The sequence below is a fragment of the Crinia signifera genome, chromosome 3, assembly GCF_055691185.1.
Source record: "Crinia signifera chromosome 3, ASM5569118v1, whole genome shotgun sequence".
Lineage (NCBI taxonomy): Eukaryota > Metazoa > Chordata > Amphibia > Anura > Myobatrachidae > Crinia > Crinia signifera.
In genome coordinates this window covers 266,899,895-266,971,983 of record NC_139219.1, presented here as the reverse complement: position 1 = coordinate 266,971,983, position 72,089 = coordinate 266,899,895, and the positions used below count along the sequence as shown (strand labels likewise).

The 72,089-nt window shown below is 41.8% G+C and overlaps 1 long non-coding RNA gene across 1 annotated transcript; it reads left to right on the top strand.

Annotated features, from left to right (window-relative positions):
• The first annotated feature begins 30,711 nt into the window (after nucleotides 1-30,711).
• On the top strand, nucleotides 30,712-49,517 carry LOC146062720 (uncharacterized). Its single transcript, XR_014471486.1, has 4 exons — nucleotides 30,712-31,454; nucleotides 31,946-32,014; nucleotides 33,851-33,901; nucleotides 48,344-49,517. It is a non-coding gene; the product is annotated as an uncharacterized LOC146062720 (long non-coding RNA).
• The last annotated feature ends 22,572 nt before the right edge of the window (nucleotides 49,518-72,089 follow it).

Genomic DNA, 72,089 nt, shown 5'->3' with positions numbered 1-72,089 from the left:
TTCTGTATCTATCAGTAACTTTAGAAGTTCATGCTTTAACAATCGATTGGAGAACAGATCACTCATTCAGACAATGGGTAAAAGTATAACAGCGCCTTGAGTATCATGGATCTGCTCTGAGCTCCTCCTTCTCTTGGCAGATTATTTGTACAAAACAGGTAAGGGGTATGGTAGGCTGAACATCCAATCATAAAACAATACACATACAAAGGAAACTTTTTTGATCAAAACAGAATATAGGGGGTTTCAAGAAAAAAGCTAAATATTGCTGGCGTATACGGTGACTTAAGGTGTCTCTGAGAATTTGAACATATGAACTTGTTTTTTTGTTCAAGGCGCTTTTCCATGTTTTTTTTAGGTCAAGCATTAATTATTTTTGGAAAAGCATTCTGCGAGCATCAGTGTGGTTAAAAGAGCATCCTGTCTTTAGCGTATTCTTATTATCTGATTTGTTTTCTTAAGGTGATATACATTTGAATAAAAAGCAATTTAATCATTTAATCAATAATGATCAGTTTTACCCTTTTTTTTAGCCCTATAAACTAACTTTTACTTTTAGTAAAGGGATGTGGTAGCTGCTAGTACTGTTTTTGCAGCAAGATTCATGTATGTCATTTTACAGATGATTTCAATATATAGATCAATTTCTTGTTGCGCTACATTGATTCTCCCCATTGAACAAATCATGCTTTGGTGGGGAGTTACTAACGATTACAGCAAGATGAAGAACTCTTGTTTTATATCATTATTCATTAAAAAAAAAACAAGCTGTCTCAATCTCTGTTGAACAATTTCCTCCACATCCAGTTCATATGTATAATCTCCGTTCCCTGAGAAACAGCCCTGACTAGATCACCCCACTGCTGAAAAGGTTTGGTGATGGACAGCACAGATCAAAAAATGGCACACAGGAGGGTGTAGAAGATATTTGATCTACATCATGCACTCCTTCTTGTCCCTCTAAATTACATGCTAACCCACACAGTGCAAAATTGATGTAATGTACCCCCTAAGAGAAGAAGATGAAAAATCTACCGCGTGTTTCACATTTTAAAGAACCGTATGCTCTGAACACACTGTATGTTCCTTGTCACTCACATATACTCAAACTGATCTACTTTTTGTCCAAAACAAATGTATATCCCCCTTCCTGATGCTATACTGATAATGATTTTTAAGTATTTTACCTCAATGCAGGTTCAGTAACAGTATGTCTACCAGCAGACATGAATTTATCATCAGTGGTTCGGTTTGTTGCATCATTCATGATAGAGTAAATTGGTTAGATTTCCACAAATTGATTTGCAAATACTCTATATCTGTTTAGATGTAAAAAAAAAAAAAAGTGGTTAATATTTTTTTTCAAAAATGTTACTGTAGTTAGAAAAACACAACACATTTTTTTTAGCACGGCTACTTACCAAATATCTAATCTCTGCTAACATCCAGAAATTTGGCTTGCTGATTTGGATACACTGAAGAGGTTAATATATATAAAATTGTGATCCCAGGTCAGTCATTTCCTTCCTCTATATATCATGTATAACTTACAGTAGCGCACGCAGGGGGGGTTTCTGAGTACCCAGAACCCCCCCCAGGAGTCTATGGACCCTAGTCTGAAAGCTGAGGGTCCCTTCTTTCCAAGGGTATAAGAATTTTAAAAATCGGCCCTTGGGAACCGGAGATATTTGACTTCAAAGCAGTGGTCCCCATCCAAGCCTGTTAATTGCTATTCCCAGTCAGATATTTCAGGTTCTGTCTGACTTGGAGTTTTGCTGAGGGTATATTCCAAAAGCTGGGACTCTCCCCCTTTGATGGACACTAGTAGCTGGTCTCGGGATGCAGTTAATTTGCCGGCGGTCGGGATCCCGGCGGTCGGAATCCCGACACTGGAATCCCGACCGCCGAAATCCCGAAACTTTCTCCCTCTGTGGGTGTCCATGACACCCATAGAGGGAGAATAAAATAGCGTGCCGAGCGTAGCGAGGCACCGGGCCCGCTGCGTGGCGAGCGCAGCGAGCCCGCAAGGGGGGGCGATCCATGTCCCCCCCTTGTCGGGATTTCGGCGGTCGGGATTCCAGTGTCGGGATCCCGACCGCCGGCAAATCGTATCGGATCCCTGGTCTCTACTGTTCCCAGAATCAGAGATATCAGCCTTCCAGCAGCTGGTTACTGCTCCAGCTCTACACACCTGGTATGTAGTTTTTTATTCTCGTTGGCGGATTGCTCTGCCTCCTGAACTCCGATCCCCTACTCCCCAATACCATTTGGTAGGTGGGATTCTCTAGTTTTATTTCCATTAAAATCTAAGAAATCTATTTCTGGGAACTGGAGATATCTGCAGTCAAGCAAGCTGTCCTCCCACCAGAAAATTATGAATAATAAGCCCACTCCACTATACACCCCTCCTCTGCATATAAAACATCCTGTACAACCCTGGAAGTTATGTATCAGGGCCCCTTCATTCAGCCCAATACCCCCTTCTCCCACCCCATCTCCCACCATCTGTACATTAAAGGGGTAATTAGTGGAAATTACTGATCCAGGCCCTACATGCTGAGCGGTTGATATAATACCCCCTACTACCCGCGGGACATCAAAGATTCCCCCACCCCTACTGCTGGAGGATCGGTAGGGGCCCCAATACATTGCTATGCCCAGGGGTCTACACTGCTGTATATATATATATATATATATATATATATATAATGTAGTAGTAATGGCGGCACACGCTGAAAGTAAAGTCGGAGTCACGTCATAGATGCCAACGTTTCGAAGCTCTTTTATTACACTTCTTCTTCAGGACAGGAATACAAACATAATGATACATACAGTCAATATATACCTGTATACCTCCACGCCCTCACTTACCTGTTCCCGCGCTATGTCAGACACCCCCCGACGTCATCAGCACTTGCCTGTAGTGTAAGCCAATGCACGCAATGCGCACTATTGGCAGGGCTAACGCACGTCACGTGGGCGGCACAAACGTCACGCCGGTAACTAGGATACTGGGTTAGTGTACGGAAACTAAACATTTTTATACCCACAAGACAGTGCATAATAAAAACAAGAATAAATATAAAAACCAACATACAAAAGTATCACCTAGGTGTAAATACAAAACAAGAAACAGGGAAAGAATGTTAAGCAAAAAACAGAGATCGCTAATATGTCAAATAGAATATACTAGTCGACACATAGAACAGTCGACATATAGAAAAATCAATGACAGGAGAATAAATATACTTCAATAGGTTGCTACAATACTGTCTAACGAAATCAAATGAAACAATGTAACCCAGCAGACTCATTAAGCCCTTTAGGTGCCAATGTATTTAGTCTGTGGATCCATCGAGCTTCACATCTAAGTAGTTTTAAGCCACGATTACCCCGTCGTAGACTACTCGGTATGTGGTCAATAATAATGTATTTCAACGCGGGTATGGAATGTTTAGCAAGTAGAAAATGGCGAGCGACCTGTTGGTCACTCCGCCCAGTCTCCAATGTTGCTTTAATAGAGGACCTGTGTCCTGCCATCCTTTCACGGAGGGTACGCTCAGTTTTACCGACATAGTTAAGTCCGCAGGGACACGTAATAAGGTATACTATAAAACGTGTCATACAGGACACCCTGGGGGAAATTTACTAAAGGAAATTTGTAAAAAAATAGGTGTATTTGTATTTAGAAATACACTTATTTTTGACATTTACTATCCCGAAAATACGGCAATTCGTAGTCGTATTGATGTGCTATCAATACGACTACGAATTTCCGTATTTTCGGGATAGTAAATGTCAAAAATAAGTGTATTTCTGGATACAAATACACCTATTTTTTACAAATTTCCTTTAGTAAATTTCCCCCCCTATGTCGGATCTGATAGCGTCTCCCGCTGAAAGGATGGCAGAACGAATCAGATACAGTAAGGGCTCGGCACGTTATACAACCGAGACAGCGAAAACAACCTGGCTGTTGGGAAAGAAATTGCTCGCTACCAGATTGCTGTAGATGAGCCACATCCGTCTTAACTAGGAGGTCACGAATGTTCCTCCCCCTTGTATAGCAGGATATAATGGAACAATCGCCCAAATGTACCGATGGATCAGACCGTACAATCGGCCAATTTTTCTTGACAATATGATTAATGTCAGTGCTTACTACATTAAAATGATTGACCCAAGGTAATTTGCTGGCAGTGTCAGTGTCTTTAGGTCTATAAGTAAGCAAATCACTGCGTTGCTTTGCTAAGGCTCGATCTTTTGCTGCAGTGAGAATCCCAATATCATAGCCTCTCTGGGTAAATCTTTCAACCATGGTATCAATCTGCCGTTCCGCTTCACCAGCGTCACTACAGATCCTCATGGCTCGCAGGAATTGGGAATAGGGTAGCCCAAACTTCAAGGGTTTGGGATGGCAACTCCCTGCATGTAGCAGGGTATTGCGATCCGTATCCTTGCGGAACAATGTAGTTTTGATGGCACTACCCTCAATGGAAACCAATACATCTAAGAAGGGCACAGATACAGGATTAACAAAACAAGTAAGTTTTATCGGACTCTCAGTTAAATTATGCTTATTGATAATGTCAAGAAAATGCTCTTCACTGCCACTCCAAATAAAGAACAGATCGTCGATGTATCTGGTGTAGAACACAATACATCCAGACACATCGACGTCTGTGTAAAAAATGTCTTTTTCAACCATGAGCATATAAGCGTTGGCATAAGCCGGTGCGAAATTGCTGCCCATGGAACAGCCGCTGATTTGGATATAAAACTGGTCATCGTAAAGAAAGTAATTATGTGTTAAGGCCAGCTCCAATAAACATAAAACAAACTGTACATCAGGTCCATTATAGCTGGGATTATCAACAAGTAATCGCTGTACAGCCATCAATCCCCCCTCATTGGGGATGACGGTGTACAGACTTGTGACGTCTACACTGCAAAGAAGAGATCCCAAAGGGATGTCATGTATACCCAACAGTTGATTAATAAACAATGTAGTATCGAGAAGAAAGCCTGGGGAGGCTTGGATGCAAGGTTGTATGAGGGCATCTATATACGTGGCAACATTTTGGAAGAGTGATCCCCGGGCCGCAATAATCGGGCGACCAGGGGGAGACTCCAACCGTTTGTGAATTTTAGGGAGTGTATACAGCAGTGGCACAGTGGGGTAAGGAACAATTAAAGCATTTGCTAACTCTGTGGTAATCTGCCCCTCACTGACCGCATGCTGCAACAATTCCTCAAGTTTAACACTAAACGAATCAGTAGGGTCAGCAGAAAGACGTTTATAAACATTAGAGTCAGATAATTGCCGTACAATTTCAACTTTATAATCAATCAGGTCTTGCACAACCACGGCACCGCCTTTGTCGGCGGGCCGAATGATTAAGTCCGTATAGGTAGATAAGTCTTTTAAAGCCCTGCGTTCACCCCTAGACAAGTTAGACCCAAAGTTCTTGTCAGGTAGGGAGGCAAGGACATCATTCTGGACTTGAGTGTCAATCATACGCGAAAAAGTTTTTATAGATGCATTGCTAGACACTGGATCAAAAGTTGATTTACCTTGCAATCTCTTCAATTGGACAGGGATACCCAGATCATCAGCAGAAGCTCGTGCCGCCTGGTTGGCAGAGTTCTTCCCAAAATGTTCTTTAAGCCGTAACTGGCGAGTTAGTCTGTACTTCTCAATTTCCCAACACATTGGGTTAAATTGGGTAGTCGGGACATACGATAAGCCACGGCTGAGCACACGAGTTTCATCGGCAGTTAATGGGTGTTTAGATAGATTAAACACTATCTGTTGAGAGGGGGTCTGCCACGTTTGCCCTGACCTCTTCCTTTTCCTTTTGCCACCGCGGCGCGTCCTCCGCCTCTTGGGGTTTTCTCTTTCAGGCAGGTAGTCACCCCTAAAGGGGGCTGAGATGCAGATATACTAGGAGTTTGGTAGGCTTGTGAATCAGAATCACTGGTGGTATGTCTCTCTGAGGAGGAGTCGGCAAAGGTTCCCTGTCGTCTCTGCTTATAATGACGTCGCTGAAACTGCTGACCTCTGTACTGGGTGGTATTCTGGGTCCAGGAGTAGACCCTATTCTGTTCATAGTCATTATTGACTTTTTGTAATTTCTGACGCTTAAACTGAATGAGATCACGTTTATAGGATGCCACTTGTGCATCAAGTTTCCCCAGCCAATTGGTGTTGGTATCAGCAAGAAATGAAGATTTATGCGAGTCTTCAAGAGATTTGATGCGCTCCTGTGCAATAGTCATTTCTCGCCCTGATTCCTCAATGACGAGGAGCATCAGGTCGAGACTACACTTATTAGTAATGGCAATCCATTTTTGACAAAAAAGCGTGTTGAAGCGGCCAATTGTAGGTGAATTTTTCACTCTAAAACCGCGCGGTATGCGTTTACTGCGGTAATAGTCACTGAGGGAGATACTATGATACTGATAATCGATTTCTTTTTGTTTCATTCGGACCCAGTCCTTATATAAGTACTCAAGGGGTCTAGTATCTTCATCCTTGTCCAACTGTTTCTTAGACAAAATGCCGTCCGCTTCAGACTCTGAATAAGAAAAGATCTTTCCTTGAGTGAGTAAGGATAAGTTCACGCTGTTACAAGACAGCTCACCTCCACCTTCAAAGGATTCTGCCATTATATCAAATGGTCAGAAAAAAATGTAAGTCCCGTAAGTAATGCAGATAGAAGGGGTGCTGTACTCCTCTGTCAGGATGATTCACCTGGAACCACGTCTGCAGCAAATATAGTCTGTATGGAGCAGCACATCCATCAAATGAGTAAAGCTGCGGTGCACGTCCAGGAAACCCAATGTAGGGACCAAATTCAATGCAGTAGTAATGGCGGCACACGCTGAAAGTAAAGTCGGAGTCACGTCATAGATGCCAACGTTTCGAAGCTCTTTTATTACGCTTCTTCTTCAGGACAGGAATACAAACATAATGATACATACAGTCAATATATACCTGTATACCTCCACGCCCTCACTTACCTGTTCCCGCGCTATGTCAGACACACCCCCGACGTCATCAGCACTTGCCTGTAGTGTAAGCCAATGCACGTAATGCGCACTATTGGCCAATGTCCTGTCCTGAAGAAGAAGCATAATAAAAGAGCTTCGAAACGATGGCATCTATGACGTGACTCCGACTTTACTTTCAGCGTGTGCCGCAATTACTACTGCATTGAATTTGGTCCCTACATTGGGTTTCCTGGACGTGCACCGCAGCTTTACTCATTTGATGGATGTGCTGCTCCATACAGACTATATATATATATATATATATATATATATATATATATATATATATATATATAGGGTAGCGGGGGGAAGTGCTGCACTCACGGCGTCTTGTTCAAATAAATCTCAGCAGTCTGATGTACAACGTTTCAATGGCATATATATATATTTATTATTTTTATAAATTTGGTCTATCTATAATACTTTAACTGACCCGGCATATACTGAGTCACCTAAGTGTCCATCTCCGTGCTTTGCTCTGCCCCTCTGGAAACCCCCTTCTGAAAATCCTGCGTTTGCCCCTGACTTAGAGAATTAACGGCGTGAGAAATGTTAGCAGGTGCTGGGTATAAGGATAATGCTGATTTAAGGAAGTGTTGGTTGCAGAAAAAAAGGGAGCACAATAATCAAACCACAGACTTCAGGGGTTAAAATAAAAAAAATAAGCTTCAAAGGATGCAGGGGATTGCTAGCTGGGTGTTGGGGCCCCCCGAATGGCCGAGCCCTATAGCAGTTGAATCCCTTGCTCCCTCTATAGTTACACCACTCTCTGGATCCTCAGACAATGATTTTTACCACAATGGTTCACCCAGTGTCCACAATACAGTACCTCAGGAAAAGATCATAGAGGGATAGATGCTGTAGTTTAAAACCATAGAGATTTATTGGGATAAAAGCAATGACTCTTTATATCTTTATATTGTAGAGATTTTCTTTTTTGGTTTGGCCTATATTTTGAACCACTTGGTTATTCTACTAGACAGATGATGACTCCCTCAGTTTGACATGATACATGGTTTGTATATGGTTGTTAATTCTGCTTTTGTTATGTTTGAATAAAAATTCTTTATAGGTTTTGTAATGGGTTTTTTTGTTGACTTTTGCAACCGTTGCAAACTGTGCAGAAATGGAAACCATTAATTTGTTTTGTAGTTACATTCTGTTGTACTGCAAGAAAACTGTCCTTGTTTCAGATCTCTTCCACCTTTATAGATGACTCGTGGATGACCTTTGTAGATGACTCGTGGTTCTTTTGGTAAGTGATTTCTTAATACTTTATCTAGTAAGAGTACATGCCAGTTGGTGTTTTTCTAACATCGACTCTTTGTAGCCTTTTTGGAGGAATTTATTTTTCATTTCTGTGCTCTATTCCTTGAAGACATCATTTTCTGTGCAATTTCTTCACAGACATCTGAACTGTCCACCTTGGACTTTACTGATCCATTGTCTGTGATGGTTACTACTGTTTGCCTTCACATTATTGCCATTATCCTTTTTTATGTGAGTTCTTGTTTTTATTCTGCCCTTCTTAATGTATAGTTTAAAATCATGGAATACCACCATAGTTTTGCTGTACATAGTGGTGCATTCAAGGTTCTGGGAATGCTCATTGTAGTTATGGCTGCAGACAATTAAGTGCCTCTAAACAGTAGGGATGGCCATCGAACATCAATGATTCCTAATCATTGATGGTTTATGTTCAATGTAGAATAGTTTTGCCATCGATGGGGGAGAACCAGATGGTTTGCTTCCATTAATGACAAGTATACTGTAACTGTATAGTTTATGAAAAAATGTTCTACCCAAGGGGCCAGGACATGGAGTATAGCCCCACCCTTGACTCTCATAAAGCCCCGCCCCCAGGTTCTGAATGGCCGAAAGGCCAATCAGTCAAAGCAAATGGATGACCATTGATAGGTAAAACCATCAATGGTCATCCATTGCATAGTATGCCACTATTGTTGGCCAGTTGCACTATTGCCATAGATGGCAACCATCAATGGTAATGTCAACGATGGCCATTCCTACTAAACACTATCCTGGTATACAACAGAGTAACAAAGGATTCTGTCAATTCTCCGCTGAGATTCTCTGCATTCTGAGTCCTGCATTGATCTCCTGACATCAGTACACATGCTCAATTCTCGTCATAGTAATATACTGTATTTAATTTTTTTTGTGAGATTGCTCTCTCTTTAGCATCAATACAGTGCACTATGTCTCCAAGCACTGACAGCATTGACAAAATAGACTCATTAATACATTTGCCCAATAGTTTGTTTTGTCACATATTCTTTAATGCTCCATATCTTATATTAATATAAAATATATGTGTACAATTTGTGGAACAGAACAACAGGGACGTGCAATATCCATTATGACAGCAAACACACTAGAGAAAGTCGGAAAGGGTGAGTATTCCTGTCAATAAGAGGCACTAACCATTCAGCGCAATATCTGGAGGCAATAGTTCATAAGTATTAACATTATTGTCCACCATCTGTCTCTGATAAACAAGAACTCAGTTTGATTTCCTTTCTTGCATCAGTTAAAATCTCCTTGTGGCTGTTCTAGTTGTTGTAAAGTGATGTGCCGTCAGTGACACACTTGCCTCATGAGAAACCAGAGCATTATCCACATTTGGTATAAACATAACTTTAACTGTCTGTTTAAAATGTCCAGCATGCATCTGAGTGTCTGCTCTCTCAGCAGGTGCCAGGTCACATAGATCTTTTACTTTACTCTCTTAAAAAGGCCAACTTGGATCACAGGAATCCAAAGACTACCCTTTAAGTGACCTGCGTTACAGCTATGCATGATATGTTTAGTTTGCTGTGAATAAACAGAACGCATATGACTTTTATGAAAAGGGTAAATGGCCAAGGGATGTATTTCATGCATACAGTGTCTCTGGAGGAAGTTGGGCAGCGACTGAACTTACATAATGAGATGCGATTGTAACACAGCCCTGCATGAATGTTGTTACATGTGTTTACGATTTTTGATCTCTGCGGTATGAAATATGGGCTCTTTGAGCACATGAGGGTAATCGTTCATTGGTTTATAAAAATGATATATTATAGTGTCATATTTGGTAAATGGATGGAAGCGTAATTCTGCCATTTTCTAGCTAAACTGAACAAGTAAACAAAGTTTTAGGAAAGTACATTCCCAGTTATGGCCATCACACTGACATCAATGCTGGTATCAGGGGAGCCGAGAGAGGGGGGGAGAGTGTACTAATTACCCGGGCCCACACTTGCTGAAGGGGCCCCGCAGGGGCCCTGGTCTGACCCCTCCCTTGCCACTCCATCCCTCCCGGGTAGCAACAGTAGCACACACTTCTACAGCATATGCTGTGCTGACAGCAGGCTCAGCATGAGTGTCTCACTGACAGCGTGTGAGGTCATGCTGAGCCTGCAGTCAGCACAGCACATGCTGTAGGTGTGTGCTGCTTCTGAGATTACAGTTTTTAGAGTTTTCTTTCATCCTCCTCTAAACATTTTGGGGGGCGTGGCCTAAGTGTGGGAGGTTCCCACAACACACACTTAGGCCACACCCCCAAAATTTTACCAGGGCCCGGCATTCCTCTCGGCTGCCCTGGCTGGTATAATTCCCCGACAGGTGTATTTTTAGGGTTTACCTGTTCCTCTGGCTTCACCAGGGAGGTGAAGAGGTTTTCTTTAGGCACAAAGGGTTATAGCTGGGATTTTTCATAAAGAATTCTATTCTCTGAAACTGAGTTGCATCCAGTGAAGTTACATGTACAGATCTCAACAATGGGTGTAAGTTCAAATTAATTACATTTAGAAATGGACATAATTCCAACAGAATTTATTTTATTTACTGGAACTCAGCATAGACTTATGTTCCTGACAATCCACGCTGATAGCTTTCATCTGAAACAAGAATGAACCACCAGTGCTATTTTATAGCAGGAACCAGTAGGAACTTCCTCTAGCTGTTCTCAGCACAGCGCGTGGCTGCTTTCCTTATGTAAGCTACGTTATCAGCATAGCGCTGGGCAGCAGCAGTGCATCCAGTGCTGACAGGTCATTGTGGTACTTGTAGTTCCACAGTGAAATAGGCAGTCCTGCGCACCGCTGACAACCCGGCAATTTAGACTCCTCCGGCAATTTAGAAGTCTAGATTTAGACGTCTAAATCCAGACTCCCTGCAAACCGCTAAGATGGGGGCATCTTAATTTAGATGGAAAAGCGTCTAAATTTAGTAGGGTCTAGGGGTACACTATTAAACCTGTTCACAATGACACTAGTCGATGTAACAGCTGTGGACCTTGTTAATTCCACTATCCACGTAACCCAAAGCCTTCACAGGTATCCGCGTCCCCTCGCGGGCTTCACAGGTATCCGCGTCCCCTCGCAGGCTTCACAGGTATCTGCATCCCCTCGCTGGGCTCGCTGCGCTCGCCACGATTCGGGCTCGGTGGCTCGCTGCGCTCGCCACACTTTATAAAATCAACTCCACGCCGACGTGGATAGTGGGGGTATGAAAAGGTCGTAGGACGCGTACTGCCGCCCCTCGCAGGCTCACTGCGCTCGCCACGCTTCGGGTTGGCGTGGATAGTGGAATTAACAAGGTCGACAGCTGTTACGTCGACTAGTGTCATTGTGAACAGGTTTAATAGTGTACCCCTAGACCCTACTAAATTTAGACGCTTTACCGTCTAAATTTAGATGCCCCCATCTTAGCGGTTTGCAGGGAGTCTGGATTTAGACGTCTAAATCTAGACTTCTAAATTGCCGGAGGAGTCTAAATTGCCGGGTTGTCAGCGGTGCGCAGGACTGCCTATTTCACTGTGGAACTACAAGTACCACAGTGACCTGTCAGCGCTGGGTGCACTGCTGCTGCCCAGCGCTATGCTGACAACGTAGCTTACATAAGGAAAGCAGCCACGCGCTGCGCTGAGAACAGCTAGAGCGGCACGCGCACAGTAAACACAGAGTCTGGCAGACTGCCAAGTTTCAAAGTTTCACTGTGCGCGCGGTGGCACCGTGAAATTACACAAGTACCAAAAATTTTACTTTAAAGTCACCTGTGAGTGGATTTCACTTGCCTTCTCCACAGCTAGGGGAGCAGACAGTATTGACTGTTGTGGTTCTCACATGCAAGTATTAAACGTTTTATCATCAGATTTTAGATCGCCAGACATCACAAAAAAAACCTTAATTAACAATAATACTCTCAGAAAATGGCTGCCTCCATAATGCAGACTGTTTTTGAGGATGCTAGAGGAGGGGGCAGCCTCCTCTAGCAACCTTAAAAACGGTCTGCTGTATGGGGGAAGCCATTTTCTGATTGTCACTTATTATTAGCTGCAGGAGCCGGGACCCGACAGAAGCGCAGGACAGGAGGTACCGGCTGCATGGGGAGGGGGCAGATGGCAGCGGGTAACTATAGCCCCGCAGACCCCCGGCACCTACACCTTCTCAGTGCCTCCCTGCCACCGCGGGGGCTGCGGGACTATAGTTACGCCACTGTCCAGAAGTATATATTAGCTTGTGCTTATTCAAGCACTCGTCTATCATAGAATCACATGTGAATCACATACACATGCGATTAGCTGTGCACAAAAGCCTGTCCCCTGCAGATTTTACTTGAGTTGCTGAAGATTGGGGACACAGTCTCTGTGTTTGTCACAGATACTGTACTGTGCTTGTGTTACTATCTGTCAGCCATATCATTAGTAATATTAGCAGGCATATGCTGTCTATCAACTCTTCCTCATCAGGTGAAATTATTTTTAAAAGAAGGAGGTTAATTAACTGATGTCATGATGACTGCAGGCAGAGTTCTGACTCACAGAAGGTGCTTCATGAAGTTCATACACAGGGGCGGATCCAGTAGAAAATGACAGGGGGTGCACCATGATAGGAGAGGGTTTGGGAGGGGGTGTTAGTGGTGCCAGTGTACATGCATCTCAAGAGAGAGAAAGGAGAGCAGAGAGAGGGCGGGGATGGGATTAAATATAGGCCCTGGTTTTTAAAGTACACAGGCCCACCTTGGTGACAAAAGTGAAGGAAATAGTTGTGTGCGGTCCGGAAAAGGGTGTGTGGCCACTGAAAGAGTGTAGTGTACCACATCATATACAACTTCTACCCATTATGCAACAAAATACCAGACCCCATTATACTTGCCCCTTACACATGATGCAGGGGCAGGGACATTGCGCGCCAATGGCGCACATTAAAAATTTATACCGTAATGCCCATTACATGTTAAGCCACACATCATAATAGTACTGTACTAAAAAAATCAGGCACAATTAATGGTATAAATTAATTACAAACAAAGCTATTCATGAGTACTGCTGCTCCCAGTTGTACTGTATCCCAGGCAAAAAACAAAATGATAATTATTCCAAATAATTAGGGAGCGCACTGAATTGTACACACAATGGTATTTATTTAAAAATTAATTAAATTAAAATATACTCAAATCACATTAAAAATTGAATAATGAATTTGAATAATATTGCACAATTTATCGTTCAACTGGTAACCTTACACCAATTCTATAGGTAATTATTACAGTGAATATATACGTTTTAAGTCCAGATGCTCTTACCCACTTTTTACTGGTAGATGGAATGTCCAATTAAGAGCAGGGAGCCAGTTTATTGATAAAGATGGATGATAAATGGTTATCCTAATAAAGGTGAATGAGTTCAGATTTCCATATCTAAAAACTGTATCCTAGTTGCAAGCTAATGATGAGGGATTTTCCAGATAGGTATATGAAGGTATAATGAATTGGTGATCAGTCCTGGCAAAGGGCAGAGGTAACAATCAAGTGGTGCCAATCCCTGCTCTTAATTGGACATTCCATCTACCTGTAAAAGAGAGCAAGAGCATCTGGACTTAAAATGTATATATTCACTGTAATAATTACCTATATTGTTGTAAGGTTACCAGTTGAATGATAAATTGTGCAATATTATTCAAATTAATTATTTAATTTTTAAATTAAATTTTATTATATTTAAATTTAATTGATTTTTAAATATATACCATTGTGTGTACAATTCATTGCGCTCTCTAAGTATTCTATTAAAATTTATGCTACATAAGTGCTGCTTACCTACATGCTCATTGCCAGGGGTTCCATGCTCATTGCCAGGGGTTCCATGCTCATTGCCATGTGAGATTACATGCTTATTTCCAAGGGGGAATACATGCTCACGGTAACTGGGGGACAGTCGCCGCTGGTCAGAAGCGATAGCCATTGACAGCCAGGCAGAGAGCAGGAGGCTGCCTAACTGTATTCAGAGCACTGCATGTCCCGGCTATTTGAATTAATGCCAGAAAATGCAGGGACTTGGTCCCTTTTACACCATCCTAGTCCCAGCATTTTCTGGCATGAGGGGGAGAGAAAACCACCCCCTCCCCCTTAACCAACTATATCCTTTAACCGGCTATATCTTCAGAACCAACTGACCCATTTACATGAGACCAGTATCATATTGAATAACTTTTGAGTGGGCTTCGAATGATTTTGGTCCCGTGAAATTGGACTATTTTGTTCCAGAGAAATATGCCCTCAAACAACATGAACAGACACGAAATTATATTTCAGAAATAAAAAAAATCAGTTTACCCGCAATATCTCTGGAAACTATTGACTCATATGGACCTGCCTGGTATCACATTGAAGGACCAGCGATTTGGGTTTGAATGAGATCAACTGCAAGCTTCTGTGATTGCGGGGGGGGGTGGCAGTCATCGGAATGGGTGGGGGTCAAAATTAACAGGTCCCATGTTATCCTACTGGGAAAATGTTCCAGCTTTGCCCAGCAGTATCACTGGTTTCCGGGGGGGGGGAATAGCAAAACAGGGCCGGGCTCGTTGGAAAGCCCCAATCCTCAGCTACTAAATAAAACAGGGCTGTGAGAAAAAATACCTCCAAAAGGAAACATGGGTAATATTTCTACAATACATGACTTTTCTTTTCCAAGCATTGCATTGCCCATTGTTGCAATAACTTAATGATGTATAACAGAACACCATCATCATACCCATGGTCATCATACATCTTCAGCCAAAGACCATCACCATATGCAATCATGCTTCAATAAATGATTTGAGTAAGCAGTTGCATTTGCTTTCCCCATTCACCAGTATTATCATAGCAGGCAGTGCAGGTGCATTTCTACGCAAACACTGGGAGTTATCATGGTAATAGGCCGGGGAAGCATGTGCGGGGGCGGGCAGCTGATATCACCGGATGTCAGCTGCCTGCCTGCTTCCCGCATAGGTTGCTCGGAGAGGAGCACTGGAGAAATCCTTTGATAGTCAAATGATTTGTCCCTAGCTGTGAATGGTTGATTGTGGAAATCATCCATTCGCAGCCGTGCAGGGATTCGCGGGGATCAAGGCATGCCAGGGGGCAGCGGCACTGTGGGCAGCGGGCAGCATCTGGCAGCCTTGTGAGTCAACCAGAATAAGGTTCAAAGTCAACAGTACTTTAAAGTCCCCAAAATGAGGTGAGTAAAGCGACCTGCAAATGAAAACAAATTTCAGGTATTGTGTTATGAAATAATAACGTTCATTAAGTGCTACCAAGAGACTCCAGACCAGGGCCATCTTAACAGCGCAGGCCCCTGGGCAAAAGAATTCCCCCCACCAATGTGCAGCCCCGGGTCCAGGCAGTGGGTATCCGAGCAGCGGCGTCCAGGCAGCGGGGATCCAGGTAGTGGTGGTTGGGAGCTTGTAGCGCTATTTGCCGGGCGGCGGGGTGGGAAGTGCTGCTGAATTTGAAAGCATTTTTAAAAGACTGGGCGGATGCTGATTGGCTGAGACAATTCAGCCAATCAGTGTCTGGTCAGTCTTTTCAATATGCTTTCAAATTCAGCAGCGCATCCCGCCGCCCGGCACATAGCTCTACAAGTTCCCAGCCGACGCTGGCCTGAACCCTGACTGGACACCGCAGCAGCAGCTCCCTGGGGCAGTGCTGTCTTTCCCATTGGGGAGGGACCCTAGAATCCTTGGGCCCCTGGCAACGGCCCATTAAGCACAATGGGAAAGACATAAATGCTCCAGACCTGCGTCAGCAGCTATCACAATAGAATTACAATTCTAGGGTTACATTTTTTTTATTTTTTTGAGAGCCAATTAAACCTACCAGTAGATTTTTTGATTCTGGTAGGAAACCGGAGTACCTGGAGGAATCCCATGCAAGTACAGGGAAAATATACAAACTCCATACAGTTAAGGCAATGTTGGGAATCGAACGCATAACCTCATGCTGCCCCAAACATTCCATTTAGTATAATACTCCAATAAGGGGTGCGGATTTCATCTATGTTTGTTTTTATAGGAACTCAAAAGTTTGGGAATTCAAAACAATTTGTGCTGCGGCCACCAGATACCATTTTTATCTCAGATTAATGGCAAGCCTATAACAATGGTACTCGTAACTGAGGGACTAAATTGATGTGTTTTAATTAAGTTTTTGATGGACTTGGTATCCTGACCTCCTGGATGCTGAGTGCATCCCGTATGTACAGTAGTGTCTTTACAATAATAAACATTACAACCACGTACAGTAAAAGGTGCCTAAATTCTTGTCTTGCGTTTACAGGATTGCAGTGTCCAGCATCTTATAAAACTGAGGGGTTCATGCAGGTGATGTCATCTATCATTTAACTGGAATGACTCATTATAATTTAGCTGCAAGTGGAAATGTGGATGGATCTAGTGGATTTCAGCATACTGCCAAAGAAAGAAGTCATCATCTAAACATGCATCGTTTCTGGTAAACACACAGGAGTGGTGTTTTCTAAAGTAAATTAGATTTGTTTATAGACAGAGCACATGATCTGTAAGATGGCCATTCTGGATTGTAACCGTGCAGGGTGCTTAGGAACGCATATAACTATTGCACCTCCTATGAGATTAGTCGTAGTATGCAGATGAAATTTGGGCACCAGCATCAGACAAATCTGTTGCACAAACCAAGGGCTGGGAGTAGGTATAGATACTAATAATGATGTGTGTGGTTGCAGATGTACAAACAGTAGGTGAGATAGGTTTCCACATGCAGATGCACAGCGTTTTAGTTATACATGGATGTAGACTTACATTAGCCTAATGTGAGGATGCTGCCACTGCCAAACGGAGAGGCGGCTGTGGATACAGTAAGTATGCCTCCAAATATTTCTAAGAAAATGTTATAGCAATTTTTTAAATATTAATTTATATCAATGTATACACACGCACGTGTATATATATATATATATATATATATATATATATATATATATATATATATATAATAAGTTGAGGAGTCTGTGTGCATGTGTGTGTGTGTGTGTGTGTGTGCGTGTCCGTCGCATTGTGGACACACCGTGGCACTCAGAGACACCAAATTTGGCAACAAGGTACCTCTATACCTGGTGGTGTGCACCTCGAAGCCGTTTTTGGGAAATTTCACTCAGAAATTTAAAAAACAACAAGATTTTATTTGCCTTGAATCAGGATCTGGAAAAAAAGATTGACGATCTGGGAAAAAGATGATGACGGAACAACACCACACCTGAGTTCATTGCTGTCATTTAGTATGAAGGCAAACACATTCTAGCATTATGGTGAAGGCTTTCAACAATTGGAAATAATTGGGAAAATACATAGACCACACATCACACACACACGTACACATTTATACACACACACCCACACACATCACACACAGTGCACCATATACGCACACACAGCACACCACACACATATACTGTATACGTAGCACACCACACACATTTACACACATTGGACAGATACACACAACACACACATACATGACACACCACAAGCAGTACAACACACACCCATATACACTACAACACCCCCAAAAACAGTACAACACACACAAACACATTGCACACACATATTTATATGTAGCGCACCTCACACACTTACACATTGGACAGATACAACACAACACGCCACTCCACAGTACACACACATAACACACCACAAGCAGTACAACACACACCCATATACACTACAACACATCCAAAAACAGTACAACACGCACAAACACACAGAACACACACACTTATACCCCTTTTACACCAAAAAACCCGTATCCAAGCCAAGTCGGATCCGGGATTTGCACCGTTTACACTGTGGTGCCTACCTGCAGTGTAGATGGAGGTGGCGCTTGAAGATGACATCATCTCCAAGTGCTGAGATTGTGATCACCCCTGCCAGGACCGCAGATCATCACCCTGGGGCAAGCCCAGCACCAAAGTAAGCTGCTGGGCTGCCCCCAGCCCACATGACCCCCCGTCTGCGAGGTGAATGGATGCCGCACACAGACATCCCTTCACCTCCTCCCTGCAGACAGCAGAGGAGGCTGTGTATTGTGATCCCGTCCAACCTCCATACAGACCACAGGATGCTGCGGTCTGGAGGTTGGGCTTCCCCTATTGATGTAAACAGGAGCCGGGTCAGATGAATGTGACAGGTAGCAGGTGGGATGAATGTGACATGTAGTGTGACATAGAGGTGCATGTCCCTGCGTCACCCCGCATGGCATAATAATTAAGGGGCAAGTGTAAGGTGGTCTGCTACTGTTTTGCATAATGTGTACAAGGGGCATACAGCATGGTACACTACACTCAAGGACATGCCCCCTTTTAAGTGGCGGCATCCTCTTTTTCTGGAGTGTGCACATAACTTCAGCCTTTAATTTCCCATACCTTACCATACCCTTACATTAAAATTTCCACTTCAACCATTGCACACACATATTTATACGGAGCGCACCTCACACACTTACACATTGGACAGATACAACACACCACACCACAGTACACAGACCCACATACACTACAATACACCCACATACACTACAACGCACACAAACACACAACAATAAATGCATAATAGGTGCTAAATCTCAGGAGTGGATGTGGAATTCATCAACACACACAAGCTATGAAGTCAGGAGGGGTGCGTTTCAAACAATAACACCACCCCTGATTTTATTGCTGGCATTGAGTATCAATGCAAACACATTCTAACATTATGGTGGAAGTTTTAATATATTACAATCTTGAGCCATAAACGCAGCATAAGACATTACATACACTACACTCAAGGACATGCCCCCTTTTGAGTGGCGGCACCCTCTTTTTCTGGAGAGTGCACATAACTTCAGCCTTTAATTTCCCATACCTTACCATACCCCCATTTCACAATTTCCACTTCGACCATGGCACACACATATTTATACTAGAGATGTGCGGGCTCGGATTCCTCAAATCCGAGCCAGCACGGACGTCATCAATCCGGGCCCGGATACGAGCAGCGCTCAGCGCTTCCCGCCTTACTCGAATCCGGGCGCACGGGCAAAACGTCATCGCCCGGCGTCGGATTCTCGCGAGATCACGGAACCCTTAAATTCCACAACCTCGCGCTGCCATCTTCACTCCAATCTCGGAGAAGGGTAGGGAAGGGTGTGCTGCTGCTGTAAGTGGTCTCTGCTGGGGCCCGTGCTGCTGTGTACTCTGTGTCTCTGTGTCTCTGCTCAGTGATCAAGACATCACCATTGCAAGGATGACTGGTGCTGTGTTCTGTCTCTCCTTTGTGCTGGGGCCTGCCTCTGCTGAGTCTGCTCCTGTATAGTCAGTCACAGTGTGATAGTCCACTGGTGCTGCTAGTGCCACTGCCTGCCCTGCACTGCCTAGTGTCTGCTGCAGTCTGCTCTCTGCTGTTGCCACTGGCTAGTGCCTACCAGTACCTATTGCAGTATATAATTCCAGTGTGCTGTTGCCCCTGGCTATCAGTACCTATCACAGTATATAATTCCAGTTTGCTGTTGCCACTGGCAGTGGCTACCAGTATTTTATTTATTGCAGTATATAATTCTAGTCTGCTGTTGCCACTGGCTACCAGTATTTATCGCAGTATATAATTCCAGTCTGCTGTTGCCGCTGGCTACCAGTATTATTTATCACAGTATATAAAAATCCAGTCTGCTGTTTCCACTGGCTACCAGTATTTATCGCAGTATATAATTCCAATCTGCTGTTTCCACTGGCTACCAGTACTATCAGTCCAGTGGTGCCCACATGTGTGCTGTATCCATCCAGGGGTGCCCACATGTGTGCTGCATTTGTCCAGGGGTGCCCCCATGTGTCCTGTATCAGTCCTGGGGTGCCCGCATGTGTGCCGTATAATTCCAGGGGTGCCCCATGTGTCCCATATCAGACCGGGGGAGCTGCCCTTTTTTTTAATGAAAATAAAATTAAGGTTTTTTTTTTTTTTTACTGCAAGGGCTGTTAAATGCGCTGTAGTCCAGGGGTGAGCCAAGAGTGCTGTATAATTCATGGGGTGTTGCTAAGTAAGGTGTGCTGTTTTTTTTTATAATTAAAAGAATACACATTTTTATTTTTACTGCAGGAATTTGTCTGCTGTATAATTCCATGCCTGCCGCCATGTGTGCCGTAACAGTCCAGGGGTGCCGCCATCTGTGCCGTATAATTCCATGTGTGCTGTATCAGGTCAGGGGTGCCACCATCTGTGCCGTATAATTCCTGGGGTAAGCCAAGTCTGCCGTATAATTCATGGGGTGCTGCCAAGTGTGCTGTATTAGTCCAGGGGTGATGCTAAGCGTGCCATATCAGTCATGGGGTGATGCTAGGTGTGCCATATCAGACTAGGGGGGATGCTAAGTGTGCCATATCAGTCCAGGGGTGATGCTAAATGTGCCGTATCAGTCCAGGAGTGATGCTACCTGTGCCATATCAGTCCAGGGGTGATGCTAGGTGTGCCGTATCAGACTAGGGGGGATGCTAAGTGTGCCATATCAGTCCAGGGGTGATGCTAAATGTGCCGTATCAGTCCAGGGGTGATGCTACCTGTGCCATATCAGTCCAGGGGTAATTCTAGGTGTGCAGTATCAGCCTAGAGGGTATGCTAAGTGTGCCATATCAGTCTAGTGTTTGTGCCGCACACTTGTGTGGCTTATCATAGTTATCCAGCTACCTCGGTGCAACCTTTTGCCCTAAAAACAATATTGTAAGGTGTGAGCTGTACAGAATAGACTGTAAATGAGTGGAAATTAATGTTATTGAGGTTAATATAGCGTAGGAGCAAAAAAAAAAAATAATTCTGCGATTTTAGCAGTTTTTATGCTTTTTTAACAAAAAAATTAGAACCCAAAACCCAAGAAATCCATGCATCATAGGTGCTAAATCTCAGGAGTGGATGTGGAATTCATCAACACACCAGCTATCAAGTCAGGAGTGGTGCTTTTCAAACAATAACACCACCCCTGATTTCATTGCTGGCATTGAGTATCAATGCAAACACATTCTAACATTATGGTGGAGGTTTTAATAAATTACAATCTTGAGCCATAAACGCAGCATAAAACAACATTTTACAGCAATTTTGGAGAAAAAAAAAACCAAGGTTGTCCCGGGCAACGCTGGGCGGGTCAGCTAGTATATATATATATATATTTTTTTTTATTTATTTTTTTTTTTACCCAATAGTGGTATGGCGCCAAATTAAATTATAAATGTCCAAATACACTTATTTTAAGATCCACATCCATTGAAGTAAGTCGGAGTTGTTTAGTTCCAAAATTTCTTTTATTCAACTTCACGGGGTAGTATTGATAAAAACGCTTGTAGAAAAAGGGATTTTCTACAAGCGTTTTTATCAATACTACCCCGTGAAGTTGAATAAAAGAAATTTTGGAACTAAACAACTCCGACTTACTTCACTGGATGTGGATCTTAAAATAAGTGTATTTGGACATTTATAATTTAATTTGGCGCCATACCACTATTGGGTAAAAACATTGGTCTGTGGTTGTTCCCTACCCCTCGGGGAACTTAGTGGTGAGGCTGCCTTATACATAATTGTAAATTAGGTTATCACCAAAACAATCTGTAAAGAGGCATAGCGCGAATTGGAATATTGGGGATACATATATATATATATATATATATATATATATATATACTGTGTACTCTATACTGTGTGTGTGTGTGTATATATATATATATATATATATATATATATATATATATATATATGCATTAATTGAGAATAAGAAAACTAATTATATGTTAGCAATTTAAAATTCATTACGTAAAAGGGGGGAGAAAAGCCTTCATGTATTTGTAACAAATCTTATTCTATGTGTGAAATTCTTCCTCTAAAGGAATTTGACTACAGAACAAAAAGGTGTAAAAATGATTATTCAGTTCGCTTTGTAGACATTTCATCTTCAAAGAAAGTATTTAAGTTGTCAATAAAATATCTGACCCATGTGCTGTAACTTTTTGGATTTCCTCGTAGGAATTTGTCTCATTTCAGGGTTGAACTAGTAAGAACAGTTTGCATATTGAAACAACTGTAGTTTAACTGAGCCCCCCCTTGAAGAAGCGCCAATAAATTCAATGTCTGACCTACTCCTAAACGCTGTTACATTGACAAAGAGCCATTGATAATGGGTTGTTAACAGGTACGCAGCTGTATCTCAGCCATATGGGACTCTCTACAACTCGAAGAAAATAAAACTCACTTTACACTAGAGTGATAACAAATTAGCCTTCTAGTTTGAACGTTGATTACAATTATTCTAACATAATCTACTATTACAGTATTTATTTTACCGTTTTCTTTATTTTTTTTGGGAGCTCTAGAAAACAATCATGGGTTTTGAATTGTCATAGAAAGACAACGTGTATTTGCACCATAAATACCTAATGTCTTTCCCAGATGAAAGGCAGAGTAATAATCTGCACACAGGGATGCGTCTGAGCATACGGTTAGAGCCTCACAATAATGTGTGGGGATATATAGGTTTTAGAAATCATTGGGTTGTTGACTCACACAAATATCTATCTGACTATTCAGCTTCTCATAGCTTTAGTTACACATTCAACGCAGCGTGAGACCCCGCGAGTCTGAAACAACTTTTATTTCAGACACAGGCAATTTACAATAATAAATAACATCTAGTGTATGCATAAGGCAAGGCTTTCTTTTCTTTTGCACTTTCTGTTTTTTTTTATTCTTTAAATCAGAAATAAATACATAAAGTTAAATGCTATGGTCATTTATCTGTTATGTGTTCCGCTTGGTCAGAATAGGTCCGCACATGATTATAATATACTAGACAGAAGTGCCCATAGAATAATATGCCACTCTAGCACAGCGCCCATATAGTACATATACATTGCAAAGTCTATACAACTGTATACATGGCCGGCAGAGTTACAGTATATATAAAGTCAGCAAAGTGTGCATGTGATTACACTAGGAAGCTATGATTGACCCATAGGAATTTACTGGCCAATGTAGTCCCTTTCCTCAGCCTTTAATCCAGTCCAGAGAGGCCACATATGGATGACTAAGGCCTGTCTCTATTCATCTGTATCATACTGTATATACAATTGTCAGGGTTCCAAAGGAGGCCAAGGAACTCTGCATTCATAGTAGTATACAATTCCTAAATGCCATGACTCCAGCTGCACAACAAGAGGTTGCAGGTCAATTAAAGGGATCTGTGTAATAATGGGAGGGTCAGTGTAACTAGCAGCTTTTGGAAATGAAAATAGAGAGTCTGTAATGGGACATCTCTACAATGACATCTGTAAAAGATAATTGGCAATGGGTCATTCTGGATCTGTGTACTCTAATTAGATGGGTTTGTTTAAAGTCAACACTACAATCCTACTATCTTACGAACAATATTAAAAACCATACTTCTGTTTTGTTGTTAGACTGTGAGCTATTCTGCCTCTACAAGTCTGGTATAAAGTGCACTACAATGCACTACAATGCACTCAAACCTTCACTTAATTGACACAACCATATGACACCATAGAGTATGTTCAACCTTTCACTTACAAAAAACATATCCGACGTGCAATATCCTGGCCAACACATATGTATGGCATCCTGGCATACACATATATATTCATTGTGGAAGCTGGCATATCTCTACATGTAGATCACTTATAAATGAGACTAAAAATCTTTATTCTAAATCTTTATCTACCTAATACAGTTTACCAGTACCGTAGCATGGCACATATTTGCCCCATGCTGGTACCTCTGCGCATATGACATCATGATATAAAAGAAGGAAGATAGGTGCCAGGTGCCTTTCTGTGTAGCATTTTGACTCTTTAGGCACAATGCAAGCTGTAGAAGAACGATGATGCCAGCTGGGCTGTCCACTTGCCCTGCACCCTGGGCAGCAGTAGAGGTCGTGCACCTTTCATTGTGGAACTGCTGGCTACATACTTTATACACATCTACTGTACATATTCAATTTGTCCATTATTTCTCAATAACAAATATAAAATGACCTACAAACACCTGAATATATTTTATTAATGTATGTATGTCATACATTTTAATTGATTAGATGCAAACTTTTCATCAGCAAAGTAATTATCTATGAAAGTACATGTATTTTACAAGTAAAAGGCCTTACCCCATAGGTTCCCAAACGCGGCCCACAAGGCACCCCAAATGGTCCAGGTATTAAGTATATCCATGCTTGGCCACAGGTGACTTAGGGCCTTATTTTGGTTCATTCTTTCTGACAAAATCCTTCTTAGATGGACAAAACCATGTGCACTGCAGGGGGGCAGATGTTACTTGTGCAGAGAGAATTAGATTTGGGTGAGTAATTTTGTTTCTGTGCAGGGAAAATACTGACTGCTTTATTTTTACACTGCAATATAGATCTCACTTTGAAGTAAAACCCCACCCAAATCTAATTCTCTCTGCACATGTTACATCTGCCCCCCTGCAGTGCACATGGTTTTGCCCATCTAAGAAGGATTTTGTCAGAAAGAATGAACCAAAATAAGGCCCTTAATTAGTAACTCAGTCAGTCTGATTTAACTATCTGTGCTGAGCCATGGATGTTCCTAAAACCTGGACTGTTGGGGTGCCTTGAGGACCGCATTTGGGAACCTCTGCCTTACCCTATTTTATGCATTTCCTACTACAGCAAAAATAAAGACTTACATCTACATTTCTTTTAACTGCAAAAAATGGTGTTTATTTTTAGTACACATATTTAACTGAATTATTTTCAACTCTATAAATCTATTACTTTACCGGATCATTTTTTTATTTGAACAATTTTATTGCAAATTAGATTTTTCGTAAGGAGCTAGTCTAGAATGAATGCCTCTGTCTATATTTGAGCAATTTAGTTAAACATATTAGTAATATTTTTCTCACCTATAAGCTTTTCCAAGGAAGAAAGAAAAAAGACCAGTCCATTGTCATATAATTGAGAGAGATCAAAGGAAGCAATTTATTCAAGCAAGCGCACATCATTTTAGGGAAATGTTTTTTTTTTTTTGATTGCGGTTAATGATGTAATCAGGCTATCATAGTAAACTGTCCACAGGTTGGAGGTGCTGAGAAATTACAGCTTGGCCACCAAAGGGAAGATAATCTCTTAGAACAAGAAAAATGAAATGTGAAAATAAATCTAAATACTGTATAACATTTTGCATGATTGAAAAAAAAAAGGATATGGGTCTGGATTGATTTGATAATGGTGCTAATATTTCTATACTTACCTTCAAGGGAAACAATGTATCAAGAGGAAATTCAACACATCGAAAATTTCGACATGAACAATGGCAGAAATAAATGGGATATTTTAACATCTTTGATTTCATTCTTTAAAGACCAATTACTTTTCTGTCCCCTGTGGGAGAAAAACATACTTCTTCTCAATGGCTGAATTCCTATAAGACTTCAATGATTCATGTTATATTTAGCAGATTACAGTTTTAGAGTCATCAGTAGGAAAGGCCATTGCAAACTGACAGGCCTGAAATCATACTCTTTGATTGTAATTGACAGAAAAAGCATTTAAGGTAAAGGAAAAAAATATTTTATTCATCCATGATTACACTGTGATGTGATTCGGTGACATAGTACAACTGTGAACTGAGGCAGGAAAGAGCGATAATTCTACATGAGGGCTTGACGTGATGTAGTCTTTTACTCTTCCTCATGCCAGATCCTCTAGCTGCTATCATTGCTTGATGGTGTCAAGACAAATAGAACCACGGACTGCAACAATTTCAAAGGCAAAGGACTTAATATAAATCTGCTTAGGAGCATTTGGTCTGATGTAGAGTTGCTTCTGCCCAATAGTAAAGAAAAAAAGAAATGGAATTTTTGATAACTGTAAATGCTTTATTTTTATATATATATATAAGCAAAAATCAAGGGATGGAGCCTGTGGTTGCAGTTACTGAAGCCAGTAGCTTATTTGTTAGTATTTGCATAGTAAAGGAATATTCCTCTTGTTAATTCCTTTCCAGCATACAGCTGGAAAGACTTTTTGCAAAATAATTGACTATCATTTACAAAGTACCAAAAATATTCATACTGTAGGGTGTTACCATCATTGCTTATATCGTCTACTATAAATGACCTAAGATTTGCTGGTGCATTTGTTTTTTGTATAATGAAGAAGGTAAGGGATCAATTAATTAGAACGCAGGGATATAACATGGCCACCTCATAATGTGGATGATTATAATAATCTCGATAAAACAGGATGCACTAAGGATAGTATGATTATGGCAGATGTACAGTACTACTCTACACTAAGCTAGCATACTATGATCACATTTTTATTAACACCAGTAATTACCTTTAAGCTGCCAACTGCTGGTCACAGTGGCAAACACAGGATTTCTAGAGGGGGGTTTCCAAATGCAGACCACAAATTTTCCACTGGAACATTGGAGCAAGTGCGGGAGTCTGGGGGAGCGCTAGTTGAACCTAATATTGCACTAGGAGGTGCCCATCTCACTTCTTTTTCAGATTCTCACCGAGAGGTTCCCTGGAACAGGAACCAACAGGAGAGGAGCTGCCACTCTATAGAAAAGAGGAACTGTGCATGATAATTGTGGAACTGATCCATAATTTTGTTTTTTGGACATAACTCAATAGGGAGAATCTTTTGGCGCTAGTACCACTGCTTTTTCAGGCAGCATAGTGAGCAGTGCCTGGGGTGCCCCCTTTACAGGTCACTAATTGGACAATAAATCAAAACACCTGTGCTAAATCATCAGACTAATGGCACTTACCTATATCTGAATCCCCCTGTTGCCACAGACAACACATGGACGCCGTGCTTCTGGTACACAAATGGAACACAGCAAAGTATATGTAACAGTATATATAACACATACTTTAGTATAGGCTGTATCAATCTTTTAAATAATATAAATAAGTTGTCAGAAAAAGGTTAAACATACCATAATGCATAAATACACAACTAATAGAATCAGTACTGCACTTTCAAAGCTCACATTCTCCCACCTCATGGTAAGTTCCATGTCTCTTCTTCCTGGCAACTGCTCTCTGGTCCAGTGCACTGACTGAGGACACAGCAAACTTGGCAGAAGAAGTTAACCACCACTGGGCATGTGCAGCAGTTCCGCTCTGTCCCTTCCACTGCATGATGTGGCAACAACTCCGGTACTTGTACTCATGGGCAAACCCCCCCCCCCCCCCTGCATTTGCCTCCTATGGGACTGGCAACAAAACAAATTGTCCTGTTGATTGATATTCAATAGTTAAGTACAATTGTTTACCTCAGATTGTGCCGATTATAACTTCTTTTTTATTCCCAAAGCATCCATACCACAACTTCAGAATAACTAAACACATAACATGCAAATATACCCACATGACTGACTTCATAATTGTTTTGTCTATAGCACATTCTCCGAGGCATACAGAGAAACTTTCACCCAATTGGAGATTGTTGGAAAAAAATTATGTTTTTCCTTTTAATTATGCTAATTATGGAGGTTATTCAGATCGGATCGCATGGCTGCAAATTCACAGAGTCAGCGATTATTGAATGACGGCACATGCATACGGATCGTAGTGCGCATGCACAAAGCCATCCACTGAAAAAATCCTGCTACTTTTTTCCATGTCTGATCATGACTGTAGCACCCTGTGTAAATTGTTGGCGCTTTGTAAATGATAGTCAATTGTTTTGCACTCCTCTTGTATACAGTTGGAAAAGAATTAACAAGAGGAACTTTGATTTACTATGCAAATCTGGCCATAGGCAAGGTGATTTACAGGAAGCTAGCATTTGTTGGTATCACCCGACCATTTTTATGTAGTGTCAGAAAAAAATGCAGGCATGCCAAGGCGTTTGAAGCGAGAGTGTGTGAAGTTCGCTATGACTTCAATCGTCATGTGTATATTGCACCGTATGAGTAGGTCCTAAAATCATTCAACTATTCAATGGCTAGTTGCGAATGGATTTGCAGCTGATTGGAGGCCTGCAATATTTTTGCAGGCCAATCGCAGGCTTGCTCAGGGCAGGATTTCACACAGACTGGGCAGTGGCTATCTAATCTGGATGATCAAAGGCACTGTTAAATTGTGCCTCAGGGATCAGGTCTGAATAACCCCCTATGTATCTAACTGGCAGATAGCTCAAGCTTTCCTGTGAGTCTCACTTTAGACCATGCCATTAGTGGGCTGCATCAGATCAATGTCCTGATTCAGATGTGTTAGCAAGGCTGCAAGTTTTGCAGATGGCAAAGACCATGCTGCACTGCAGGTGGGGCAAATGTAATGTAGAGAGGTGCCCCAGTGCTGGGAGAGCTCCCCTGCTCCCAGCACAGAAGCAGCAGCTCCAGTAGCAGAGTGAGGTGTGTCCCCTGGGATCAGACCTGCAGGAGTGGCATGTAAGACGCAGGGAGTGGCGGCTGCGACGGGCAGAGCAAATATTGGCACCATTCATGCCGACAGTCAGAAATGCCGCTCATGGCTCCGGAATTGGTGACAATGGGAGAAGGCTGCTGCGGGCAAATCAGTGCTTGCTGCACCATTCTCGGCCATGCCCCCAACATCTGACATCCAATTCCACCGGGAGGTGGAAGAAGAAGGTGGCTGGGAGGAAGTGTGGAAGGGCTCCTGAAGCAAGAAGACACCAGTGGAGCCAGAAGCCACTCAAGAAGATGGTGCGACCCATGACCAGAGCTCCTGTGGCTGTGGAAGAGGCAAGAAGATGCCGAGCTCAACAAGGAAGATGTCAGGCATTGCCACTGGCCAGGAGGGGCCAGCAGGGCTGAAAAGCATTAGAGATGACGAAGCTCCCCCCTACAGCCTCTCTGAACTACAAATAGGCAGCCCTGGACCACCTACCCCCTACCCTAGCCACCAGGTTTTTGGGCATTAGGCTTGAGTCAGGCCCTCTTGGCATGTGGCCACTATAGTCAGTTCCCTTGGCTCATGGGACATTATAGGGTACTTGTGTACTATCACGGCTCCCATCTCATCCCATCTCATTGCATACCATAAGGCTTAAGATGGTATGCAATGAGATGAGATGTACTGCGATGGGACCCGATCTTATACAATTTAAAATTGTATACCATTGTATATGGCATACGATGAGATGAGATGAGATTTTAAATTGTATAAGCACACTAATGGGTGCTTTCAAGGTCAATTGGCCCCCATATAAGATTTTTAATTGTATAAGCACCCTAATGGGTGCTTACAATGTTAAATGCACCCCCACGCCACCCCCACTATCAACGCCAACCCGAAGCGTGGCGAGCGCAGCAAGCCCGCGCGGGGCGGCGGTACGCGTCCTCCGACCTTTTCATACCCCCACTATCCATGTCGACATGGAGTAGATTTTATATAGTGTGGCGAGCGCAGCGAGCCACCGAGCCCGAAGCGTGGCGAGCGGACGCGTAATACATGTAAAGTATTACGCGTCCCCTCGCGGGGCTCGCTGCGCTCGCCACACTATATGAAATCAACTACACGCCGACATGGATAGTGGGGGTATGAAAAGGTCGGAGGCCAATTGGCCAATTGACAATTGGCCAATTGACCAATTGACCTTGAAAGCACCCATTAGTGTGCTTATACAATTTAAAATCTCATCTCATCTCATCGTATGCCATTGTATGCCATATACAATGGTATACAATTTTAGGTACTTCTTTACTTTCACGGCGCCAGCATGGCGCCGTGCTACTTCCGGCTTCTATGCTCGCCACAAACTATGTAAAATAAAGGAACTTAACGCCATGCCAACATGGATAGTTCATACCTCCACTATCCATGTTGGCATGGAGTTGATTTTAAATAGCGTGGCGAGCGTAGCGAGCCACCGAGCCCGCAGCGTGGGCGAGCGAAGCGAGCCCCGCAAGGGGACTCAGACGCACGGTGCCATGCTGGCGCCGTGAAAGTAAAGAAGTACCCAATTTTAAATTGTATAAGATCCCATAAGATGGAAATCGTGGGAGCCTTGATAACACACAAGTACCCATTATAGTCAGGCCCTCATGGCCCATGGGTATCAAGTCAGGCCCTCCGAGTCTGGGCACCAGTATGTTGGGCATTAGGCCCGTGGCCCCTAGTAACTTGGCCCTCCAGGCCTGAGGCTCACATTGGTCAGGCGCTAACCCAGTAAGGATGGGCATTTAGGCCGAGGCCCTCATAGTTGGGATTAGGCCTATGGGCTCCATTACTCAGGCACTAAGACCGTGACCAGAAATGGGCATTAGGATTTCCGGTAATTAGGGGGCACAAGGACTAGGTGATGCTGAGTACTAGGCTCAAAAAGTAAAGGGTGTCATTTTCAGAGTGGACAGGCTTTCTGGCTGCCACCATTGTACAGGTATCCAAGCAGGCTGTGCGGCTGTCACCTCTCCAGTTCCCAAGTAGAAGTAGCAGGAACATCCGGGAGCATGTACGAGCTGGCCAGTTCTAGCCGGGTAGTTAGGCAGGCATTTAAGAAACAACACATTCTTGTACTGTGATGTATAATGGATGTTGTTTCCCATGCAGGGCAGAGTTTGTTTTAGAAATATTTGTGTCACACCACACACACACACAGTCTGTTTGAAGGCTTTGTGTCGTAGTTATAGTAGTTGTGTGTCACACTAGGTAGCTATACGGTGGTGCTGCCTTTGTCTCCTTACAGGGACATGTAAGTAAAGAAGTGGAGGAAGTACAAGATTGAAGATGGTAAGTGTCATCTCTGTCCATCTGTCTTTTGTGTGTTTGTCTCTTTCTATCCCCCTTCCCTCTGGGTGGAACGTGGACCTTACATCCCGGTGCAAGGTCAAGTTTTAACCCAGGTGCATGAGTGCCAATAGATTTTCACTTTGGGTTCTGAAGCCAAGAGTGCAGAGGATGGCATTCCCTTAAGCCTGAAGCTCTTTTTGTAGAAACAAGACAGAGGGCGCATTGGTCTGTGCTAAGTTTGTACAGGACTCACTTCCTCTCCTTCCTCCTAGGTGATCATGTCCGGGTGCCAGAGAGTTACCAGGATCGTGATATGTCACAGCCTGAGGTGAGAGGGTGCATCACCAGGTAAGTGGTTCTGCACGACTGTAGGCACCACATCGCACCAACCCCCTTATATTAACGTGTGCAGAGAGTGTTAGATTTGGGTATGGTATTTTCAAACTGAAATCTAAATTGTAGTATAAAAATAAAGCAGCAAGTATTTACCCTGCATAGAAACATAACAAATCACCCAAATCTAACTCTCTCTCCACATTTTACATCTGCCCCACCTGCAGCGCAGCATGGTTTTGTCCATCAGCAATCATTGCAGCCTTGCTAACTGGTCTGAATCCAGCTCCAAGAAAGGTTTTATGGTACATTTTATGAAAATTAAGGCATTGATTGAATGTATTTCAGAGTCTAATAAATAAATTAGATTTTTTTTTATTTTGCATTAATTGCGAGTTTAAGCATTTGTACTTTATTACTCTATGCTCTGTTTGTTGTATTATTTTTGTTTGATTTTTTTTCTGTGGCTGAAATAGAAAACAATTAATGCATTGGTTTCATTGTAGTTTCACAACAGCTGCTGATGTTTCACAGTTTACCTGTGCCTGCCTATTACCATTACCTATTACCAACAGGTAGGCAAACGGCCATTCGATGCCCCTTTAAAGGTAAAGTTTTATCTGTGAGTAAAAAGGGTGAATAGCACCTTACATGCAATTAAGATCACTTATTCAAGTAAACCTGTTCCACAAAATTGTGTTCTGTCATGGTAATGTTTATGTTGAATGTAACTTTAAATATGTCCTGCCCAGCATGGTGTGTTAGATTGAATTTTTAAATACATACATGTATTCATAATTGAATACAGCCACATGATATATGCAGCAGTCATTTTCATGCATTCATTAGTGAGGTTAACTGTCAATACAATATCCTCACTTATTGCACACAATGTACTCAAATCCTAGCACCTTATGTGTGTACCTCTAGCATGTTCAACCTTTACAATTACTTAACTTACTTAACTAAACCTGAAATAAAGACTCAGAGACATAGGTTTGGCAGAAATTGTTAGCTGATTTATTATAAAATCACCCCCAATCACTGGCTTCCTGTCAATCAACATGTGATCAGAAAAGACGCTGGATTTTTTCACTGAATGGCCTCTACGTTCCATGCACATGTGCTGTCGATCGATAATTGGCTGCCTTGCTATTAGCAGGGCTGCAATTAGGTCTGTATAACCCCCTTAAATGATGCCCTTGGTGCCTAATCACATACATTTTTATATCATACATTCAATAGAGATTCCGTGGCGGCAAAGACCAAAATACAATTTAAATCTATATGATGTGTCTATTAAATAATTTAATGGATTAATACCCCTTTTAGACATACTACCTGGGATTTTGTCCAGGTTTACCCGGGATTTTCAACCCAGGTCACTCCCGGGATTTTAGTAACAAACCCCCTTTCACACTACACCTCAAATCCGGGAAAAACCCGGGTAGACCCCTTTCACACATAAGCCAGGCTTTTCAAGCACTTCAGTGTTTCATCATTAAAATGGGACACGCCCCAGCAGCAAAAAAAAGCAACATTACATGTTTAAAACTGAAAAACCCGGGTAAACCCATTCAGACATAAGCCGGGTATTATACCCGGGAGTTAAATACCGGGAAAAACCCTGGTCAATTGCAGGTGCTCAGTATCCGGGAGTGAAATCCCGGGTATACCCTTTCAGACATATGCTAGTCCCGGGTTTGGGCGCGTTCATGTTAAAAAACCCGGGATTTTCACATATGTCTGAAAGGGGTATTAGTTATCATTATGATGACCCCATCATACCTCCCAACATGTCCCTCTCCAGGAGGGACACATTGCCCTGTTTCTGGACTTCTCCCTTAATTAATGATTGCCATTACCTGTGTTGAAGCACCTGTTTGTGTAATGTCACATTTATGACATCTGAAACAGCACCTTTCTTATCAATTAACCTGTTTGAAACAGGTAATGGCAATCATACATTAAGAGGGAAGTCCAGAAACAGAGCATTGTGTCCCTCCTGGAGAGGGTCATGTTGGGAGGTATGCCCCATATAGGCTGCAACTGCCACTTGGCCAAAGTATCAATGGGTGGTCAAATTCTATAAATATAACCAGTCATTGGGCTAGATTCTCTAAACTTCAAAAGTGATAAACTGGAGAGTGATACACAGCCAGCCAATCAGCTCCTACCTGTCATGTTACAGACTGTGTTTGAAAAAGGTCAGGCAGGAGCTGATTGGCTGGCTGTTTATCACTCTCTATTTTATCACTTTTGAAACTTAGAGAATCTGGCACATTGTCTGACATGGGGCCTTTCAGTGTTGTTCCTAAGTGACCATATACACAGTCCTCTAGTGCATATAGCTTGCTAGAATTTTGAGCACGCTTGAAATTCTGATTGTCATTTATTGGAATTAATTTTAGCATGCCAACATTTTGATTCCACATGAGGCTCCAGCAATATCACTGCATGTGGTAAGTATAAAGGACTTAATACATTTTCTTTCTAATTAAATACAGTGCAAACTGAAATTATATGACTTCCTACACAACATATTAAAAACTGTAACCTGATGATTGATTTGTTTTCAAAAGGAATATTCTAAGGGAAGCTAAACTAAATACAAACTAGTATTATGATCTTTTTGCCCTTGTAAAAAATTGTATTTAATAACTGGCCAGTTTCCAAGTGAAAGCTTTGGAAGTCAGTAAAAAGTTTCGGTACTTCTTTACTTTCACGGGGCCACACTAGATAGGACAGATAGGGCTGTTTCACACAGTACGGTTCCTGCCGCACGGTGAAATCCCGTACGGTCAGGGAGCCGCGCCGCACTCAGAATTTTATAATGGCAGGGATGGCCACAGCCCGGCAGCCGTCCCTTCCAGTGGGGGGATCCGGCTGCAGCCGTGCGGCCGGGCCGTGACCGTCCCGTGTGAATGGACACAATAGTGTCCATTCACAACTGCTGAGTGCGGCACGGCTCCCTGGCCGTACGGGATTTCACCGTGCGGCAGGAACCGTACTGTGTGAAACAGCCCATAGGATACTAGATAGGATACGATTTGTATGCGATTTAGGATACGATTTGTATGCGATTTGACAGAAGATATCGCATAAGATATAGGATAGGACAGATAGGATACTAGATAGGATACGATTTGTATGCGATTTGACATAAGATATCGCATAAGATATAGGATAAGATTTACTATCCATTTCATTACCCCACTATCCACTAGGGCGTGGAGTTGATTTTATATAGCGTGGCGAGCCCGAAGCGTGGCGAGCGCAGCGAGCCCCGCGAGGGGACTCGGATGTTGTTTGAAAGCAAGTCCCCAATATCGCATGCCATTTGCATGCAATTCCATAAAATACATTCCGTGTCCCCTCGCGGGGCTCGCTGCGCTCGCCACGCTTCGGGCACGGTGGCTCGCTGCGCTCGCCACGCTATATAAAATCAACTCCACGCCCTAGTGGATAGTGGGGTAATGAAATGGATAGTAAATCTTATCCTATATCTTATGCGATATCTTATGTCAAATCGCATACAAATCGTATCCTATCTAGTATCCTATCTGTCCTATCTGTCCTATCTGTCCTATCTAGTGGCGCCGTGAAAGTAAAGAAGTACCAAAGTTTCTAACTCAAGTCAATATATTTTATTTTCTATTAAATAAAATAGGTAATAATTATACAAAAAATTCAGCTCAAACAAATACTTGTTAATATTTAAAATAAAGGGTAACATTTAATTGGATGAGAGATTCAGGAAATGAGAGATTTGGTAAGAAATCTCCAATTTTTTTAAAGCGGCAATCATTTACACTTCAAAATCAAACTGGTTTTGCAGCGTAAATGATTGCCGCTTTAAAAAAACTTGAGATTTCTTATCAAATCTCTCACTTTCTGAATCTCATTCTATGACATTTCACCCAATATATAATTTTCTTGATATCATTATAGCAAAGCTTGGAAAGAGATAAAGTATTGACCAATCAGATCCTGTCATTTATCAAACACAGCCTGTAAATTAAATACATTGTTTCCCCCAGCACACTGTAAAATGTTAGTTAACTAATAAGCTCATAACTGTAATGTTATGGGCTGTTTAAAATGACAATTGGGAGCTGATCGGTTGGTACTTTCTCTCTCTCCACTTTAAGCTTTGATACATTTCCCTCTCAGTTTTAAAAATTACATTTGTTAAATGACAAAGCTGGATAAGGTTTGCTGGACCTCCGTGGCAATAAACTTGTGGAGGCCCTTGCAAATTAAATTACCAATATTATAAGATGGTGATAATATTAGAATGTTTAATGCTTTAAGCACCACAAGTGTGTTATACATACTTTAGTTCAATGAGTTCCACAACCACAGTGCCAAACCATGTGAGGGGGCCCATACACTGGAGATTTATCTACTGGATCTGTGGACCCTGGTCCATATACCATTCACTGGTATATGTATAATGGGTGCAGAGTGCATGGGCCTTTGAGTCCAGATTCCGATGTCAGTATACTGACTGTTGAGATACCAACCGTCATCCAGTCATACCGCACCACACTGCACACCCTGCACCCATTTTTTTTTCAATATTCATCACTCCAGATAACATCTCCACAAATCACCTGGAAATTGGAGCGTCCCCTAGTGCTTGGGCTTTACTGCACCAGAGAGGTGGGTGCCTTGATGAAGGAGGCTGAACATGGGCCTCCTCCTCTGTTAATACACTCCTGCACTGAGCAATGGCCCCTTGATGTCCTGTTTAGTGCCATCTAAATGTATGAGGTCACTGGGCAGCTGCCCTCAGGCCCTTGATTCTAGAGGCCTTTCAGTAGAGGCATTCTAATTGAGAGGTACAGTAGGTAAGAATACTGTCTGACTTCTCTGATTGTGAATAACATGGAGTGACCAAGCAGCATTTCCTACTATCTCCAAGCCTGCAACCAGACAGTGAGTCCGGCTGTTAAAGGATAACACCATCTAAATACAAAATTATATTAGCCACTTGATTGAAGAATCACCATCTCTGTGCAGACACCTTTACTAGTCTGTAGCTCTTTGAGATATATTCTGGTCCTGAATGTGATCAGACATACTGTACAGCACTGATCTAGTTGTTATTACTTAACCATTTAAGTTACTTTAAGCCAATGAGTGGTTTCAGAATTTTTTTGCATGATCACTTTACAGCAGGGATGGGGAACCTTCGGCCCTCCAGCTGTTGTTGAACTGCACATCTCAGAATGCCCTGCTACAGTTTTGCTATTTGGCCTTACTAAAACTGTTGTAGGGCATGCTGGGATGTGTAGTTCAACAACAGCCGGAGGGCCGAAGGTTCCCCATCCCTGCTTTGCAGCAAAAGAAATAAAGCTACAGTGTGTAAAATTTCCCAAATGTTAGTGTACTACAGATTGGAATTGTATTATCATTAAATTGCATACAAACAACACCTACATAGCTATATAGGAAATGATCCACACAGCAGGATATTCTTTTGAATGTACCCCATAATCTTTACAATTAGCATTGAAATAATGGCCGATTTGTTCTGTAATCATAGGGCACACGCAGTATTCAATCTAATATACGGATAATTACCTCTTGCAATACGCTTTAGTTACATTTTATAATAACAGTTTGAACTTATTGCAAAATGAATCCCATGGCACAATATAACATTTAGTCAGAATGAATGGCTTCCCTTCCAGGATTCGATGACACAGTCATCTGTGCCTATGCGCTAATTGGTAATTATTCTGTCGGACAATTTGATATGTGGTTCAAAATAGTCCCAATGTTCATTTTATGTCCATTTGACAATATTTCTTTCCAAGTGACTTTTTTCTCTAAATGAAGAATGGTAAGGTAATGTAATCATCTTTGGTTAAAAGTGATGGATGAATTGAAACCTTTTTGAATCAAGACATTGGTACTCATGATTAGCGCATTGTTAATCAAGTTCCTGAGATTGCTATCAAAAGCCTTATCTATGTTATTCAATCTGGTGAGAGGATCATGAATATTAAAGAGATTCAACACATCATATACAGCACTACAAATAGAAAAGGCAAAATTAACTCAGAATGTAGCTTCCTGTTCTCCGGTGTGCTCGGGATTAACCTCTGTACTTGTAATGTAAATGTATTTATGGTTTTAACGTACTGGTCTGTTAAACGTTTTCTATGAAACTGATCAGTTTTATAAGTAATAACTTAAGTAATGTGAAAAAAAAGTTAGGAGTTATTCAGGCCTAATTGATAAATTGCAGAGCTCCGCGATCAGTTATACGCAGCCCAGTGATATCGAGCCTCGTATATTTTGGTGATCTGTGAAGTAAGTCATAGGATAAAATGTTCCTTATATCTGCAGTCATTCAGTGTCATGTAAACTGCTAATAATGTTCTGTCTCCATTCTTGATGGTGTAATTTAAGCTGGCAATAATCATTTTGAAAAGTTGGCACTGTAGGCATTTCTATAATAGGTGCAATGTGCGCTGTGTACATGGGCGCCTGATCCCAGTGGGGCCCACACCGCACACATATTTTTATACTTACTTTTCCGGAGTCCCATGGCAGACGCTGCATTCTCAGCTAAAATAGCCACCAAAATGGCCACTGTGCATGCGCTGTACCAATTTTAGACTCCGGAAGCTACTCTGTCTATGGCTGTACGGAGAGGAGGGGCCCACCCGGAGTCTGCACATAGGCCGCCTCCTCATTAAATAGCCACTGGCATAGTAGTTAACATTAATTCCTCACAGCCTTGAAATCATGGGGTCAAATCCTGGTCAAGGGCCTGGCTCAGAAGTGGATGTAGAAGCACCCGCCACTGCAACTATTGGTGGTTGCATGCTGGCGACTTTCTATAAAAGTCACTACAAAGTTCTTCACTTGCGTAAATCTGTACGTGTGAATCTGCAAGGATTGAAATGCACACTTTCTGCATCTGTAGGTGCTAGATGCACCATTGGTTGCACCATTGATACTTGCACCAGCCTTATGGCCAAGACACGTTCTCCATCCAAATATGTCCTCATTTGTGAGTAGTTGATCATCTGTATATGAAACCCATTTTACTGACATGCCCTTGGCCCATCCATAAAATGGAGCATCTTTGTGCATGCACCAAGGCACCACCCAGGAATGCCTACTACATTTTCAATACATTTCTGATGCTGTGCGTGCATCTGAAATAAAAAAACTGGAACTTTCAGTGCAACTTCAACACATGTGCATTAGCAAAAAAAATCAGTCTAGTCAGTTGAACCACATCCGAATCTTGCAATTCGGCAATATATGTGTGAAGTTTGCAAAGGTTTGCAAAGGTTTCTATCAAGTGTGTCAGTTTCTTCTACACTCCAAAAACATACTAGTTAACAGTAGATTAAAGCGCTTCAGGCCATACTTGCCAGTCTTCCCTCATTATCAAGGAGACTCCCTGAAATAGTAGCAATCTCGCTAACTCCTTGAAGAGTCTACCAATTTTCCATATTGCACCTTACTACCACCACTATAGGCTACATACTGTACATTTTAAAATATTTTTTTCTTGTGGTCTCTTCTATGGAACCACTCATAAAACACAATATACAAGCAAGCATTGATAACTTTTAATGTTTTTTTCAACAAAAAGTAGTTCTTACTAACTGTTTTGAGGCTCATTTATATTTGAATGTAAGTCATGGTACTTGTTTCCTAGCACGGCCACAACGATCATAATCGCGGTCATCGGGGGTAAAATCGGGGCCATCGCGGGCATCGCGGCCGCTAAAAAATCGGGTGCGATGGGCCAGACGCGATGCCCGCGATTTTCCCATAGAGAACAATGTTAAATGGCTCAATTTACCCGCGATGACCCCGATTTCCCATAGGAAACAATGTGAAATGGATCAATTTACCCAAATTATCATAGGGAACAATGGTAAATGGGCCAAAAACACCCCTGAACATAAAAATGTCCCCCCAAAAGTACTATACGCCACCCCGCGATCAACGTGAACCCGAAGCGTGGCGAGCGCAGCGAGCCCGCGAGGGGCGGCGGTACGCTTCCTCCGACCTTTTCATGCCCTACTATCCACGTCGGCGTGGAGTTGAGAATAGAATAGTGTGGCGAGCGCAGCGAGCCACCGAGCCCGAAGCGTGGCGAGCGCACGCGGATACCTTCACAGTTATACGCGTCCCCTCGCGGGCTTCCCAGGTGTCCATGGCGACGCGGACACCTGGGAAGCCCGCGAAGGGACGCGTTTACCTGTGAAGGTATCCGCGTCCCCTCGCGGGGCTCGCTGCGCTCGCCACACTATTCTATTCTCAACTCCACGCCGACGTGGATAGTAGGGCATGAAAAGGTCAGAAGACACGTACCGCCGCCCCTCGCCACGCTTCGGGTTCACGTTGATCGCGGGGTGGCGTCAACTACTTTTGGGGGGACATTCCACTGCTCTGTGGGTTTTTTGGGGGTTTCTGGACCATTTACCATTGTTCCCTATGCTGATTTGGGTAAATTGATCCATTTAACATTGTTTCCTATGGGAAATCGGGTCATCGCGGGTAAATTGAGGCATTTAACATTGTTCCCTATGGGGAAATCGCGGCCATCGCGGGTGGACCATTTAAGCATTTTTAGGTGCACACGACGCGACCGACCCGATTTTTCACTGTTTTCAATGCATTTCAATGGAAAAATCGGGGGCATCGGGTCGGTCGCGTCACAGGCCACTCAAATTACCCCCGAAGGCCAAGATTTGTGGCCGTGCTAGGAAGCAAGTACCGTCATTTTTATTACATGCCCCTTAGATGTAGTAGTACTCATCCATACGTATTTGTGTTATTTCCACAATCTTCCCGAAATGCTTTTTATAAAAGTAGTCAAGTACATTTCTGGTGCACACTCTCTGGACTTGGTTTCTGGGGTAGTATATCACATTTTCCAGGGTCCTTTGTATCAAAAGTGTTGTTGAGAACTTTACTAAACATTGTTATTAATTTGTCTACCTTATGGGTTATGGTGAAAAAATCTACAGAATCTAGCAGATACTATACATCCACTTTTCAATTGTATTGAAACACAAGCATTTGTCAGCTTAGGATCATAGTAACACAACCTCTAAAAGTACCTCACTTATCTTAGTCTTACACCCCTCATACACAACTGGGACTTCTCCCCTGGAAGTTACATGTGATCCTGCCGCCCAGGAAGCTCGATCCTTTTGCATGTGATATATCCCATTTCCCGCTGCCGTGAGGCTGTCCAAGTTGGAGGTCAGATGTGCAAGCAGGTCTGATCTCTGACTCCAATCCAGTGCCGGACTGCGCATCGGATCAGATGTCAAACACCTCTATTTGGCCATTTTTTACTGGATTTCTAGGCCAATCCATCAGGGTCAGGTAAAAAGTGGGCAAATCAGACAAGTGCATAGCAAGCTTTACTTGCTCATTCACAATTGCTTCACTGTCATGATGTATCCTACCATATGATTAGGATTTTTTACTTTTTCTTCAATTTTATGTTTATCTTTAATTTTCATTTGTTACTATTCTTGCTTTAAATCTGCAACTAAAGCTTGCAATGTGTTATTTTGCACACAATCCCAGACAACTGTTTGAGTTTAGCGCTCTTACTTTTGTCCCTGAAGTTAGAGGTGAAAATATATTCTCTTTATTTGATAACTCGATTGCATAATTATATTTTCAATGTTACTTCACACATTGTAATCTATTTCTGATTGATCTTGTCGCTCTGACTGAACTACATACAAAATTTCAGGACATTAAAGTGAATTACAGTATTCATGAATCGCAACATACTATGTGTGATCTAAGTTAGTTGGAACCTTGATGCAGACTTCAATGTTTTTCTTGCTCTCATTGTAACCTACTAAAGTCCATCTTTTTTTGTTAGCTTACCACTTGCTACAACTTCTGTCTGTGCCGTTGTTCATAGAGCATTTTCTGTGAATCCTTACTAGGATATGGATATGAGGCTGTTGTGATTGCTTGATAAATGCTTGTGGTACCTTCGTCTGTAACTCAATTTTCTTCTTTTATAAACGCATCTTAACAAAAGTTTTGTATACTTCAGTAAAATTTTATTTGATTTTTTTCTTTATATCTCTGTATTTCATCAATGATTTACAGTCGGTCACCTATTCTGTATTTTGACTGATCATCAATGATCATGAGAAAACATTCCTTATTGGGATGTCAATGCAAGTCCATTTAGAACATGGCCAGAGGCTGTTCTTCCATGTACTGCTGGTCTTTGCCTTTCAAACAGCTGCTGTGTTTCATCATCTAGCTGCGCAGATCAATGTTGATACCATTAGCAAGATGTGATTTACTTAGTTTTCTTACTGCTTCAAGGTTTGTCCTACTGTATGTCATTGGTGCCATATATGAATAAAGTTAATACCTTGCTACTGCTTTTAACAGTTCATCAGTTATTTTTCCAGTGTGTATGTGTGTGTGTGTGTGTGTATGCAGAAATCAAATTTTGGCTACATTAACTAGGCACATTATGTAGCATCTTTCTGGTGAGCATAGTAGTGACTGTGCACTTAATTTAAACATCTGATGTAATTAACTGGCAACTAGCTTTGGTACATCTTCCATCTTATTTTGTTTAAGGTGATGAAAGAAACTTTTACCTTTAGTCATATGATTCATGGCATTGGAGTCAATGGGGGGAATTCAATTACATGCAAAACGTGCAGGCGTTTCAGCACTGATAATGACAGTTAGGTCCACCTACTTCACCTGGCTAGCAGAATGTCAATTTACTGAAAAAAATTCACAAAAACCTTGCGCCAAGACTGCAGCTCGGGAAAACATGCAATGTTCTGATGGTGTATATCTATAGACACTCACCTAAAAACCAAGGGTGATGTTCCTATAAAGGTTTCTTTACGAGTAGCATGTGAGTGAATGGATCTCTCTGTCCCCAAAAGGTAACCAAAAGAGCAACACTCACCTATGGAATAATGCCTATATGTAAGGGTATCTTTTAAGGGTCCACAAAAAATCCTCAAAATGGATGGTCCAAAAACATCCCAAAACCCAGGGTTTTATTGAAAAGTCACAAAATAAACAATGTACAGTATACACAGTTGCAGCAAATAGCGTGAGAATCTGCTGAAGAATCTTCACTTATGCGTTACTTGAAGTTAGTTCATAAGTCTCAATAAGACTCTTCACTAGCCTCCAAACTTTCAAGTGTTCCCTGAAAACTCACCTCTTCAGGCAAGCCTATCATATTTAAGTACCACACGTATAACCCTCTGAGGCACTTATGTATTATATAGCTTCCCTTCTTGACTTGTAACTTGGTGGGACTGCTATGCTATTACTGGTACCTGTCCTTGTGCTTCCCTCCTATATCCCTATAGATTGTAAGCTTTCAGCAGGACTACCTCCTGTTGTTACCCAGTTTGTTTTATCACTGTCTACTATTGTAAAGCGCAACGGAATCTGCTGCGCTATATAAGAAACTATAAATAAATAAATAAGTCACTGTTTAGTTCAGAAACTGTGGCTAGGACCATATGCAGTCCAGGGTCACCTAAATTCTTCGATCCTATTGTATCCAAGCACCTGAAAACCACTCCAGCAATCAATCCTCATCAATTTCCTCCTCGATCCAGATTGGAGGTAGTCCATCAGGCCATGTCACCGGCATGAATCTGATTGGCTCTTTCTCAGGGCAGTATTCTGACCAAAGGCTTTTATAGGATAGTGCATTACTCTCCGCAGTGGCGTAACTATGTAGGGTATAGGGGATCCAACTGCTTTGGGAATGGCTGTTGGGGTGTCCGGGGCCCAGCTGGCAATCCCCTGCACCCTTTGAAGATTTTAAATGCAGTCCCTGTGCCTCCCTGCCAGATGCACCGCTGTAGTCCCACGCTCCCTCCACAGTAGTCCAATTCTCCCACAAGTGGCGCTGCTGCAGTCCCGCACTCCCCTTCTCCTGCCAGCAGTGCCGCCGCCGTCCCAATCCCCCCTGTTGGTACTTGTGAGAGGGAGACCTGGTAGCTGACAGGTGCTGAACAGAAGACCCGTCGTCAGTGATCTGACAAATCTAACAAATTACTGTACTTGCCGGGTGCCCTCACAGCGATACCCCTTTCACATTGCAAATGCTGGGTCACACCCAGGATTTGGACACGGGTCCATCCCAGGAGCAAACCAGCATTTGTGAGGTGAAGCTCCTCTTAGCAACCCTGAAATAAGCCAGATCGCTGATGTCACACAGAGGTGGGGCAGAGTGGTGGCATGTCATCGGGGGCAGGGGAGGAGGCAGCACTTGGAGCTGATGCTGCCTCCTCCCTATAGTGCAAACGGGACCCTGGTCTCTCGACCTGAGTTACGTGTTTACACTGCCCAGCAACCAGCCCTGGCCCTGGGTTTTCCTGTTAGCGATTTCCCAACGCACAGTGACCCATGTTGACTCGGCAACAACCTGGGTCAGACCTTGTTTATTTGTGCGGTGTGAAACAGTTTATGAGACAGATCCTCATATATAGTTTGGTGTGGTTGGCGGCACTCACAAGACTTGATGAGGTAGAATAATGACTAGAGTCAGGTCCCTGTTCTGTCCTGAACAGCAAACTGACTCACTAGTCTTTATTCCTCATCAAGTCCTCTGAGTGCCTCCGAGCACAACAATATATGTATATACACATATATATATATATATATATATATATATATATATATATATATAATGAGAATTTGAACATTTTTTTAAACAGACACTTGCCCCCCAAAATAACATTCTGTCTGTATTAATTTTCATTCTAGTGAACTCATGTGTATTAAATCTTTCTTTTTTTTTAACCTATGACAGCAGATCGCCCACCCAGCAAATTACAGCTTCCTTAAGAAACAGAAATGAAATCAAACCAATTATTTCCTTAAGCCTTTTGTTAGTGATTTAGATTTGCTGGACTGTAAAGGATTTCCTGTCAGCTTTGGCAGAGCCATAAAAGCAAAAGCTTTTACAATCTTAAGAAAAATACCTAATAAGTCTTAATGTGACAAAATGAAAACAATAAAGGTACTCTGCAAAGTATGATATTTATAGCTAAAAATATGTATATGATATTATATAGAACAGATTTCAATTTTCAACTTTGCTTTATGTGGCCCATAAAATAGATTTGAAATAAAATACATATCGTAATAAAATGAAGTCTCAAATCTCAATCATGTCCCACCTCTTCAATGTCTTTGTCTTTCCTACTTTCATCATGTGCATAACATACCGATCTAGAGAATGATGTAGTTATTTATACCATACTTGACTTGCCTATCCTCCTGTAGAGGCCACTAGGCTCCTGAAAACCGGGACTGGGCAAGTCTCCTGGATGGACACCTCCCGCATCCCCCCTGGAACTCAAACATAACCGCTGTAGCTGAAAAGGGCCAATGTAGCAATTCGAACTGAATCATGTGATCATGGCCCAACCCACTGCTCTACACGCAGGACATTTTTTTATTGGTTTTATTTATTTATTTAAAATATTGTCAGTTAGCACTGCTATTTTAAAAATAAAACGTTATTACAATTCGCCTCTTATTACAGGTTGAGTCTCCCATATCCATGTATTCCAAAAACCGAAATATTTCAAAAGCCGTGGTTTTCCTGAATATATAGGGAGGTTTTTGTTTCTCCCCCCCACAGCTCTTTTTTCAAACTTGCCTCATTCCCCGGTGTCCACGGTGGCCATCGGAATCCTCTTCAGCTGCAAACCCTTAACCATAATGCGCGTGGTTCTGAGCATTTCGGATAATTAATACTCAACCTGTACTTGCATGCATAAACAACCAAGATTGTAACTGGAATTCTCAAGAACAGACTCTCGCATCTGCAATCCATCTTAAATGCTGCTGCTAGGCTGATCTTCCTAGCAAGATGCTCATCGTCTGCTGATCTGCTCTGTCAATCCCTCCATTGGTTGCCTGCATTTTATTGTATTCAATATAAAATACTTGTACTCGCATATAAAGCTGTTAACCATACTGCACCAGCATATATCTCGTTACTTATCACAAAATATCTCCCATCTCGACCATTCTGCTCTGCACAAGATCTGCGCCTGTCTTCTGCACGGATCACTAGCTCCCATTCACTATTACATGACTTTTATTGGGCTGCACCCACCTTATGGAATGCCCTTCCATGCACAATAAGACTCTCTACTAGCCTCCAAGCGTTCCCTGAAAAACTCACCTCTTCAGGCAAGCCTATCATATTTAAGTACCACAAGCATAACCCTCTGGCACTTATGTATTATATAGCTTCCCTTCTGGACCTGCAACTTGGTGGGACTGCTATGCTATTACTGGTGCCTGTCCTTGTGTTTCCCTCCTACGTATCTATAGATTGTAAGCTTGCAGCAGGGCCCTCCTACCTTCAAGTATGTCTGTTGTTACCCAGTTTGTTTTATCACTGTCTACAACTGTAAAGCACAATGGATTCTGCTGCGCTATATAAGAAACTGTAAATAAATAAATAAAGATTGGGTTATGTATTAAGGTAGGAAACCCCCATTGATGTCATGGAATTGCATAAAGAAGACCAGTATGGAAGTTTCATCAGTGCCAAAGCAGGGCACATAGGGGCAAGGAATCTCACCCTGATCTTTTCTATGTAGTGCATGGACACTACAGCCACTCTGCAAGGTGGAAAAGTGTACCCTCAAGGGAGTGACTGCGCGGCCCACTTAACGGTGCTGTTTGCACCCATTTTTACAGCTTGCACAAAAGAGCATCAGCAGAAAATTAGATAAGAAGACACTAAGAGGGTTTGCTGAAAGTCCACATTAGGGACTGCTATGTCTAGATAGCAGTCATAGTGACTGTAGCAATTTACTGCTCTTGCAAGTTTATTGTTGGAACTATGCCTGTAGTAAATAATCCAGGAGATCTGATTTATGATGCAGGACAGCAGGAGATAAATTCAACTTGACTATCCCAATGGATCTGGGAGGGTAGACAACACTGGATATAGGTAATAGTGTGAGGTGTGCCTTTATGTCCAACACTCCCAAAGTGTGATAAGACTAGGGATGAGCAAGTTTGGCTTTTGGGTATCCAAACACCTCCAAGCACCCCGATCTGAGCCCGGACCGAGCACTGCTCGGATATACCCATCCAGACTTGGACCTCAGAACAAGGCAAAATGTCATCATCCCACGTTGGATCTCACGTGATCCGGACATCATTTATAAAGTCCAGGCGGTTCGCCGCCAACTTCACTTCACATTGGAGAGGGAACTGGGTCTAAGGGTCCATGGTACTGGTGGTCTGGTGTTGAGTATGTGGGGTGGTGACCTGGTGCTGTTCTGTGGTGGTGTCCTGTCACTGTGCTGCCGTAAGTCCAGTTCGGCCTAGTACTGGTGTCCTGTGGTGCTGGGCTGACTTGTGCTGGTGTCCTGTGCTGACATAACTCCAGTCCAGTGTTGCTGTGCTGCCTAGTGCCCTGTGCTGCATAGTGCTGTCATGAGTCCATTTGGTGCTGCTGTTTAAGTGCAGTCCAGTGATACAGCTGTATAAGTCCAGTCCAGTGATACTGCTGCATAAGTTCAGTACAGTGATGCTGCTGCATAAGTCCAGTCTAGTAATACTGCTGCATAAGTCCAGTCCAGTGGAACTGCCGTTAAAGTCCATTCGTACTGCTGCAGGGCAGGCAGGAGTGAATTTGGGCATCTTGTCTGGACTGAAGGACCTGCTAACAATTACTCACATGTCTACTGTCACTGCATACAATGGTGTCACCACTGAAAAAATGGTGTATTATATTAGTGACAGCATCCAAGTAGGCATGTCAGACAGTCCATGCCTGTCAGGAAAAAGAGGCAATTTGGAGGCACCTGTACAAACTGGCTCTATTTTTCCTGAGTTGTCCCCCCTCCAGTGTGCACTCCGAAAGAGTTTTTAGTGCAGCTGGGAACCTGGTCAGCAAGCGGTGTAGGAGTTTGCTTCAGCAAAATGTGGAGAATATGAGTCTACAACAAACCAGCAATTGCCTCCAGAGACTACAGAGTACATGTGATTGTGTCCAGCAGGGATGAATTGATAATCTGTGAGGATAAGGATGTACACACTGAAGGGGGTGAGGAATCGGAGGATAAAGATGACATCTTGCCTCTGTAGAGCCAGTTTGTAAAGGGAGAGATGAATTGCTTCTTTTTTTTGTGGGGGTCCAAACAAACCAATAATTTTAGCCACAGTTGTGTGGCAGACCCTGTCCCTGAAATGATTGTTTTGTTAAAGACAGTGTCCATGTCCTGTTACAACATAAGGGTGGGTGGGAGTACCCAAGGACAAATACATCTTGCACATTCGTGCATGGTGTGCTCTTTGGGGTCTAGTTTTTCAAACTGCCATCATGTCTGCCACTGCAGTGCCACTCCTAGATGGGCCACATGTTCATCCACTTGTGTCGGTTAGCATAGTCATCCAGCAATCTTGGTGCAACCCTTTGGCCTAAAAACAATATTGTGAGGTGGGAGGTTTTCAAAATAGACTGAAAATTAGTGGAAATGAATGCTATTGAGGTTAATAATAGTGTAGGAGCAAAAAAAAAAAAATTCTCCGAATTTTGTGGTTTTTATGATTTTTTCCAAAACACAAAACCAAAAACACGGAAGGGTGGTATTTCAAAACAGATCCAGATAAAAAAACACGACTGGAGCTCCAGACCCAAAACCCAAAAAGTGGCCCGTGCACAACCCTAGATAAGACCTTTAATAAATATTATATAGTTAAAATGTGTTTGCACAGGAGAATCCTACTTCATTCTGGTTCTGTATCTGTTATCTTTTGTGTTATAAATTAGTGAATAGAATGTCTTTGTGTTCAATAAAATGATGCAGATGTCTCTTTTGGCAATACAATAATATACATTTCTTCTGCAGATTAATGAGCTGCTTCAAATTTGCTTTTGACGATGGTTCCCCCATTTTACCTGCGTTGTGCATTCTACATGGCAACTTTGAATGAAAATGATATAGAGCTATTCAGATATGTGAAGCGAAGTCATTATCATCACCAATGGTTCCTCTTCAGATGAAAGTAGTTACCTGCTTCCTGGCTGCATCTGTTATGTTGAAGTTTCAGCTTGTGACATATCTCTTTCAGAGCTTGCCCACTTCTCTTGTTCCTGCCATCTGCTCAACATTATTACTTGGCTACTAAATTAAATAAACTCTTTAAAAAAAAGTTGAGCCCCTACACCCCCTGCAGTTTTCTGGAGCATATACATTTTTGTGTGAAGGGGCATCACTCAAATGAAGAGACATGGTGTCAGCAGAGACTAAAACCACCAGTGGTTTCTGCCTTCAAGCTGTGACTGAGCAACCCCCTTAACACTGCTGAATATATCATACTTGGATTTTCAAACTTCAGAAACAACGTTTGCATGTATTAATGGCAGGCTAAGTGCATTATTGTCATATTTTGGGGGAAAAAGGTACATGATATATTCGAAGATGCCTATTATATCTTATTGCTACTTTTGCACATCTCATAATTGATTTTGTGCTTTTTCTCCCAAAAAGCAGAGTGCAAAAGGTATGGTATAGTCTAATTATGGAGTTGTACAAAGCATATCTTCCTTTTCCCCGTCATTACCTTTCTATGTTTTTGTTATCAAACTGCATTCATTTCTGGCTAACTTACATGTTATATACTGTAATATTATAAAAATCTTTGACATAGATTTTGCAACCTTTTAGGGACATCTGTGTTGCTTTGCAGAAATGGAGATGCAAAATCTGCAAATTATGCTGAGTTTCAGGATTTCTCATTTCCTACAGGCAAATTGGCTGGTAATTCGCAATTTGCCTTATCCAGTTTTCAAAATGCAAGTGTCTCTGTAGAGTGCAAATACCTGTGTGCCCTTCTGGTAGGCAAGCAACATTCATACAAATATGCACTTTCCAATGTTTTATCTCATTACTATGAACTCACTTAACTCTCACTTGATTTTTGTCATAATTGATTAGCAATGGGAGAATTGATTCTGCAGATACTAAGATCTGGAAAATTACTTTGCAAGTTGATCTGGACTTATAATGAATTTCCTAAATAAATCAGGTGCCACCCTGATTTGGTTTGAATTTGTAAATCAATTCTTAAATCTTTTTACATCTACAGGTTCAGTTATCCAAATATCCATTACCCAAATTATTCCAAAAACCATAGTCTCCAAAATGCAATTTTTTTTTTTGCTGAAAACCTACTGGCTACATCTATAACTGGCACTACTGGGGAAAAACATATAACTGGCACTAAATACTGTATGTGCAAGGACATGATTGCTTGGCATTCAAATTCAGTACCTGAGATAATATACAAATTTGTTTAATTTTTTCAATATGAAAAAAGAGCCCGCAGGGGTCTAGTTACATTTATTTACCTTCATGGCCAGTGCCTCTTCCTTATCTAGAACTAACTGTGACTCCTCCTCACATTTGGCAAATTTTAGATGGGTTTGACAATAATAATAATTAAAATAACCTATTGGTATATTGTCATTTTTTTTTTCAATTTTTTTTATTAAGGGGTATTCAAATGAATCAATATTTGGTAGAATTGACATTTGACTGATTCAATGTCATGCCCATTTTTCTGACTGTTGGAATAGATTGTGACAGTCAGAAACTCTGTGGATTGAACACTGATGGCCGATATTACTGCCTGTCAGAAATATCGGCCAACATTGAATACCCCCTTAAATATAATATCAAACTTTGAAGGACAATGCTATAAATCATACACACCATACACACAGGTGAACCAGCATCAACAATATGCTTTTTTATGGAGATTATCAGTGCCATGTGTATCAGCTGCATTGCAGCACCCAAAACTAAGTAGGCATCTGAGGTTGGGCTTTGAAGGAAAAGTGAAGCCTTAAGATGAGTCCAAGGTGCTGCATAATGGCTGTCATATGCTGCCGAACCAAAATGAAAATTGCAGCAGGAGGTCTCTAGGATCACCATAGTGATCATTGGTTACACATTTGGCCAGGCAGTATAAGCTGATCCTTACTTATCCTGGATGGTTTTGACAGCTTGTGAGGCCAAGTATACACATTGCAGCCATGTAACCCCTGATCTTGTCCCTCCCAGAAAACAGAGAGAACATATCCTAGTTTCAGTGAGCATTGGTCATGATTGCTCCCTGTCCACCTCCCAAATTATGTAATATGTCAACCAAGTTGTAGCTGGGACACAATAAGAAGACAGTACACATCTTACGCCTGTGCAGTCCTCCCACCATTGGAGATATACATTAACCATTGTGTTAACATATATTTCTGAATTAGGCCCAATGTTTGGTGCTGCAGCAAAATGTACATAAAGGTCTTAGCAGTAAACCAGATAAAGGAACAGGTTTTACCAAAGAAACCAAAGAGCTTCTACCTATCACTTCATAGAATGTAATTGATATATGCCAGCTAAAAGCAGATGTGCTTATAAGGGTAACGTCAACATATGTCTACTTCTCCAGTCTTTAGAAAGGTTTCTCACAATTTCCCCATTGTCATATCACCAGAGCCATCTGGTAGTCATTCTAAGAACTTGATGGCTGCCACCAATGTGGAAAGAATTAGGTCTTCATCAGCTGCAAATCTCATGGTGCCCCTCATTTCCTGGCACATTCAGCCGCACTTCATCAGCTTAATGGTTAATGAGACATGAACAATTCCACAGGACAGTATAAAACATAGCTCCATGGGGCAAGATTACTCCCTTCCGGACACAACCTTGTCACATTAAAATAACTGTCAATTTTTTAGGAAAAAGGAACATGTACCAGCTCTACTAATTTGACCAATATCTCCTGCTTTCTATCAACTCTCTTTGCCACTGTTTTGTGTTGTGTTGCACTACTGTGATCATAACTGTGTGGAGCATATGAATATTATTTTTTGTTACTGCCATCTCTGATTTCTTATGTCTGACCCATTAGGACTTTCTCTGGACTTCATGATTAAATGAAAGATTATTTAATATTTTATTAACTTCTACCAACCAGCTACTGATTACGGCTCTCAGCATTCTAGGACTCATTCCTGTATGTCTTTTAATATTCCAAAGAATTGTATACAATTTTCCAGACTTCGTAGTCTTACAGAATAACTTTTTAAGGATAATGCCATCATGACAGAGGTGAGCTATTACATAAACCAAGTACAGTCATCAAAATCAAATCCATGTCCAGCAACCGACTTTGCAATTCATTTACCTTACACTGACTCATGTTCAACAAGGCATTAAACTCTTGCTTCCAGAGAACAGGACATCTCCATCAGATAATCTTGTTCTCATTCTAGCATTGATAAAATCAGAAAATATTGTGATATAAGTACAGTATTATTTCAGCTTTGAAAACAACTCAAAAATGGTGAAATTGCTCTTTGCCAAACAAGAAATATTAAGAACATTATTATCATCTAAAATTGAATAAGTTTCAGTAGAATGGGATTTCTCATGATGGAGTATAGAGATTTAAAGGCTTGATAAAATGGACTGTTCAACTGGATACAGTTTGGTCAGATTAAGTATATGTAAAACACAGCCAAATACAATCTTTTTCCAAATCAATTTGCAGTCGGCATAACTACAAATTAGTCCTCAAAATGTTCAATAACTTTCATCTTAGGCCTTGAGAAGGCCTTCTAAACAGAACTGCATAAACACACCCTGTACACCAGGTTTAGTAAATCTGAATTCCCCTTAAAGGAGTCTGAGCTTGTTCAACTGAAGGGAGTCACAGCCATGGGGAGGAAATAGCATATTGAGTTTGGCAGATGTGACTAACTGAATAAGTTGCAAACAAGAACATTTCATTTAAATTTAAGACTAAACAAGGCCGCACTATGATAGCTTTTCAGAAATAATTATATTTATAACAGGCAGTTACTCAAAACATTCCGGTATGCACAGACTCCAAAATATAAAGTCTAAGGAATGTCAATATAATGTCAACTCACCGCAACATGTTTTGAGCCCCCTCTGGCGGGTGTGTGTAAATGCAGCCTATCTCTTGAATTTGTTATGTGTGCAGTTCATCTGTCACATAATTAGGCAATTTGCACTGTACCTTTTATGTCAGGCTGCTCACCTGCCCTCCTCATTTAGCTGTTCCTGTTGGATATTGCTCCCTATATTACCCAGCCTGCCCTAAGTTCTGTGCTGGTTACACTGCTTGTTTCTAGCTACTGCAGAAGATCATACTCATTCTTTCCTGACTAACCCTCATCCTGATTCTATCTAATCCTGACTAGCCTGTGTACCCTGAGATACACTAAGCTTACTATTTCCCTGCAAGTGCCTGGTCCTGGGTATTCCAGCCTATACTGGCTCTGTTAAGAGCCTCTGTTTATGTACCAGTGTTTTCACCCATTTGTCTGTCTGTAATCAGAACTGCCCCACAGTATGGTCCTGTTGAATGTCTGTCTGTGTCACTAGTAGCGTCTATTCAGTTATGTAATATATGAGCTGTCTGTGTTGCTACTAGTGGCTACTCCGCTACTGAAGTCGGTCTATCTGCCTGTTTGTTTGCTGGTACTTTGTCGTTATTATTGTTTACTTCTGTCTACTGGCCCTGCTTATACCCCAGTGCCTAATGGACCTAATCTGCTGGGGAAAGTGGCTGTTATAGGCAAAGCTTTAGCCTGCAGGAGGCTTTAAGGACTTCTGGGCAAGTTCAACAGTGCCACCTATACAACCTTGGTGGCATCCCTAAAAGAACATATGGGCACAACAGGTTGCTGGTTATTAGTTTATTGCTTAAGGCATATATGTGAACAGATATGTGATAGATTCCTCAATAATTTCTGCATCAGAAGGCATATTGCATAATTTTCCTATATACTAGAGCACAAACACACATTGAGCAAATTGCTGTACAGTAGACCTGAAATCCAAATGTCAAGAATTCAAGAGCCATCACCCTTCAATTTTTTTTGAAACTTCTAGATATTTTTTACAACATAATCAATAGCCTTTCTGACAATCAGATGATTTGTGACTCCTTTACCACTAGGCATTTGTTACTTAAAGAAAGTTTTCTTATCATTACATGTCTTGAGTGCTTCTACTTGCAATGTTTGTGCCAATTTTCAAATTCAGTAGGACAATTCTTTGGGATTGCTTTTAACTCTTATAGTCCCTGCTGGGACTTGGACTTGGAGAGATTGTGGGGCATAATTACTAAGCCTTGGGGCTAGAGGTAGTAGGATACTGAAAAGGTGTAAGTTTAGCGCTAAAGAACAAGCAAACTCGCATGTAACTTGCATTTCCACTGCTCTCAAGTGGCAACCTTGCATCCAGATTTTTTCCTTTTAAAATATACAACTCACGAAATGTAATAGGATATGAGCAGTAAAAAAAAATCCAAATATATCACCTTCAGGAGGCCGAGTTTAACATTGATATCTGTTGTCTTATGTGTTGTCTTATGTGTGTAAATGTTCTTAAAGAGTTAACAATCACAGGGAAAAAAATGAAATGCCTCCCTCCTTCCAAATAAGCACAACTAGCCCCTGGCTCACAGCCAGGGGACACAAGGATCACCTGCCAAAGCATTAATTTGCCTTAACTTGCACCTTGGACCTTGGAAAGTGATAAAGTAGAGAAAGTTAATATACCATCAAATCAGCCCCTAACTGCCATTTTTTTCAAACACAGCCTGTACTGAAAACAAAGCTACTTCCTTCTGGACAAAGCTGTTATTCCTTAAAATATGAAATTATCTTCTGTCAACTCTACAGATTGACATAATCCAATATGTTTTATTTATTTTTCATCCAATAAAAACAATTCAATATATCAGGATTCCTAAAATAATTACAATGTGTTCTTTTGAGATACATAATTACCCAATTGCAAAAATCAGAGTACGTACAGTATGTTCGTCTCTGCCCTCTAATGGTCCTCTGTGGAATAGTTTACTGCAAATTGCTACAGAAAACTCATACATTCACATAATACCAGTAATAGGTACAGACACACCTAATATTCTTAACCATAACCTTTTGTACTAGAAAACAATATCCGGTTTAACAATACACTAATAATCTTTGCAATATAAAATATGGACACAAATTATTAAAACAATATTCATTTTTTGCTTCAAGAATAATAAAGTGTTTGCTTTCTAAAAGATGGAGAGAAGAAAATAAGTAATCAATATTTTGCATACATTATATATACAGAGAATAAAAGATAGATCCAATTACAGCGATGCAAAATGGGAACACAGGTTTTCTATTGAATTAAATAATTGGATATTTTTCTTATTATTCGTTTCCGTTGCATGTATTTAATGTTCAAATGAAAACCAATTTATCATTACGGAAATTTTTCAGCAATAAAATCTTCTTAAAAGTAATCCTGCAGTATGATAGGGCAAATGCTATTAAAACATTGATTGACAGACATCTCAGCGAGTAACTAGTCCCTCTGGGAACCTTTGTATACATAATAGACTAATGTAATGCTGAAGTAGTGTCATGTGGCTGCCTATGACATGATGGCGTGGACTATAACTCATGTTCCCTAGATCTTTCCAACAACAACTTCCTAACCAGCCTGATGAGTTTCTTAACAAATCCCAAAAGCCTCAACAGAAGTTCCTATACATCTAGACAATATAAAGGCATGAAAACAAGCTTCATAACAAAGCACAGAGAATTAGGTGTTCTGGGACAAATTCTCTTTCTTTATATACAACAAATTGAATGTCACAAGTTACAATGTCACATAATTAGAACTGATGTTACTGTGCTGTATTTTAAAAATATTATTAAGACATGTTAAGACAGATCGGGCCGAGATATCCCTCAGGGCATCCACGGTGCTGTGCACATCAAACCTGATCCGGAAGTTGGACCTGTTGCCCGTCTGACCTCTGACTCGGCCGCCCTCCAGGTCGTGGGGAACAGGGCTGCATGGGACACATCACATGTGAAAGGACCCCATGCAATCCTGCTGCCCGAGAAGGTACTGGGCAGATCAGGGGTGGTTTGGATGGCCATATACTGCTACAATACATCACAGTAGTGGATTTTCTGCTGACCACAGCTGGTTTGTACTGTAAGTTAGGAAGAGGTTGGTGTAAATTATGAAGTAAATTTGTTTGCAAAACATGGATGCAAAAATTGGCAAGATTTAATTTGTCCATTTTCTGGTTTCTATATAGTATTTGTGCAGATTTGTCATCAAACATCTTTGCTGCAGTCTATCCAAACAGCCCCTCTTAGTGTGTAGTGTCGCGTGAGAATCTCCTAGTGTCAGGCATCTTTTTAGCTTCTTTGTGCCAAAAATGCATCTTAGTCGCAACACATGTGACTAGGATAGACAGGAAGACCATGCTGATTAATTTGATTTGCTATATATATAGATGAAAGTGTTTGGTCAAACCTGATAAAGATTGAATTCAAGTGGTTCTATCAGTAGCATCGCCACAGGTGTATAAAACCGAGCACCTAGCCATGCGGTTTCCATTTGCAAATATTTGTGATGCAAAATGGTCCATTCTGAAGAGCTCAGTTACTGCAAGTGTGGTACAGTGATAGGGTGCCACCATTGCAAACAGACAGTTCATGAGATTTCATTCCTACTGGATATTCCATGGTCACATGTAAGTGATATTAGTAGATTTCAGGAACAACAGCAACTCAGTTAGGTGAATGCTAAGGTGCATGATGTCACCATTGCTCTACTGATTCCATAGCTCAAGAGTTCTGAAATTCCACTGGCATTATTGTAAGGCAAAAAATAGTGTGAGGGGAGACTAATGGAATGTGTTTCCATGGCCCAGCAGCTGCATGCAAGCCTCAAATTACCTAGTCCAATGCCAAGTGTTGGATCACACCGACATTGGACTGTGGATCAGTGGAAATGTGTTCTGTGGAGTGATGCATCACATGTCTTTGTTTAGCAGTCAGATGGGTGAGTCTAGGTTTAGTACATGACAGGAGAATGTTACCTGCCTGACTGAATAAGTCAACTGTGAAGTTTGGTGGAGGGGGGGGGGGGGTAGTAGTATGGGTCTGTTTATCAGGGTTTGGGTTAGGGCCCTTATCTCCAGTGAAGGACAAACGTAATGCTTTACAATTCTTTACTTACAACTTTGTGGCAACAGTTTGGGGAAGGCCTTTTTCAACTATGACTGTAACCCAGTGCACAAAGGAAGGGTTAGAAAGACATGGTTTTGAGGAGTTCAGTGCAGAAGATCTTGACTACCGAAAGGGAGTTTTCAACTTAACCTCATCTAGCACCTTTGAGATTAACTAGAATGGAGATTGTGAGCCAGGCCTTCTCATCCAACATCAGTGTCTTACCCCATAAATGCTCTACAGAATACAGATCCCCACCAAAACTCTGCAAAGTCTTGTGGAAATCCTTCCAAGAAGAGTAGAAGCTTTATAGCTGCAAGAGGGGGACCAACTTCATGTTAAAGTATATGAATTTGAATACAATTTCATTACAGTGAAATGGTCAGGCACGTGCATACTTTTGTCTATATCTATAATATATATGTCTAGTGTCCATGTGGCTCAGAAACACTGTTAAGGTGGAAAAAAAGTGCTTGTTCAATGTAGTTAGTATATGTTAATTACATGTGCATGGCCACATATATGACAAAACAAACAAAAAGAATAAGAAAAAAACATAAAATAAAATCAATTATATGTTTACAGCTCTTTCTTTGAGCAAATGGTATTTGGTCCACGGGGTGGGATGAAGCAATACAGTGTCCGGCACTCGAGTCCAGGTGGCCCTATCTGTCCCTATTCTGACCTTGATACTCTGGCCTTCTATCTTTCTTAAGATCTTCCAGGATTTTTTCTCCGTGGTGCGGAGTTTGCAAATGCTACTTCCGGTATTGCGGTCTGAGCGGTGGCGGCTTCCCAATGGCATCCAATGCATTTTGGGAGTCTCCGCCCTTTGTCAAGGATGCCTGACAGAAGAGCGCAGAACAAGAGCGCAGAATACACTTTTTTAGTTACCTCAGAAACACTGTTGGCAGCGAGTGAAACTACATCTACTAGCTTTGGAAGCATTTGCTTTGAGAATGCTTACTAGTAATGTATATGACACTTGTGTATACTGTGTGACAGAGTCTCTGAATCTGTACACAAAGGCCCTTATTCTGGTTGATTTGCAAAACTGCGAATCTCCAGCCTTGCAAGTCCACCAGAAGCCACTAAGCAAATGCCAATACGAACACCCCCCTTGCATTCCACGTTCACCGATGAATGCAAATGCTTTTGCAGATGTGAATTACTATGCAATGGCTGTGCGAAAATATGCTAATGTTGCAGCTTCAGGGATATGTTTTGAGAAAATATCAGTTGATAATCGAGCTTCGGAACAACCCTTGTCATTGTCACAAAGTATAGCCTTAAGAAGTAAGACGCCAGAACCATTGTAACTTGTGCTTAGGGAATTTCATTCGCAAACTGTTCCACTCCCTTAAAACAGTCGCTACATGCTTGACTTTGAGTTCCACTCCCTCATTATATCCTACAAATGCTGCTTACCTGTCACTCACTTAGGGGGTGATTCAGACCTTTTCGGTAGCCTAAATATATACGAAACGTAGTAAGCAGGTAAATGCAGTGAGTGGATGTGTACACGTTCACATCCACTTGCATGAGGCTGCACAGAGGAAAAATCATTTGATTGCTCACCATCAAATAATTTTTTCTTAGTACGTGGATAAGTCTATACTTTCTTCAACACACCTGCATCTGCAGTGGTATGCCCAGCAGTTTCATAAAATGTTGGGCATTCCCCTGCTTCCACCCCACGCCCACCCCCTTCCTGCCCACCATTGCGCAAATAGCATGGCAAGTATGAAACTTGTTGAAGCCGTTTGCTCCCTGGTTTTGCACATGGACATATTCGCGCATAGGCAAATCCTGACCATTGGACAAGGGAGCAAATTCGTCCCCTGCAGCAAGTGGGTTTGAATTGTCCCCTTAGAGAGTAAATCTTCACTACAACCCCCATGGCACTACAACCCCCATGGCACGATTGCTGCACACGCACAGTGTGACTGGCATGCACATGCATAGGAAAAACCTTGAATCACAGAATACAACGTTGACATTGTGTACATCTTTGAATCAGGCTAAAAAGCGACAAGTAGCAGAAGGTAACTGGTTATAAGATGAAGTGGATGATGGGCTGTCCTGATTCCAAAATAAATTTAACATTAACATTTAACTTGGTTAAAAAACAACAACATTGTTTTACATACAGTATTTACCAATTCAGTAGGTATTCTTTTGTTTTTATCTATATAATAAGTTGAAGAGTTTGTGTGCGTGTGTGTGTGCGTGTCTGTTGCATTGCGGACACACCGTGGCACTCAGAGCCCCCAAATTTGGCAACAAGTTACCTCTATACCCGGTGGTGTGCACCTCTAAGCCGTTTTTTGGAAATTTCACTTAGAAATTTAAAAAACACCAAGTTTTAATTTGCCTTCATTGATGATCTGGGAAAAAGATTGACGATCTGGGAAACCGTTGTCGAGTGAACAACTCCACACCTGATTTCATTGCTGTCATTGAGTATGAATGACACATTCTAACATTATGGTGAAGGCTTTAAACAATTAGGAATAATTGAGGATATACATAGACCACACATCATTGTACACGCACACACACACAGTACACCACATATGCACACATAGCACACAAGACACACATATATACGTAGCGGACCTCACACACTTACACATTGGACAGATACACACAACAAAACACACACATAACACACCACATGCAGTACAACACAAACCCATATACACTACAACACCACCCAAAAACAGTACAACAAACACACACACTTAAACATTGCCAGGATACGCACAGCACACTACACACACATATATACAGTATGTAGCGCACCTCACATTTGGCAGATACTGTACACACAACCCAACACACACACAAAACACACCACTCACAGTACAACACACACCCACATTCACTACAACACGCACCCAAAAACAGTACAATACACAGAACACACAAACAAACATTGAACAGATACACACAGCACATTACACACACACATTTATACGTAGCACACCTTACACACTTACACATTGGGCAGATCACACAACACACACACATAACATACCTGTAACAGCACAACACACACCCACATTCACCACAAACACACAAAAAAACAGTACAACACACAAAACACACTCATAAGCTGTGTACACACGGGGGCGATAGGGGCTGAAATCACTGGAAATATGGTTGCTGGCGACCATATTGCCAGTGATGGGAGTATGCCCCGGCAATAAATCGCCAGGTGCGCGCTCCCGTTTTCAGCCCCATTCTAATCGCAAGCTCCTGCGACCAGCTGATTACCTCTGCGACTCCCCCGCAGAGGTTCCTTTTCATCAGCGACCATCTCTGCTAACAATATATTGCTGAGCAATATATCTCCCGGTGTGTACGGGGCTTTAAACATTGCACAGATACACAAAGGCACAACACACACATACACAGTCCCCAGTTGATGAGAAATTTTCACTACAGTGTCACCATAGGGGGATTTCCAATTGGGGTTCAGGTGGTCTTTTAGGGACCCCTTTACAATCTCATTTTCTCTTCTGCTGGAGCCTACGGTCTCCCTCAGTGATTGACTATCATTAAGGGAGACCGTAGGCTCAAGGAGAAGAGACCTATGGGATTGAAAAGGGTCCATAAAAGACCACCTGGATCCCAATTGGGAATCCCACTATGGTGACACTGTGACCGTGACACTGTAGTGAAAATCCCATCAATTGAGGACCCCCTGTATGTGTACTAAACACCAATTATGTCTACAATATCCATACCCCCCCACCTATAGATTTGTTTCGCAACCCACCCCCATCCAAACAATTATCAGTTTGAATCAGAACTTATTTTTTAATCCTACTTTCATTTCTTGATTATACTTCTATGTACACTTATATTTTTTTCACGATTTATTGCGTAAATTGTACACTTTAACATGGCAAATCTTTATCTCAGTCTTATTCTTCAACTACTTACACTCCAAATCTTATCAATGCACCTATTTATGATTGCGATGGCTGGATCGGTGGATTGGCTCGGCGGGTGTAGGGAAGAATTTGGCCCATTGCACCCATTCCCAGTGGTGCATTGCAGTGGTGCGGGTAGTGTGCGTCGCGTCATGACGTCATGTGGCCAGGCCCGCGGACCTGCTCCCACACTCAGGGGCTGCCCCACTGTTTGGTAGAGACACCCGGTGCATGTGCTTTACAGATCTCCAGACCTCAGAGACTGCTGCAGGGGAGCGGCAGTGGCAGGGAGTGGTGAATTTTTTATTAATTATGGCGCGGAAAGTAACGTTCACCCCGGTCTCCACGCACTCAGCGCCTGTAATTACACACCCTAGAAACTGTACCATTGAGTATAGAAATGGAGGTGTGGCCACGTCCCTTTCTGATTTTGTACCGATTTCTGACCCTCAGATGTTGGAGGGTATGTCATAGGTGCTAAATTTCAGGAGTGGATGTAGAATTCAACAACACATACAACTCAGGAGCGTTGTGTTTCAAACAACAACACCACACCTGATTTTATTGCCATCATTGAGTATCAATGCAAACACATTCTAACATTATGGTGGAATCTTTAACAAATTACAATCTTAGGTCTTTGGCACAGCATACTCTAAGATGACATTTTTCAGGAATTTTGGAAATAAAAAAACCCCAAGGTTTTCCCGGGCAACGCCGGGCGGGTCAGCTAGTACAGGTTGAGTATCCCTTATCCAAAATGCTCGGGACCAGGAGAATTTTGGATAACGGATTATCCCGTATTTCGGAATATTTTAATATTTCAATGATGTATTTTGAAGTATCTTGCATTTATGCTGTATAAACACATAATATACACACATATATATATATTTTATTACCACATAAAATACACACAAATATATTTTATTTGTTTAAAAACAAGGTTTCAAAACGTGAAACAAAATGTGTGTACTATCTCAGCACTGAATTTGAATGCCAAGCAATCATTGTCTTGCACATATATAGTGCCAGTTACATATCATGTCCCCAGTGATGCTTTTACAAATGTCCCCAGTGAGTTTTTAGCAAAAAAAATTTTTTTTTTCACTTTCTGGAATGTCTGGTTTTCGGAATAATTCGGATAACGGATATTCGGATACGGGATACTCGACCTGTAATAGAAATAAACACAAGAAATAAAAAAGTCAAATTCTAAATAAAGAAACAAAGTTGCTGTGGATGAATCAGCAGGTGTTACTACATAAAAAAAAAAAAAACATAGGCCTACAGAGTAGAATGTTTTTGGGTCCAGTGAACAACACAAACTCAGGCCAAACAATTGGCGATAAAGAGATGCAAAGTCTATTTCCCCAAGCACTGGAGAATAGAGAGGATGGGCCAAAAAATATGGATATAGCAAAACAGAAACACATCTGGTAAGTCATTAGAGATGCTCATCGTGCTTCCTTTTTCTTGGCTGAGGCCTGGATGTCAGATCCCGGTGGAATGTTTGGCCCTGGCCAGATGTGTTATCATCCTGGCCAGGGCTGGGTGTGGGTTTGTCATGCCTCCGAGTCTCAGGACCCTGGGGAGGTAACCATTTGCTGCCTTATGTCCATGATGGCCGACCTAAGGCCAAGCAGCTTCTGGCCAATCTGTGGAAAGCAACCACATGCTCTTCGAATCGGAGCGTGCACTTGCTGAGATCCATGTTGGTTTTGGGACCTCTACACCACCATCTGAAAATAATGAAAAATAAACTATAGTAAATCTATACTATAGTATTACACTTATCTTATAAAAAATAAAAAAATAACAGAGCAAAAGCCAATGTATTTTGCTCTGATATTTTTTTTTTTTTATCAGATAAGTGTAATACTTACCATGGACAATATTTGTATTTTCATCCAGTAAATTCACTCAATACACAAACATAGGATATTTGCCCATAGTAACCACAACATAGTTTAACAAATATTATTATTATTTTATTTATAAGGCGCCACAAGTGTTTTGCAGCGCCGTACAAAGGAAAAGTACAGGGAGACAAAACTTTGCATAACATTGAATAAATAACAAAAATAGAGTTCAAATAAAGAGCACCACAGTTACAGCTTAAATATAAGTAGTGAGGACTCAATTAACATACAACTAGAGGCTTGAGGCCAATGATGGAGATGAGTATGCAAGCAAAGATGGTCACAGAGTGTTTGAGTTTAAGAGAGCTGTGAGTGAAATGTGAAGAGAAGAGGGCTTTGACAACAGGAGGGAAGAGGGCCCTGCTTGGAGGAGCTTACAATCTAGTAACAAATACACCGCAGAAAGGTACCTGGTTGCAGAAGCTTTAAATTGCAGCGATTCGTGGCTTTTCTGGGCGGGGCTAAATATGCAAATTGTGTGTATTCAGCCCCACTCCCTCATCGGAGACCCACATATTGCGGGATTTGCATTACTGGGGGCAGGGACTGATGATGTCTCAATCAGACCCCGACCCCAGAAATGATGCTGACAATCTCCTCTCTGGGGTTCTCCCGGAGAGGAGACTGTAAAAGTTGGCAACTCTGAAATACATATTTGTTGTAGTCAATAAATTTTTAATTAGTTATTATCAAAAAATAGGTTAAAGAAAAAAACAAAATCAAATGCCCAAAATAAATATGCACAGTAATTTTAAAAGAAATGCATATGCTTACTTTATCCTGACTTCATCGACGGATTTAGGAGTATGGACATTTAAAGCATATGTAATGTCATGCCATAATTGTTCCTGTGTTGCAATATTCATACTTCTTGGCCCATTCTCATTCATCTCCAGTGCAAGAGGAACTAGAGTTTGCATCTCTTTGTCACTGAATTGTGGACCTGCGAAGGAGGCAGCCACGATCCTGTTGGCTCAGGGGTGATCCTGTTGGCTGAGGCTGCAGAGACTGTTGGCTGAGGCTGCAGAAGTCATGCTGACACACTGGTGGTGCGCAGGACCGGAAGGACCGGAAGTGAAGCAGAGGAGTCTGAGACACGCTGTGTGAGGGATGCTGTGTGAGGCTGTGAGGGAGAAGGAAGAAAGGAAGAGGCACATTGCCTGACTAAGTGCCGGGCTGCATATATCTGGAGCCAGGTCACACGAGCGGGAGGACGCCGGGCCCGGGTCTGATACCTTAGAGGTGTGACAAGTGGTGCAGAGGGGTGAAGTGTGCAGTCACCGGGCGGGGAGGAGTGCTGTCACCAGGCAGAGAGAAAGAAGGGAGAAGGAGGCTGCCTGTAACAGCAAGTATCAGATAACTGATAGCAGTATTGCTATCAGTATTGTATTGTATTGTATAGTATATTGCAGTTCTCTCTATTGTTCTCTTGTTTCTCTTTGTTTCTCTTTTCTCTCTTTTAATTTAATTTTTTATTTGTATTGTATTGTATATTTTGTGTGGTATTTTCTTTGCTGGGATCGGTATAGGTATAGGAATCTGTATAGGTGCATCAGCACTGCCATAAGCAATTCTCTCTTTTGTCTCTTCTCTTCCTTCCTTCACGCTTGTAAATAGTATTATTATTATTATTGTTATTTTATACTTATATCGGTATAGGTGCCCATATAATTATCAGTAGTCATAGATCCCGGATAGTATCCTCTCATTATAGTCTAATATAGCCTAATAAAATATAGTATAAAATAGTTTATTACACCCCTAAAGTAGCTGTAGTAATCACCCTAATATGACCATGAGCAGGGTCTGCAATCTCACTATAATTATCATATCATTTATGAGATCATTTCTAATATATGTACAACCCCACAACACACAAATGTTATTACAATAAACAGTTAATATAAGAGTGTCCCAACAAAAAGAGAGTCTTTCCTCTTTTTTCCTTTCAGTGTGTATCTTGCCAGATGTATGCGCATTTGGATCACATGTTCCCGGGTGAATACACCTATGGGAAGTGCGTAGCGATGGCTGCTATGGAAGCCAAGATTTTGGATCTAAAGCAGACCGTCGAAACTCTGAGGAACAATACCAAAGTAGAAGAAAGGATCAGGGGGTATTAGCAATAGATGAGGTGGGTGAGCCAGCTAGTTGGGTAACAGTCAGAAGGGGTAGTAGGGGGAGGAAGAGGCAGGCCAGTGCTGACTTAACAAATCCCAGTAGATTCCCCAGACTGGACAAAACTACTGCGGACTTTACTTCAAAACTGGTGGGGCCTGATGTGACCAGCACCTCTAGCAACCAGGGGACTGGCACATCAGGCTTAGGGGGGGCAAGGAAACCAGTGACATCAAGACAGTTGTTGGTGGTAGGGGATTCTATCATCCATAAAACAGACAGGGCAATCTGCTACCGGTGCTGCGATAGACGTACAGTCTGTTGTCTTCCGGATGCTCGGGTACGGAACATTGCGGACTGGGTGGACAGATTACTGGAGGGGGCTGGGAAAGACCCAGCGATCATGGTGCATGTTGGCATAAATGACCAAGTTAGTGGCAGGTGGGGTGTCCTTAAAAACGATTTCAGGGCACATCAAGATCACATTCAACCCTTAAATGAAAAAGAGTAAACGTAAACTGAAATGCTTGCTGGCTAATGCAAGAAGCTTGGCAGGAAAAAATGGGGAACTGTAAACTATGGCCACAAGGGATGATTACGATATAATTGGTATAACTGAAACATGGTGCAATGAGTCACACAATTGGGCTCTAAACATGAAGGGATATACCCTTTTCAGAAAAGACAGAGAAAATTAAAGGGGTGGGGGTGTGTGCCTTTATGTAAGAAATAACTTAAAATCATGTGAAAAGGAAATGAGCTTGGGGATAGATGAAGATAATACCAAGGCAGTGTGGGCAGAGATAACTGAAAAAAACAAAAAAAAAATCTAATAATAACAATTTATTAGGGGTATACTGCAGACCACCGAACATTAATGAAAGTAATGAGTCTCTACGTTTAAACCAAATAAAAAAATCGTCAGAACAGGGGCAGGTAATAATTATGGGGGATTTTAACTTTCCAGACATACAAATGAGACATGTAAATCAGCAAAAAGCATTGGGTTCCTAAACTTACTAAAGGGTCCGTTTATTACACAAACGGTTGAAACACCAACATGGGGCATTATTGGATTTAGTATTAACTAACAAGGTAGATTTAGTTTCAAATACCAAAGTAATAGAACATCTAGGGAACAGTGACCACAACATAATCTCACTTGAAATCAACTTCTGTAAAGTACAACATACAGGACCGGCAAACAAATTAAACTTTAGGAAAGCTAACTTTGAATTATTTGGGGACTCTTTAAAATAAATTGAGTGGAAAGAGTTATTTGAGGGGAAAAATGCAGAGGAAATATGGGAAACACTGAAAAATGTACTCAAATCATTAACTTTTAAATACATCCCAAAATGCAATAAGGGTCAATTCAATTAGAAAAATACATGGTTTGGTTGTTTTATGTGCAGGGTTGCAAGTGAACATACATGTGTTGCATATTGTAAAGTTGACAGGGGTTGGTGGATATCTAGCATAGAAACGTGAAAAAATCAAGTCAACATTTTGACTGTCAACCTTTCCATTGTGGGCTTAATGCTTGTGTCGACCTCCCGACCATGTCGACTTTACCCATGTCGTCACATTTCAGGTGTCGACCTATTGTCTGTCGAACTTCAGGGGTCGACCCAATGACCCATACCTTTGTTTGCAGGCGTGCGATTAATGTGCAGCCATGCGATTAGTGTGCAACAATGTGTAGGTGTACGTGTACGCTACGTTACACATACATATACATATAGGTACATAAGGATGTGTAAGAGTGCAATGGTGTTTTGGCCACTCCCCTCGTGTGCAACGTAATTATCTCTTTGTAACGTTACAAAGTGGGCATGCATTTTTGTGTACGGCTGCGAGCGTGTCGCAGCAGTGTGCAGGCGCATTTGAGAATATGTGCTCGAGCAAGCAGGTCTGAATCGGGCCCTTCGTGAAGCACGTCAGCAGTCCAGAATAATGGAGGGATTGGGAGCAATAACTAAGCCTGGCCGAAACCACTTTCAAACCATAGAGCCTATTGGCATTGCACATTAGTCAAAATGAGCGTTCTGTCAATAAGCAAAGGTCACTGATTATAATAATTCCAAAAAAGACATTAAAGCAGTATTAATATGTAAGACAGTTACTGACAGTTGTTTGATCTGAAAGCTTTTTCAGCAGAATCCTTATTCTGTATGTCGGTCAGATGTATTGTGATAAATTATCACTGTCATGCAATTTTTAAAAGTGATCTTCTTAACATGCCTGTAGATAGCTGCACAGTCATGCCGGCAAGGAAATCCTTCCTCTCAGTCAGACATACAGCTCACTGCTATTGTACAACCTTACATCAGCAAAGGAAAAATGTCATCCTGCAAACGCAAGCAAATATAATCTAGCAGTTGCCAAGACAGCAATGACATCTAAAACTGTTCAAATAATTTATAAAACTGTAGTAATGGCTTGAAAACACTGTATATAAAAAATAAACCTTAGATTTCCCCTTTAAAGAATTTTTAACCTTGATTTAAATAGCGTAACTCAAGCATTGCTTTATACAATCACATACTATAACACGGTGCTGGTAACGTGCCAACTGAAAAAAGGAAACAAATTCCCAAAAAATCTTGTGCGCTCTTTTCCCTCAAATGCTGTTTTTCCCAAGGGCGGTTCAATCTTAAACCATCTGAAAATACGTCTAAAGAATCACCAGGAATATGGAGAAAATCTGCAGCGCTGGACAATATCAGGTATATTGTCCAGAGCTGCAGATTTTTGCCATATTTCTGGTCATTGTTTAGCATGTGCCATCGGTCATGTTCTGGTACACACCAAAGGGTCAATCTCAAAGATACAATGTGGGTCGTGCAAGTCTTGTTAAAATATATGTGAACTGCTACCCGGGTTATGAAAGATTTAGTGCATCCACCAGCAGATGCTTTGAAATCAATGAAGGGTACACACGAGAACGATCATGATCGTGAACAGATCGTGAGATGATCATATGAAGGTCGCACGATCTGTACACGATCTGCATACGAACCGATCACGATCTGTAGACAGTTGAGGTCATTTTAAAATTCTGACTGCAGCAGGTAGGATCTGCAAAATAACCAAACGACCAGCGGGGACGCGCATCGGCTTGGAATCGGATCTAAAGATTGTAAGCTTGCAGCAGGGCCCTCCTACCTCCAAGTCTGTCTGTTGTTACCCAGTTTGTTTTATCACTGTCTACTATTGTAAAGCGCAACGGAATCTGCTGCGCTATATAAGAAACTGTAAATAAATAAATAAAAACATGCCAAAACATGCCCAATTTATATACAATTGGTCAAGATTCTATTGAAATTGGGGGAATTGAGGCCAAATCGTTCTACCCAGCATAAGAACAGCCTAAATGCTTAACCAGAAAAATGATTTACTGGTAGCATCTATAGTACAGCCATACTTAGTTATATATACTGGATATGGAGCGGAGCTTGCACAGAGTCAGGGTTAGATCCGTGCAGGCTTTAGTTTTTTAAGGGAAATAAAGCAAAACCAGCACCAGGATGTGTGAGCCAGTGCTGAGGAATAACATAATATGGATTCCCTGTAATGAATCAACACCGGCCTATGAGCCGATACTGGAGTTGGAAATATAAGGTAAAATGCATAGTCCTCCCCCATATTTCCAGTACTAGCACTGGGCTCTTATGATGGTAATACATGCTATGATTATCTGGTCAATCTTCCCAAGATCAGCAGACTGGCCAGATAATTTTAGCATGTATATGACCAACCAATCCAAAAATATGGATCTGTCGGCATGCTGAATCATCCAGCATGTCTGCCTGACATGTGTCCATTCGGCCGCATCAGACAGTGTATGCCCTAATGCGGCCAAACAAAGGACATTTCCCTTGGGAAATAATGGAGAAATGACTCCTCCCTGGGCACAAAGTTCTGATATCAGGTGACATACACTGTGAGAGATCGCTTAAGGCCCCCATACACTGAGCCAATTTTGGTCAGATTTTGGCCGATTGCGACCAATTGGGCCTTTAAATCGGATCAAATCAGCTGTCCATGACATGCTGTCGGGTCCGATGCGCGGTCCTGTGCACATCGGACCTTTGTCAGGTGGTCGGACCTGTTGGCAGTCCGACCACCCAACCTTGGACCTCCCTCCTGGGGGTGAGACGGGCGGGAAACAGGGACCCATGCGATCCATCACAACAAATTGTGATGGATTGCATGCCTCCCTGACGCCCAGGAAGGTCCCGGATGGCTCACAGGGTATCGGGTGTCCGTACACTGTTGTGAGACATCGCAGAAGTGTATGGGCACCTTTAGTGTATGTCCTAGATATCTGCAGTGTCAGATAAAATGACTGTTGGTCTGACATCTGACCGTGTATGCAAAGCACAGCCAGGGGGCACTCTTGACAGAGTCCCCCAACCAAAGATTTTCAACCACCAAAATAGTCACCCCAGCCCTGGGATTACTCAGAACATCACACTAGCGAGAGGTTAAAGTGTTAATAAGTGTTACATACGTAAAATCGGAAGCTATGTGTTGAGTGTTACATAGGTGAGAAGTAATAATTAGAATGTTAAAAGGTGTTACATACTGTACATGATCTTCTGACGGTAAGAGACAGAGGTGGCTGCTCACTCTTAATCCTTCTGGACCTCTATGCTGCATTTAATAACCATGGACCATGGGTTTCTGATTGAGCGCCTGACATTTTTTGTGATCTGAATGACACAGTTCTAAGCTGGTTCATATAATTTCCTGCTGGCAGGTCACAGAGAGTTTCATCTGGAGTATACTCATCATCACCAGCGCCACTGCCAAGTAGTTTCCCACAAGGTTCTATACTATCCCCCATACTTTTTGCTGTATATATGTTACCACTGGGTAAAATAATCAAGTGACATGGCCTGATTTATAACTGGAGGAAAATTGCTAAAATCAAGCACTTATGGGGTTAATCTGGTTTACTCCTTCTGGCAAATTCCTTTTTAAATGGACAAAACCATGTGCACTGCAGGGGGGCAGATGTAAAATGTGTAGAGAAAATTAGATTTGGGTGTATTATTTTGTTTCTGTGCAGGGGAAATACTGACTGCTTTAATTTTACACTGCAATATAGATCTCACTTTGAAGTAAAACCCCACCCAAATCTAACTCTCTCTGCACAAATTACATCTACCCCACCTGCAGTGCACATGGTTTTATCCATTTGAGAGGGAATTTGCCAGGAGTGAACCACAATAACCCCTAAGATCTGCCTAATGTCATACATGCATTTTTATCATCTCAAGACTACTGCATTGCCCTCTATCTTGGTCTCCAAGCAATAGCATGGCATTGCTGGCAGCTTGTACAAAACGCAACTGGCAGGCTATTATTATTAAACTAGCCATGCCGTATTTCAGCCATATAACACATACTCTCTACTCCAGGCTTTCCCAACCACGGTCCTCAAGGCACACCAACAGTGCAGGTTTTAGTGATATCCAGGCTTGAGCACAGTTGACTTAATTAGTATCTGAGTGATTCTGATTAAACCATCTGTGCTAAAGCCTGGATATCACTAAAACATGCACTGTTGGTGTGCCTTGAGGACCGTGGTTGGGAAAGCCTGCTTTACTCCCTCCACTGGCTGCCTATAATATTCCAACATTTAAAGATTGGCTTACTGACTTTCAAACCCCATGACCATGACCCAGGGTGCCTGAAGCAGCTTCTGATTTCATACTACCCCACTCAATTGCAGAGATCTGTAGATGAAGGACTTTTAGCAGTACCCGGAATCTCCCATAATTCACCTGGTGGTTGAGCTTTTTGACATGCGGCTCTGACTGTTCGAAACTTGCTTTCTCCCGCAGTCCAAGAGCCCCAACTCTAGAATCTTTCACAAACAGGTTCAAGGCTTTCCTGTTCTCTCAAGCATTTCCTACAGTAAGTTGTTCATTTAACATGGCCATGCTGTCTGTATTTTATGAAAAGCTTTTCTGTACTTAATTATTTATGTTCATTCGGTCTGTTAATCTCCTAGAGTCATATTGGAGAAAGAGGGCTATTTAAATAAAATTATTATTATTATTATTATTATTATTATTATTATTATAATTATATAGATGTGTCCCACTGTAGCTTTGCTGCACATAGCAGATTAGTGAATGCATTGCGACATGCCATATTCATCTGCATTGCAGGGCTGCTCCCATTGCACTGCAAGCATAGTAGGAGCATGTGTGCCCTGCTATGCTGCTAGTTCCTATGCATTGCAGAAAGAACATTTGCAGGTAGGGGTACCAATAAATCCCACAGTTTGGCAACCACTGCTTTAACCCCTTCCCGACATTTGACGTATATATACGTCATGGTCGGGAAGGACTTCCCGACACATGACGTATATATACGTCATGGCTTTAAACTGTCACCGCGTCTATAGACGCGGTGACAGTTTGGAGATGTCTGCTGTCCCTGACAGCAGACATCCCCCCTCGCCGCCCAGGGGGGGCAGGGGTGCCCCCCCCGGTCGGCGATCGCTGCGATTTATTCGCTGCGATTTTTTTATTCGCTGCGATTGGCTGTGCCAGAACTGCATTTTTGTGTAAAAAATTACATTTTTTTACACAAAAATGCAGATCTGGCTCAACATTTTTCATTTTCACAAGGAATGAAGGAGACAAAGCACCCCAAAATCTGTGCCCCAATTTCTCCTGAGTATGGCAATGCCTCACATGTGACCAAAAAATACCAGTTGGGTGCATGGCAGGACTCAGAAGGGAAGGAGTGATTTTTGGATTTTGCAGCACAGATTCTGGTTGAATGACCCCTGAAGCACCCATACAGTGGAACCCCCCCACAAGTGACCCCATTTTGCAAACTACACCCTTCAGGGAATTCATCAGGGGGTATAGTGTACATTTCAAACCCCCAGGGGTTTCACCAATTTTGATACAACTGAGCTGTGAAAATGAAAAATTAAATTTTTTCATTTTCACAGCCCAGTTGTATCAAAATTGGTGAAACCCCTGGGGGTTTGAAATGTACACTATACCCCTAAATGAATTCCCTGAAGGGTGTAGTTTGCAAAATGGGGTGACTTGTGGGGGAGGTTCCTAACTTTTAGCACTTATGGTGCCTAGAAACCTACATGGTGCCTAAAAAAAAATCTCATAAAAAGGAGGCTCCAAAATCAAGTAGGTGCTCCTTCTATTATGAAGCCTGTGGTTTGGTCAACGTGCACACTAGGGCCACATATAGGATATTTATGAAAACAAAAGAATTGGGGGAATCAATTTTTAGTCACATTTCTCTAGTAAAATCTACTGTATTCGTTAGAAAAATGTATTAAAATTGAAACTCTGCAAAAAAAAGAAATTTTGAAATTTCACCTACACTTTGTTTTAATTCCTGTGAAACACCTAAAGGGTTAACAAACTTCAAAAATGCTGTTTTGAATACTGTGAGGGGTGCAGTTTTTGAAATGGCATCATTTATGGGGGTGTCTCACATACAAGTCCCTCAAAGTCACATCAGAACTGAACTGGTCCCTAAAAAAATCAATGTT